This window comes from Cryptomeria japonica, chromosome 2 (genome assembly GCF_030272615.1).
Source record: "Cryptomeria japonica chromosome 2, Sugi_1.0, whole genome shotgun sequence".
NCBI classification, from domain to species: domain Eukaryota; kingdom Viridiplantae; phylum Streptophyta; class Pinopsida; order Cupressales; family Cupressaceae; genus Cryptomeria; species Cryptomeria japonica.
This window is the reverse complement of record NC_081406.1, coordinates 637458438-637530526: the sequence shown is the minus strand read 5'-3', so window position 1 is coordinate 637530526 and position 72089 is coordinate 637458438. Positions and strand designations below refer to the sequence as shown.

The 72089-nt window shown below is 36.1% G+C and overlaps 1 protein-coding gene across 1 annotated transcript; it reads right to left on the bottom strand.

The window, feature by feature from the left end:
* Window positions 1-30625: 30625 nt before the first annotated feature.
* On the bottom strand, window positions 30626-32937 carry LOC131055447 (protein METHYLENE BLUE SENSITIVITY 1). The gene is made up of 2 exons (XM_057989935.2): window positions 32629-32937; window positions 30626-31291 (listed from the first exon to the last, which is right to left on the bottom strand). Exon 2 carries the CDS (start codon window positions 31284-31286, stop codon window positions 30972-30974), a length of 315 nt encoding a protein of 104 aa, XP_057845918.1. The 5' UTR covers window positions 31287-31291; window positions 32629-32937; the 3' UTR covers window positions 30626-30971.
* Window positions 32938-72089: the final 39152 nt, after the last annotated feature.

The window sequence follows — 72089 nt, the reverse complement described above, 5'->3', positions numbered from 1 at the left end:
TGGACCCTCCATAATGGTTCATGCTCAAATGGTCGAGGTATATGCTATAGTCAGCAAGCCATAGTGATCCATGACTATATTATGCATAAGATCGTGTAGCTTAGTGAACTTCCCATGTAGACACCATTAGTACATGCCCCAGAACTCCATTGGAACAATTCACAAACAATAAACAAAACGATACTTAGGAACCATCCCGGCTACACTAATCATTTGTGGATATCCCTAAGTAGCGTAGGAACCTAATATAAATAAATAAATGAAATAAATAACAAATGACCAAGTACCTATCAACCAACTGAGTTTTCCTGTCAAAGAAACTATACCATGTCTTGTTTGAAAGGAAGGATGTATCCTTGTGAAGACGTTTTTGTGTAGATGTGTTGATTTGTTGGTTGATTGGATAAGTGATCATCAGTTGAGTAGTGCAAAAATGTTGTGTTTTGTGTCATTTGTGATGCGTATGTACAAGGGAATAATATATGTTACAATGTTTTTGATTGATTTTGGATATTTTTGCTATGTTTTTTGGATTTTTGAAATGTTGTGAATGTTTTTGGTATTTTCTTAGATTTTTATGAATGTTTTTGGTGTTTTCTAAGACTTTGTCAAATGAACAACTTTAATGAATCACAAGTAATTGAGAATCCACTCCCATCAACAGCTTTTAAAAACATTTTGCCCCTAGTTAGGTGGTGCTATAAAAGCGTGATGCGGACACATGAAGGAATAATCCTGATTGCAGATCAATAACAAGCCATGGTATACATGATGGGTGGATGGATACAATGAATATAATGGATGTGATCGCAACAAGTCTGAAAGACAATGAAAGCCTAGCCTTTATGAGTAGCGCCTATTTGCCAGGTTTTCACCATCATACTTACCCAAGGTGCCACCAGAGTGGTTGTTCATCGTTTGGATGAATGATTTTCTTTTACTATTTTCTTGATTTTTTTGTATTTTATTCAAGACTTTTTCTAATTTTTTTTGATATTTTTTTATATTTGGAAAAAGCTTGATGCTCTGCACAACTTATGTATGAAATCGTTTGAGGTGCATGTTGTTGATAGGATCTACTAGTGGTTTGCCTTCGGAGGTTGCCAACTGATATGCCCCAGACCCAAAGACGGTAGTAATGACATAGGGTCCCAACCAATTGGACTCAAACTTGCCTTGGCATTCCCTATTTGGTTTATTTCAAGGGTTCTCTCTTAGAACAAGATCGCCTACCTCAAATGTGCGAGGTTGGATGTGATGATTGTAGCTTAGGCTCATGTGTTGTTGATATGCCTTAAGGTGGTTGTATGTCGTTTGTCGCCTTTCATCAAGCAAATCTAAATCTTGGAGATGTGATACTCTGTATGCTTCATCATCTATGAGATTATGCAAGGAAACTCGTAGAGATGGTATCTCAACTTCAATAGGTAATATAGCTTCTGCTCCATAGACCAATGAGTAAGGAGTTGCGCCTGTAGGGGTTCGAATGCTAGTTCGATATGCCCATAATGCTGGATTTAATTAAATGTGCCAATCATGGCTAGCATCATTTACTATTTTCTTGAGGAGTCGTAATATGTTCTTGTTTGATGCTTCGGCCTAACCATTGCCTTATGGGTAATAGGGAGTGGAAAAGCGGTGTTGGATGTGGAATTTCTCACAGAGTTCACGAACGTCTTGATTTTTGAATGGGAGTCCATTATCTGTGATGATGAACATGGGTACACCGTACTGGCAGATGATGTAATTAAGGATGAATGTGGCGATCTGCTTGTCGGTGACTTGGGTAAGTGGAACAGCTTCGATCCACTTTATGAAATATTCAGTAGCGGTAATGATGAACTTATGGTCGTTGGATGAAGATGGATGGATCTTACCCACAAGGTCAAGGCCCCACTGACAAAAAGGCCATGGTGTTGTGATTGGTTGCAATTCTTGTGCTGGTGCATGTATCAAGTCTCTGTGAACTTGGCAATTCTTGCATTTTCTAACAAAATAGTAGGAGTCTTCCATGGATAGTTAGTAGTATCCTGCTCGCATGATTTTCTTGGCTAGTGAAGGACCGCTTGAGTGAGTCCCACAAACTCCTTCATATACCTCTTCCAAGGCCTTTTTTGTCTCATCTCGTTCCAAACATCGAAGGAGAGTACCATCAAGACTGCATCGGTATAGGTTTTCAGCGATGATGGTGTACCAAGCAGTTTGATGGATGAAGGTTTTGCATTGGTTATTTGATTGGTTAGGAGGAAGTGTGTGACCACGTAGGTAGGTAAAGAACTCACCGTACCATGGGGAATTAGAACCGGTAAGGCAACATATCATCTCAGATTAGGGGATATCATAAGAGGGAATCCAAAGTTGTTCTACCAAGAACTCATAGCGTGTTGAATTATGTGGAAGATCTAGGAGAGATGCAATTGTAGCCATGGCATCAGCAACTCGATTCTAATCTCTGGGTATCTTCTCAAAGGTGATAGTAGTAAAAGATGGTTTGAAACTATCCACCATTTTCTTGTATGGCATAAGCTTATCATCCTTGGTTTGATATTCGTCGGTGACTTGTCGAATGACCAATTGGGAGTCCCCATATACCTGTAGCTCTTTCAGTTTCCATTATATGGCTAGTCTGAGTCCTGTGATAAAGGCCTCATACTCTGCTATGTTGTTTGTACATGGAAATGTTAGCATGTAAGACTTTGGGATGTTGTCACCTTGAGGGGTGATAAACAGAATGCCTACCCTCGAGCCATGTCTAGTGTATGAACCATCAAAATATAACTTACAAGGTTGTGTAGCTGTGATCATGAATATTTCTTCATCTGGGAAGTTAGAAACAAGAGGATGATCGTCTTTTAGCGGTGCATCGGCCAACTGATCTACAATGACTTGGCCCTTGATAGCCTTACGGTCTACATACTCAGTGTCAAATTCACTTAGAATCATCACCAATTGATAACCCGGGATGGGGGTCGAGACCTATGGAGGTCGACCATGGTAACTGTATGCGGGAAAAGCGGGTCGATAGAACTCAATATGTGAAAAATGTTCCAAAATACTTGTCCACACACACACACAGGACTTCTTGGTGCAAGCTATGGAGTAATAAAGTATCACTCAGCTTCCCAAGGTTGGTCTCATGGTTCTCTATCTTGCAATGTCCCTCAAACCAATGTTTTTGCTCTCAGATCACTGAGCAAAATGGTTTAGGGATGGCAAATGCAAGAACGAGGGATGCTTTGATAGATTTTAGGATGAAATGAATCCTAAGCTATGCATGATTCTAGAAATGAAATAAACTAACTATAAGATGACAAGGTTAGTATGAATACTATCCTAACATGATATATTTAGTCTATGATTGAGCTAAAATGATAAAGAAATTATTCTAAACATGCATATTTAGACTAATCCCTAGTTAAAAGAGAGGCTAAATGATGAGCCTAAAATGAGATATGAAAGCTTGAATGTATTTGAGCATAAGTGTGATACTACAAATTTGAAGGATGTTTTAAAATGGAGGAATGAGAGCTCTATTTATAGCAAAAACAGGGCAATGGATGGTCAGGATTGAAAGAGTTGATCAAGGGTTGAGTTTGAAAGTTGGGGATCCATGTTTGCAATTTGCACCAATAAAATGGTGACAAGTGGCAACATAGGGTTGGGTTGAGAGAAGGGGTTGGAGACATTAAATGCCTGAGAAGACCTCATGGTTATCTAGAGGGTAAGGGTCAAGCTTAAGTTAGGATTACCCACTCGATTAAGAGTTAATCCAAGGATAAACCTTTGTGCAAATGATTAAGAGATAATTATGGTCAAAGCATTAAAGGCTTGATGGGACCCTTGGGTTGGATGAAGGTTGAGTTAAAACAAATGATTTAACCATGTAAGAGGGTTTGAGTTAACCATTAATGGTTATGAAGACTTTGGGGAATTTAGTGGTTGAAGGTTGGAAGCCTTTAATGGTTATCAAAGACTTTGAGGAATTAAGTGGTTGAAGACTTGAAGCCTTTAATGGTTATCAAAGACTTTGAGGTTTGAGAAGTGACTTCCCTTTGCTTAGGGATGTGACAAAGTTTAGAATGATGGGTTAGGCTAATTAGAAGCGATTAGAAGATTCTAGAAGGGATTAGAAAGGGGTTTAGGATTTTGCAAGTGGATGGAGGGATAATAGGATTTAATTGAAATAAAGTAATTTAATTCAATTTGGTTGCAATTTGGAGAAATTAAATAAATTAGATTTATTCAATTTTAGGATAACTATTTAATTAAATTTGAATTTAATTAAAAGTGGATAGGGGGGATTTAATTGAATAAAATGATTTATTCATTAAATGGGTATAGTGAATTTTATTTAAATGAATCGAGTAATTTACTTAATAAAATAGAAGAATGTGGATAATTTAATTAAATTAGATTTAATCAAATAGAGAAATGAACATAAAATATTCATTTAAGAATATGGTCATTTTTATACGTCTACATTTTGCCCCTCTTTGAAGTGACGTGTGTGCACATGTTATTTCAAAGAAAATGTTGTGTTTTTGTGATTTATGATCAAATGCAATTTTTGTGTCGCTCTTATGATTTACCAGTCATGCCCCGGATTTGATTTGATGTGTGATGCCCCAGATTCGATATTTGATGGTGATGCCCCCTCGGGAGATGAATCAATATTTTGAAAATTTTGTGATTTAATTTGATGAGTTGCGTATGATGTGTATGATTTCGTGCATGTGAAATGTGGGGAAATTGATTCATCTCCTGATAAGTTACAAATGTTATGGTATAGGGGAGACCGTGACCATATTACAGGTCCGTTTGGCTAACCCTAATTTCATTTTCCTCCTATAAAAGGGGAAAAGAGCTTTGATTTGATTCATTTGTGCTTTGTTGATTTTGGAGAAAGAGAATTTGGTCTGCAGAGAAAATGCTGATTCTGTATTCTAGACACCGTTTCAAGTGCGTTCGGAGGTACCGGAGACCTGTCGCGTATGGACCACCAGTAAGTCAATGCTTTTGACCTACTTTTGATTTTTTATTTGGTCATTTTTAGTCATTTTTTGATTATGGTGCTTCATAATCAAAAAACGATATTCCTATCTCTATACTTTTTGATTATGGTGCTTCATATTCTTTTATTTCTTCATCCATTGTGGAGCAGTGCAGGCTCGTGTCTGCTAAGCAGGCAGATAGGTGGCAAGTAGACTTGGCTACCGGTGTGCGTGTGTTTGTAGATGCCTTTGTTCCCAGTTGTGAGTTGGACCTAGGATCCTTTGTCACTTCAGTTGACCTTCAAGTCATTCCTTTGGGGTCCTATGGAGTTATGTTGGGGATGGATTGGTTATCATCTCACAACGCTTGTGTAGACTATTGTCTGAAGACAATAGAGTGTTTAGATGATCATGGCAGGAGAGTGGGCATCGTTGGAGTTCAACGATCGATATCCTTACGTATGATTTCCACTATGCAACTTAGGCGGTGCATGCGTCAAGGGTGTCAGATTTTTGCAGTTGCTCTTGAGGATGTGGATGAGGAAGGGAGTCGATAAATCGCTCTTGATGGTCACCCTATTCTTTGAGAGTATGTTGATGTGTTTCCTTTGGATATTCCCGGTATACCTCCGAAGCGAGACATAGATTTTTGCATTGACTTGGTTCCTGGTGCGGAACCTATTTCGAGAGCACCATATCGGATGAATACTCAGGAGTTGAGTGCGTTGAATTTGCAAGTTGAGGAGTTGTTGGCCAAGGGGTTCATTCATCCTAGTGTTTCTCCTTGGGGTGCGCCGGTTATCTTTGTTAAGAATAGGGATGGTTCTCTTCGGTTATGCATTGATTATCGACAGCTAAATAAGGTAAACATACAGAATCGATATCCATTGCCTCGGATAGATGATCTTTTTGATCAAGTTAAGGGAGACAAGGTGTTCTCTAAGATTGATCTAAAATTTGGTTATCATCAGTTGCGCATTCATGATGCGGACATTCATAGGACGGCGTTTCGTACTCGTTATGGTCACTATGAGTTCACGATGGTTCCATTTGGATTGACGAACGTGCCTTCAATATTCATGAGTCTTATGAATGGGGTTTTTTGCACCTACCTTGACCACTTTGTCCTTGTGTTCTTGGATGACATATTGATTTATTCTAGATCTATGGAAGAGCATGAGGATCACTTGCATCAGGTATTGAAGTGCTTGAGGGAGAATCAGCTTTTTGCGAATTTGGCGAAGTGTGATTTCTTCCAATCAGAGGTGAGCTATCTTGGTCATATAGTCTCGGGAGAAGGTGTATCCGTGGATCCTTCTAAGATCCAAGCCATTGTTGATTGGCCAACGCTGACCAATGTTTCTGATGTTCGAAGTTTCATTGGTTTGGCCGGATATTACCGTCGCTTTGTGCAGAGCTTTTCTCAGATACGCCACCCGGTCACTTCTCTTCAGAGGAAAGGGAACAAGTTTGTTTGGTCAGAGTAATGCGAATTTTCTTTTTGCACTTTGAAGGAACTCCTTGTTAGTGCTCTGATTTTGGCATTTCCTGATCCATCTAGAGATTTTATGGTATGCACAGATGCCTCTTTAGAAGGTATAGGTGCGGTGCTTATGCAGGATGGACGTGTGGTTGCCTATGAATCTCGCAAAATTAAGGATCACGAGTTGAACTATCCAGTTCATGACTTGGAGTTGGTAGTGGTAGTGCATGCGTTGGTTAGATGGAGACATTTCCTATTGGGGGCGTCGGTTTGAGCTGCATAGTGATCACCGTAGTTTGCAATATATCTTCATGCAGCCGAACTTGAATGCTTGACAGCAAAGATGGATGGAATTCCTCTGCGAGTATGATTTTGAGGTTCGTTATATTTAGGGGAAAGAGAATGCAGTGCTAGATGCTTTGAGTCATGGGCGGCATGACGTTGCACCATTGTCCCTTGGTGTGGACTTGAGTGAGAGAATTCTTGGAGTTCTTCCTCAGGACACTTGGTATCAGGATGTTAGAGTCGTGGAAGAGTCTGGAAGACCATTGGAGGGTAGATATTCTGGATATACTCTTGAGTCAGATGGCCTTCTTTGACATCTTGGATGGATCTATGTACCTCCTTTGGAGGGTCTTTGCGTTTTGATCATGATTGAGGCCCATCGTGCACCTTATTCGGCACACCCTAGTGTCAAGAAGATGTATGCAAATCTTAGACAATTATATCATTGGGCTGGTATGAAACATGACATTGCTGATTTTGTGTCGAAGTGCTTGGAATGTCAGTGGATGAAGGCAAAGCATCATCACCCTGCAGGGATTCTATAGCCTAATTTGATACCGGGTTAGAAATGGGATATCATTTCCATGGATTTCATTGTGGGGTTGCCTGTTTCCTCACGTCGTCATGATGCCATCATGGTCATTGTTGATAGATTGACCAAAGTTGCTCATTTTGTTTCTATTTGATCTTCTTATACAACAACAGTGGTGACACGAGTCTTCTTGGAAGATGTGGTGAGGTTGCATGGGATCCCAAGGCGGATCATTTCTGATAGATACCTTGTCTTTACTTCAGCCTTATGGACCTCACTTCAACATGCTTTGGGAACCCAATTCAACTTCAGTTCAGCTTATCACCTAGAGACTGACGGTCAGACTGAGCGTGTGAATCAGGTTTTGGAGGACATGCTTCGCATGTATGTTATGGACCAATAGTTGCACTGGGAGGAATATCTTTGCCTTGTGGAGTTTGCTTATAACAACGGATATCAAAGCTCTATAGGCATCTCTCCCTTCCAGGCTTTGTATGGTCATCCTTGTCATACTCCTTTGAGTTGGGATCGGTTGGAGGATAGGGTACGTTTAGGACTGGATTTGCTTCGTGAGATGGAGTAGTAGGTTGAGCAGATTTGTGGGCATTTGGTTGCTGCTCAGGATAGGCAGAAGAAGTATGTCAATGCCCATAGAGTGGATCGCCAGTTTTTAGTTGGCGACCATGTGTTTTTTAGAGTGCATCCGCAAAAGAGTCTGATCCATTATGGGAAGGGTTCTAAGTTGGCGCCTCGTTTTATAGGCCCTTTTGAGATCCTTGAGAGGATAGGACATGTTGCCTACCGTCTTGCCTTGCCGCCAAGTCTATCCCGCATTCATTTTCTACTCTTCGACCTTATCATCCTAATGTGACCCATGTTCTTGATTGGAACGCTTTGTAGGTCGAGGACAGGAAGCTTTCCATGGAGCCCGTGTGCATTCTTCAGCATCAAGATTTGACTCTCAGGGTTCGTACCATTGAGTAGGTAAGGGTCCTATGGGATCTAAGTGATGAGACCTCCACGACATGGGAAGATGTAGTGAAGATAAGAGAGCTTTATTCTTATCTGTTTTAGGCTTCCAGGAGTTAGCCTAGGCTTGGGGGGAAGGATGTAGTACCCCTCCTTGATCAGACTCTTTTTGTATGTTTTGATTTACTTCAGGGGAACATTATTGTATATTGATTCATATTTTATGCGATGTTATTTCATGCTATATTTGGATTTATGGTGTATGATTTTATGCAGGATCTCAGTGCTTATGATTAATGTTATTTTATGGATCATTATCATGGACTGACACTCTTACCTTATATGTGTGATGCGTTATTTATGTGTTGCATGTTTGCATGTGTATGGGATGCGAGGAGATGATTTTACTTCACTCAATCCAGTGAGATAGGGAACGTCGTGATTCTCCTTCATCGGTGTGTGTGTCGTGTCTGTATATATTTGTCTATATGCACGTGTGGTTCTTTATTGTGGGACATTGCAGGGACAAGTATCGGGTAGGTACGGGGTATCAACTCCACCTGGTTTCACAGGTCTGAGCATGCCTTATATGTCTGATGGGAATGGAGGAGATAGTTGTTGGACCCTAACTTGACCTGTAGTTACACTCGTGTGAGTGTTGTCAGTTGGTTGTCTTTCCCATCTGGTCGATATGCGAGTCATAGTGCTTTGGTTTGGTCATTTGTGAGTCGTCATTTGATCATTCCTCGTTTGCGTGTTTCCATTTATTTTTATGGCTATTTAATTGAATGGATGATGCTATCTCATGTTGGCGTAATTAGTTAATTATTATGCTCTTGAGGTTATTGATTTAATTAAATTATTGATTGCTAGATTAAATGGTTAAAATGGCTTATTTTTATTGTGAATAGTTGCCTTATATATTTTGTGAAAGGAAATGAATAATTGCCTAGCCATTCAAATGTTAAATGCTTATGTTGAAAGAAAGTATTTTGGAAAGTAGAAAATAAAATTAAAAGATTTTCTTTTTACCTTTCCATTTGACTTTTTCATTTTAATTGTTGGAAAAGAATTGTTTTTGGAAAAGAGGAAAATCTAATTGCTTTTTACTTTTTAAATAAAATTAATCTGATTGGTGGAGAAAAAATTTCAACCTAGAAAGTTTAGGTTGAAATTATTTTCCCATATATTCCTGGGAATTCACGGGAAGGGGGAGGCAGAATTTTTGGAGAGAAATTGGGAAAACCATTATGAAAGAGGAGCTGGAATTCGATTTGGTTTGCAAGGACGGGGATTATTCCATCATTTTGCTTGCTAGTTTGCTTCAAGGTTGGATAATCTCTTCATGTTTGAAATTTAAATTTTATTATTTCAGTTGCTTCCTATGTGTATAAAAAATGCAAATCTTCTTGTAATTTTTTTGTGGAATGATTGGAATGGAAGAAGAAATGCATGTTATTGTTGATTTTGGGAAGCTTGGATCATATGATTGCTTATAGGAAAGAAATGGTTCATTTCTCTACTTGTTGTATGTTTTTGTGCTCTTAAAATCAACTTCTGAAAATTACCTCTTCTATTGTTGCCTAAATCATTATCTATTGGGTCCTTGTGTGATTCTATTTCACCATTTACCTTACTGGTAAATATCCCTTTTAAATTTGGATCTTGGCACTGTGTGTGTGCCCGTAAAATGATCCGGGAAAGAATCGTTTCCATGTTAAAATGATTTTGTGGCATATTGAATTTCCATGCTATGGAAGTATGAAATTTATTTTATCGTGGACCTTACCTTACCCCATGGCGGGCTAGTCCCACCACGCGGGTCAGTAGTGTCTGCTACCCGCAAGTAGCAGTACCGCTACCGGTCGGTAGCAATGCTACCGGTCGGTAGTGACTGCTACTAGCGGTAGCAATACTACCGATCGACAGTACCGCTACCGGTCGATAGCGGCTGGTACCGGTTGGTAGCAGCATTATCGGTCGGTAGGTCTACTACCAGTGGTAGCAGCACTACCGGTAGGTAGTGTCTGCTGCTTCAGCAACAACACTACCACGGGTTGGCCCTAACCCCCGCTTGACCTAGTACCCTTACTGGTTCAAACCGATATGTGCTATGAAGTTAATTTTTATAAAATGAAATATTTTAAAGTGGTTTTCATGATTAACTAAATAGTGATTTTCATGTGATTTTTATTATGTGGTTTAATAAATTTATCTATGGAAATCAAGGCATGAATTAGTAATTCAAATTGGTTAATTTGGATATATTCTAGAAATGAATTAAATGCCTGTTAGGAATTCATGTTTTATTCGTTGAATATTTGATGTGAATTTCATTCTTGATGGAATATTAATTTGGAAATTGAATAGATCTGAAAATCATAAAGGAGTGTTTATTTAATTTTCAATCAATGATGTTGCAAGTGCTTATGATGCTGATTTTCTCAAAGATTGTCTTAGTGCGGACTTAGTGAAATTCGTTTTCCTTGCAAGAGTTATATTGTGTTATTTCTGGTCTATGGTTCAGTCATCCTGTGATGGCCTATTTGGTACCTTTGATCAAGTGATATATGATGGCTTCGTTGTCTTAACCATGTAGTGTCTTTGCCTTATGGTTAACCAAGAGTCAGTATGTCCTTGTTTTGACCACTTATTTTTGGATAGTGGTGTTATGGTTATCTTCTTCGCCATAGGGTCCTCGTGGAGTGACCATGTTTGTTTAGTGTCCTTTAAGAGAGTGGCTTTTGAGTGGGGGTCGTGCCCAAAGTGGTTGGCAGGATAACCCATCGAAAGTTAGATAATAAAGTAAATCTAATTAATTGATTAGGTGGGTGTCTTCATGAAAGGCTGGTAGGGTCCGCATGAGACTTAGTTGGAGCTGGAGGTTCGGGAAAGGTTACCAGGATAACCCAGGATGGGGGTCGAGACCTATGGAGGTCGACCATGGTAACCATCATAAGCTATGTGATGCCACTCTCTCTTTAGGTTCACTTGTGTTTTGTGATGTCGAGTCACTTGTGTATTTGTGATGTTGAGTCACCTGGATTATTGTGGAGTCATATTGAGTTGTCATGGAATCGTATTGTTTTGTCGACCATGTCATGCTTTTGCTTGCTTGAGGGTCCTGAGCTATCTCCTAGCACGGTGGGGTGATTCCATTTTGGGAATTACATGGTCGGGTAGTAGTGCCACTTCCCATCGAATGTTCTTGTTTGTACCTTCATGCGAGGGTTGGCTTCGTAGGTATTCCTATGGATCGTGGCTCATGCTTATCTCATGTTTGGAGATTATTGTTACTTGGAGACCTATGTGGACATTGTATCATGATCTTTTGTAACCTTGTATTTGGTTAAGTTGTATCTTTATATATATATTGAGAAGCCATGTATTGGAAGAGCAATGTAATCCTAAGATTGGGATGTTATTTATCAGTTTCCTTTATGTTATGTGTGCACGCTTATTGAAGAGAAATTATATTGTATCCTTTAAAATCTTTCTATGGTGTAATTTGTTAATGCAAATGGCTTCTTGAGATAATTTAATGATGGATTATCGGATTAACCTTAATCGTGGAATTTATCTTTTGGTTTTATTCTTCGTTGGTAACCCTTAAGGAATTCTGGTGTAAGTCTTTCGCTTGTGTTATCGTGCATGTTGTGATTAATGCACTTATTATGTTTATACTTTAAAAAAAAATTGTTTCACCCTTCTTGTGGGTTTTCCTTTGGGGTTCCTGGCGGGGCATTACATTAAGCATCTGGAATGCTTGTTGGCATCTGGCATCCCATTGAAAGCAGATGTTCTTGTGTAACAGATGTGTAAAGGGATGACATGTATCTGCCAGTTGTGCAATGAATCTTCGAATTGATTGTAGCCGCCCTTGTAGTGTCCTTAGCTGACTAATGTTCTTGGGAGGTGGCATGTCCATGATTGCTTTGACTTTTGTTGGATCGACGTCAATGCCCTTGCTTGAGACAATGTATCCTAGAAGCTTCCCTCAGGTTACTCCAAAGACACATTTCTTTGGATTGAGTCGAGCATGATATTGTTCTAATCTGTCAAAGATTTTATCTAATATGGCAAGATGACCTTCTCTTGTTAATGATTTTGCCAGTAAGTAATCAACATAATCCTCCATTATGGTATGCATCATATCATGAAATATGATGGTCATAGCTCTTTGATAGGTTGCCCCTGCATTCTTTAGACCAAAAGGCATCACATTCCAACAGTATGTTCCCCATGGGCATGTGAAGGCATTATGAGGTTGATGAAATGATGTATTGTCACTTTCAGAAAAATGTGAGACATGGTGATTACCTTAGATTACCAACCATAGCTTGAGATTGATCTGTATTAAAATTGGCAGGGACTAACGCTTCTTGGAGAGCTTGATCCAAGATTGTTTTATTAAAGGTGGCTTCTTTAGAGTATTAGGCTGATATGGAGGGGTGTTAGGCTTTCCTTTGAATCTGAGTTTAGGATGAACTTCCTTTTGAAAACCTAATCCAGTGTTATCTTTGGGCTTTAATTCAGGATGCAACGGCTCATGTCATCCTTGCTTACAAGGTCCCAAAGCACTCTGACCATCATATCCCATTCTTTTCATAATGGTAAGGCCTTTGCCATATTGATCTGTAGGAAGCTTAGCCTGTGGGATTTCCGTGGTGATAGGGTCTTTATAGATCCATTCTGCTAGGTCTTGCAGCACCGATAATCCTACCTGTAGCACCAATAAGGCTAAGAATCTCATCAATACTATCCATAGCACTACTCACACCACTAAAAATACCTGCAAAATCCATAATCCCACTAGCAGCACCGATAATATTTCCTACAGCACCGATAATCCTACCTGCAGCACCAATAAGGCTGAGAATCCCATCAATACCATCTACAACACTACTCACACCGCTAAAAATACCTGCAAAATCCATAATCCCACTAGTAGCACCTATAGTATTTCCTACAGCATCGATAATCCAATGATGATTGGTGCTACAGGTAGGATTATCGGTTTTGTAGGAAATATTATCGGTTTTGCTAGTGGGATTATGGATTTTGCAAGTATTTTTAGTGGTGTGAGTAGTGTTGTGGATGGTATTGATGGGATTCTCAGCCTTATTGGTGCAGTTGGTTTTGTTGGCGTTGCTAATATGATTAAAGGTGGCCTCTTTAGAGTATTAGGCTAATATGGATGGGTGCTAGACTTTCCTTTGAATTTGAGTTTAGAATGAACCTCCTTTTGAAAACCTAATCCAGTGTTATCTTTGGGCTTTAATTTAGGCTGCAACAGCTCATGTCGTCCTTGCTTACAAGGTCCCAAAGCACTTTGACCATCATAACCCATTCTTTGCATAATGGTAAGGCCTTTGTCATATTGATCTGTAGGAAGCTTAGCCTGTGGGATTTCCGTGGTGATAGGGTCTTTATAGATCCATTCTGCTAGGTCCTCATCTGTGGTCTCCTCTTCCTGACTTTTTCCAAGGATAAAAGGTATCAAAGTGCATGCTAGCTTGACCAATGGTGATTAAAGTAACCTTTGAGGTTTGCCATAAGTTCTAGGAGAAGTGGATAATTGCCCAACACAAAAGAGTTGGCTTAAGATTATATTCCCCAGGTCCTTCCTCTGCCATTTTCATTTTTAGTTTCTCTTGCTTTGGTATAGGGGTGATTGAACTAGAAAGAGAAGTTGGACTTACATATGATGTGGATGGAATGGCCTCTCTGTTGTTAGGAACGGTGATCTCTGGTTGATGGTTAATATTGTTACAATATGCAAATGGATTTGCATCTCCCAGGATTGTGATTTCTACACCGTTATGTTGAAACTTGATACACTGATGATAGGTAGATGGAATGGCTTGCATGGTGTGTATCCAAGGTCTTCCTAATAACAAATTATACGGCAAAACTTGACAGATGATGTGCTTCACCACTGGGCCCACTCAAATTGGTAACACAACTACTCCTTTTGAAGAACACTTTGCATCATCATAAGCTTTTATGGGTATCTTTTTGCGGAGATCCACTGATTCTACTGCATATCCCAATGTTGTGACCAACTGTAAGGTACATATATTCAGACCGACGCCATTGTCAATCAAGACTCGCTTGATCCTGTGTTGGTTTATAAATCCTTCAATATGGAGTGAGGCGTTATGAGGTTGTTGAGATAATGTATTGTCACTTTAAGAAAAAGTGAGACATGGTGATGACCTTAGATTACCAACCATAGCTTGAAATTGATCTGTATTAAGATTGGCAGGGACTGACGCTTCTTGGAGAGCTTGATCCAAGATTGTTTTATGAGACGGGGATAGCCGCAAAAGCTTTAGTATGGAGATGAATGCGGATGTTTTATCTAATTGCTCCACAAGATTATACTGCTTAGGGATGGGTGTTGACCCTTGTGGAGATGCTTTTATGGTGAGCTTGTTGCGACATGTAGTAACATTGCATTCAGGATGTGAGTTTTTGATGGTGATGGTTGCAATTTGTTCGTCTGCGTCATATAGGTGATTTGCAGTGTAGTTATAGGCAGCTCACGTATAATCAGTGGTATCTGTGTTTCACCCTGAAGTGGAAGGACCCCTTTGATCTTGTGATGGAAGCGGATTCTTAAACATGAGATGATCATTATTGGAGTTTTTTGGGTCATGTCCTTCGATTTCAATCTCTCCTCGGTCAATAAGATCTTGAACAAGATCTTTCAGTCTATGGCAGTTACTTGTTTTATGCCCTTTCCCTTGGTGGAATTTGCAATGTTCATTATCTCTCCACCATGGAGGTTTGACCTGAGGTTCGTAGTTAGATGTATTTGGTAAGGTCACCAGATTTGAAGAGACCAATTGACGCAATACCGTTTTGATGGGTTCCCCTAAGGGTGTGTATGTACGTTTTGGTTTATAATTTTGTTGTCATTGTCTTGGTTCCTCTTGCGGTGCATTGCAACCTTGATTTTGTGGAGGAGCAACCATGTTGTTTTTAGGAGGGGAATTTTGCCCCACAAATCGGACCACGGGTTGTGCACTTTTTTATGGTCCTTGCATTTATGACCCCATCATTGACGATGTTTTTGTTCTTATTCCATAAGTTGGGTTTATCACTATTAAAACGTGGGTGAGGGCCATCTTTTCGTTCATTGTATATCTTGATAAGTCCTTTCTTGATAAGGGCCCTTTCACATTTTAATCCATGGGTGATCATGTCTTCAAAGGACTATGTGCCCTCATGTCTAGGTGGAATTCCATTTCATTGTTCAAGTTGGAAATAAATATTTCCACTAGCTCTCATTCAGGCAGATGAAGAGAATGTTTGCTAGACAGTTGTCTCCACCGTTGCAGGAAAGTTGAAAATAGCTCCCCTAGCTTTTGTTTGGTATTGCACAGTTCTGCCATGGTAACATCGTGTTTTATATTGTGTGAATAATGTGCGATGAACTTTTGGACCAGTTCTTCGAATGTCGTAATGCCGCCTGGCAATCGGGAAAACCATTGTGTGGTTGTCCCTCCCAAACTCTAAGGAAAGAGGTGCATTAGATATGTGTCTTCATATGCCACTTCTAAGCAAGCTGAGTGAAATTCCCTGACATGATCTCAAGGATCTCCTTTTCCCCGATACTTTTCAAACTTAGGTGTTTCAAACCCTCGCAGAAAAGGTGGCATATATAGATTCCTATCAAAGCGATAGGGACAAATATCATGAAGTGAAAACCGGGTAGTCTTCACACCATTGTGGAGTTGTTGGGCTAGATTCTTGACTTGTTGCCTCAACATGTCTATGTCATTAGGAGGAGGAGGTGGGGGAGGATTCCCTTGATGAAGGTCATATCTGAAGTTATCTTGACCTCTTCCACCCTCATTACGGATATGGTTTTCTGATGTTTTTCGTATTTGCACGGTATCAAAATTAGGGGGTAGTTTAGCTCCCTCTTGAGCAAGTCTCAAAAAGTGAGCATCGGTGTTGTTTTTGAGGATTTTATCAAAAAGGATTGAATCTGGGGTTGTGTTGTGCTCTTTCTATTGCTTCAGGAGTTGGGGTACTAGGATCTTCATCATTTGGACCTCCTAAAATGGCTTCTTGAAAGTCATTGAGATTTTTGTCTTCCTCTTCTTCAATCTCTAGTTGTCTGGTTCTTGATCTGGTGTGAGCCATTTTGTTTGAAAGTTGTTTTTGAAGTTTGGTAAAAGTGATTATGGGTTGGTGATGAACTGAAAGATAAAATGTTTTGTGAAGTGTTTAGAAGATGGATCTCTAACACTGAAGGTTTGATGTTATCAAAGTCCTTTTATGAATTGCTCTTTGTGTTGTCAACAATGTTGATATGATAAGGTATAGCAAAGTATGAGATGTGTTACAAACCAACCTACCTAGTAATGAGAAGATGCACTCATAGACTAGTTTTAACCTGCGTAGAAAGGCCTCTTAGGATGAGTTTATCCTAGATGTAGAGACACCCTAAAAAGTGATGTGTTGTTTTGATTTAAGCAATATCTAAAAAGAACTTAGGACAAGACCTTTTTATGTTTTGAGAGTTTGAAATGGATTGATGATGTATGAATGTGAAAGTGGATAGAATGTGAACTTTAATAAAAACTTTGTGTTACAAATGGGATAAATTCTTCCTCTTCTTGCTCAGGGGTTGGTGGTTCTTCTCGAGCTATGTTATATGTAACACATATGTTTGGAAAGAAAGCAGGGTTGATTTTGCCTTCTTTATTTTTGTGATAACTTAAAGCCCTGTATTGTGTGAAATCTTTATTTCTTAAAGGCTCTTTGTCAAACTCGTTGGATTTTCCTTGAAGATATAGACGCATATGACGCAAGAAGGTTCTGTGTGAGATAAAAATTTGTCTATTGAGGTAGAAAAATTTCCTTCTTTTGATGAAAGCCTTTGAGCTCAATGATCTTTTCTTCAAGTTGATATGTTGATGAAGATTCCTCTTTCTCAAGATTTGAAGGATGGTCATGTAATTTGATATCTTGTTTGCACTTTGTTTGATGTTTGTTGGTCAAATGTTGATGGAAAATTTGTGTTTGGATGAATACTTGGTTTTGAATTTATTTGACAAGAAAACAGAGCAAGCACACAAGCACAATAATGTTGCCTCGAAAAGGCACAAATAGGTGTGGGTCTAGATTAACCCAATCATGAACTTGGACCCTTTTTACAAATATAGTTTAGGTATTTCTAGAGCCTGAAGTCGGCTCAAATTTGTACTGGTCTGACACAATACGAAGACAAGTCAAGCACTTTTTATCCCTAAGGTCAATTGGCCAGTTGCTATAATTTCAACCCACATCTTGATATTTCTTCAACTTTGGTACTACATACCTTATGAATCCTGTCGTGGCAAGTAAGGATGTGATATACGAAGTCTTGCATGAGCATAACAAAAAAAATGATCCCTATGATGGGGAAGTCACCACTTTTATTAAGCTACAAGAGCCTTTCAAAAAGCTATGTTTCTACTCAAGGAAATATGTATGGTGAGTATGTTGGGAGCAAAACCATCTATGCTCTTGCACTGAACTTCTCACAAATATCCTCAATCAATAGAACGGGTGGGCTTCTATATAAAAAGGTGTCTAGTAATGTTCGATGTTTTTGGACATAAGTTCATTCTGCAGTCTCACTTAAGAGCCTTGTAACTTGTGGTGGGGGCCATATATCCTTTCGGCAAGTTACACTGTAGGAACAGCTATACCCAAGGCTACAGCTTTCGCTCACACCTGATTTCTATAGCGGCTCGAAGGATTTACCGCACGAGGTCATTCCCAAGAGTGATGTGTCTCTTGGCAGGCCTCTCTTAAAAAGATAAAACTTTGAGTGTTACTAACACTTTTCTCTTGCACCTAGGACCACGAAAGCCAAGGGAGAGGATAGTGTGTTAGAAGTAGGACCACTCGACAAACTTTGCACAAGTGTACCAATCACTAAAAACACTTGTTCTTTTTAACCAAGTTTATAGCAATGTGATCTAACTATTTGGAGATATTGCTCCAACAATCATGGTGTTATTTTTAACTTTCAAGGCAAAATCTTATGTAATCTATGAACTTGAAATCCTAGTCAACTGAATTTGAAACACGTTAGCTTGAAGTAAATCGCTTTGAACTTGAAGGGACAAATGGTTTGTTCTTTTTAAACTTGCCCAAAACGAAGTGTTGATTGTGAATTTTAGCTTGATGCAAGAAATAAAAATGGTTTGTTGATTTTAAGCACCAAATGAGAATTGTTCCTAACTTGCAAAAAGACAAATTTTGAGTTTGTTATTCATTTTATTTTGCAAAATGATGTTATTTTTAGAGCTCCAAGCTGAAAAGTGTGATTAATTTAAAAAACCCAAATTTGAAGTGAAGTTGATTTTTAACCAATAAAAGAAAGTGAATTCATTTTATCCTAACTTTAACAAAGTTAGTTAAAAAAGAAAAAGCTTTCTAATTTAAGTCCTCCAATCCTGCAATGAGATTTAGTCAAAAACCTACAAAAAAAAAGAAACTAGTTAGCAAAATCCAAATTTTTGGTGGGCTTCTACAAGCCTAACATTTTTTTATTTTTCGATTACAAAGGTGTTTTTACAACTTTTTGTTACAATAGTGATACTCTGTGTGAAAATAGAAGTGCTATTTAACACGAAAGTGCTAAATAACAAACAAGTGCACTAAAAGAAGTGCAACAATGCTATAAGAACGACGATCACGCTAAAGACTCTATTTAAACAAAATAAATTTTGTCAAACAGAGAGCGCAAAAGCGCTAAAACTAGACACAATAGTGCTATTTAATGGTCAATGGTGCTATAAGAAGGAAAATAGCGCCAGTTGGAAGACAATAGCGTTATTATTAGGAACAATAGCGCTAAAGTACCAACTTTCGAAGGCGCTAGAGAGTGAACAATGGCGCTAAAGCGCGACCTGTGTGTCAATTAAAATAAAAAAAGTTAGTAGTTTCAAAAATTGGATCAGAAGGTTGCGTGTTCGATTCACGTTGGGTTCACCAAATGATGCTCTGCAAAAAGGAATGTTAGGAGAGACACAAACAATTCAAATGTCAGTGTTAGCATCAGAAAATACAAACAAAAGACTATCCTAAGCAAGTATATCAAGAGAGATACTAAATATGAAATGGAAAGCATGCAAAGACAAAACAGATAAACTAAACTCCTCCAAATGCTGACCAAAACATTCATAGTGGATCCTCCCTTGTTCCTCTCCTCTCCAAATTCCCAAATGAGTGTAGCTCTCAGTAGCTTTTTGCACTATTCTAAATGTCTTATGGAGATTCAAGATTGAAAAATGATTGTTTATGCTAAATGCAAATGTAAACAAAACTAAAATGAGAGATTATCTAATTAGCTAATGTTAATCTTTAACCAAAATAACAATAGTAGATTATGTTCCTAAATGATCTCTCAAATCGACTATAAGTTAGATGCATACAAGATTTCTGGATCTGGATTATGAAGAAATGAGCTCTATTTATAGGTAAAATTGAGCAATGGAGGGTTGAGATTGAGTAATCTCATCAAGGGCCGGGATTGAGGGGTTTATGATCCATGTGAGGGCTTTCAACCCAATCCCAAGATGACAAATGTCAACATGAGATGGGTTGAGGGGAGAGAGAAGAAGCATTAAATGAGATGACTTGAAGGTTAACTTGGGAGGTAAGTTTAATGTTGAGTTGAATGAATAAATTCATTATTCAAGGAATAATGCTTTTATCCAATGGATAAAATCTTGTGCAAGAGTTAGTGAGGATAACCATGGTCAAAGCAATAAATGCTTAAGGAGACACATGGGTTACATGGAGGTTGAATTAGAGGTAAAGTCTCTAACCATGTGGGTGAGTTGAGTTAACCATGAATGGTTATGTAAGAGCCATTAGTGGTTTGGAAGACTTTAGAGGTTAGATTGTTAAACACATAAAGCATTAAATGCTTTTCAAAGACTTTGAAGGCTTTGAGAAGTGACTTCAAGTTGCTTAGGAATGTGACAATATTTAGGAGATGGATTAGGCTAATTAGGAATGATTAGAAAGTGGTTAGAAGGGGATTTAGGATTGCAAGTGGATTTGGTGGGTGAGGGAAAATAGGATTTTAATTAAAATAAAATTATTTCAATTGTGGTTGCAACTTGCATTTGTAGGAGAATGCAAGTGGGGGGGTAGTTTAGGGATTTAAATAAATATTTAATTTATTTATTTAAAAGAGGAAAGGGGTTAAATTAAATAAATATGATTTATTTATTTAATTGATTTAGAATTTGGTTTAATGAATTAATTGAAAATAAATTGAATAATTTATTTAATCAATAGGAGAATGGTTGAGGATGAATTGGTTAAATATTAATTTAATTAATTGATTATTGAAGGTTTATTAATCAAATAAATAGTAAATATTCATTTAATTAAATGGACAGATTTATGTGATTACAGTAACCATTGTCACAAATCTGACTTACACTCAATAAGTTATGTTTTGAGCCTTCTACATAGTAAATATCATGAATAGGCATATTATCATCTAACAATAGAGTTCCTAAGCCTTTGATTTGTTTGGAAGTGTTATCTCCAAAACTAATAAGCCCTCCATCATATCCTTCAATTTTGGTGAATTTCTCCCTATCACCAATCATGTGGTTTGACCAACCACTATTAACCACCCATAAGTTTTTCTTTCTAGTATGAAATGCAACCTGAACAAACATTGATTTTTCAACATCCTTTATTGCCTTTGGTCTCCAAACTGATTTAACCTTATTCATTTTCACCTCTAATTCTAAAGGACTAATGTTCTTCTCAGAATTAACATTGTATTTCTCATTTTGTTTGTTAAGATTAAATCTGCAATACTTGACTATGTGGCCAAGACTATGACAGCTATAGCATCTCATATTATTCATCATATCAAAAGAATTTATATCAAACAAGTTTGATCTTCTTTTTATAGCAACTCTACAATCAGTAAACTTATGACCATACTGATTACAATAAAAACAATAGCCAAAGAAATGAGAATTAAACCTGATCGAAAATATTCCACGTGCAATTGATGATTTTTTGAACATATTGTTGTTGCTCTCAGCATGATCATCAGTATCTAAACCAATGACTATATATTTGTGATTAGACTTTGAGGAAGTTTGTGCTTGACTATTGTTATTAGTTCCTGACATCTTTGAACTTTGGCCAGCTTCATATCCTTTGAGTTTGTTGTTACTTTCATATCTTGCTTGCTTTCAAGTTTTGGCAATCCTCTATCTTGCAAGCCAACTTTGTGTTGGTCACTTCTTCGACTCTCTTTCTTTTCTCAAGTTGTATTTTCAAATCAACAGCTAATTGATCTGCACTTTCAATCTTGTTGGTCAGGTTTCCCTTTTCTCTCATGGCTTGATCTTTTTGTATGCAAGCCTCATTTTTCAATATTTTGATCTTTTAGGGCACAAATCAATTCACTCTCAAGATCAACATCTACAATCTCAAATTCACCATTCTCCTCATGTGTATCTTTTTTATCTATAGTTGGACTTTCCGCAACAATAAATAAGACTTCTTCTTCTTCATCAATAGAGTCAGCATCTCTGATATCTAAACTCTTGTTTTTCTTATGAAAGAACTTCCTTCTAGGATTAAATGATTTCTTTTTGCCTTGCTTTTCAATACTCTCTTCATCAGTATTGGATTCATCATAAGAAAACTTGGCAAAGAAATGTCCTATTCTACCATAGTTGAAATATTTAAATGGAAGTTTTCCTTTATACTTTCCTGACCCCTTTGTCAACTACCTAACAAAGTTAGATTCTTTTATATCTAAGTCCTCAGAGTCAGAATCAATTTCTTTAACCTTTTTCACAGTCTTGAAAGTTGCTTCTCTAATTGCAGACTCTTCTTTGCATGTTCCCATTTTATATGCTATGAGAGCACCATGTAAGTCATCCATAGTGTATGTGTTTGTAATAACACATTTAACTTAATCCAAAATTAATCAAATATGTTTTGTTTTTTTTGTTTTTTTAATATTCCAAGTAAGAGGGTTATGACATCCTCCCCCCCTTAGATTTTGCATCATCCCGATGCACTTATAGAACTTACATAAAGTTAGAAATCATCCACCAAAATCAAACTCATTAAATACCTTTATCAGTTTTTTTTGTTTTTTTTAATAATTTCTTTAATTAGGAGGTGTTCTTCTTTCAAATGATTTATTTTTTTTATTCTTGTTGAAGTTTGCATTTCTCTTAAATTCATGCTTTGCCTTGAATGAATGATTCATGTTAAAATTTCATCTCATTATTTCTAGGGCTTGAATCTTCCTTTCTTGTTCTTTCAGGTACCTCCTTCATGCCTATGAGTCTATTCACATCAACTTCTGGCCCAAGTTGGTATTGAGCCCCAAAAATGAACTTTTTGATTTGACCCTTCTCATTTTTTTGACACATAGTTACGCACTTTAACAATTTGGCAACTTATTTCGATATTGTTGAACTGTCAAAGCCCCTTGTCGAAGATTATGGAATTATGTTACCTTCTTATTGAAGAATGATTGTGATAGCCTCCTCTTATGAAAATGGCGAATAAATTGATCTCATGTGATTATATCCTTTTTATACCCATTTGTTCCTTAGTATTAGTCCACTAACAAGCTCCATCTCTAGTGAGTTGATAGGAAACCCCATAATGTCTTAAATGTTTCACTAAAGTCCTTTAGTTCAATGTATTTTCCCTTTGACTCCTTGAAGTGGTGGTATGCTTTCCTCTTCCACTTTCTTTACCTTCTAGGTCTTATCGAAATTTGAATTTCTTATTTAGTTCTTGATTTAATATATAACAATTTACCTCTACAACCTCCAACTACTTCCAAGATACTCTTCAAGATTGCATAAGTTGAGGTGAGCTCAAGGCCTAGACTTGAACCTTCGCTCTGATACCACATGTAATAACCCATTTAACTTAATCCAAAATTAATCAAATATGTTTTTTTGTTTTGTTTTTTTAATATTCCAAGTAAGAGGGTTATGACAGTGTTTATATCCTTTGCTTTTTCTATTGCAAATATTTTGGAATCATACTTCGATGGCAAAGACCTTAAGACCTTTTTAACTACATCTTTATCCTCTGCCTCTTCTTTAAGACCATAAATAGTTTTGATTGTCTCATCAATTTTAAAATAAGATAAATAAGATATAAGAATACAATATGGAGATAAAAATAATAAGATTTATTAGAGCTCAGTGCTTAACCAAGTTAATGGCTAATTCCAACTTGGAAGCAACAGAGGTAAATGAGTTGAGTGTAGATGACATTGTTGTTCCTTGTACCTAAGTATCAACCCATGATACAATGATGCTATTTTCTATCTTGAAGAGATGAGTTATCCACCATCTATGGATGAGAACCAAACAAGAACACTGAAGATATGATTAAAAACAAAAGTATGTGTTGATCTATAGTAAGCTAATGTACGGTGGAACCATGGAGGTGTATTACTCAAATATCTAGATGGTGAGCAAGCTGATACAATTGTAAAGAAGTGTCATCATCGTGTATGTGGTGGAAATTTCAAGGACAATACCACAACATATAAGATTTGTAGGGTTAATCATTGGATGCCCGTGTTGTTTAAGGATGTAGCATAGATGATATAGAAGTGTGATGCCTACCAAATATTTTTTAGGTAAGTTGAAGTTTGTTGTTGCACTTCCCCTACTATCTCTCATAGTTGAAACACGTTTTGAGCAGTGGGAAATTGACTTCATTGGATTAATCGAAGAAAAAACTAGAAATGAATACAATTGGATCCTTGTGGTCATGGACTACTTTGCCAAATGTGTTGAGCCAATTCCGGCCCACAATGCAACATCCAAGGCAATGGTATATTTTTTTATAAGCAACATAATAACCATGTTCAGAGTACCTACTAAAATTCTAGTTGATAATATGCTATGAACTTCAAATCTCAAGACATGGAAAAAATATGCTCGAAGCTTGGTATGAATTTGGTACACTCATCTCAATAACACCATAAAAGAAGTGGATAGCCTAATTCAAGTAATAAAATCCTAATGAAGATCATACAAAGGACATTGGGCCAAAAAAAGAAAAGTGGAATGACAAGCTAAATCATGCTCTCTACGTCGATAGAGATACCTTCAAGCATACTATTGGAGGGAGTTCGTTTGAATTGGTTTATGGGGTAGGGGCTTGAATTCTTACAAGCATAGAGTTGCTTGTATACCAACTTCTATAGGATATTGAAGTTGATCAATGTGATGCAATGTTTTCAAGGGTCATGGAGTTAATTACATTAAATGAACAACAAAGAGATTCACAAGATAGAAATTTGCAACATAAGTGAGAAATGAAGCATTGGCATGATAAGAAGATGTTTCTAAGAGAATCAAAGGTTGACAATATGGTCCTTTTATGGAACGCCAAGTTGGAGGATAAGGGAAAGTGTGAGAAATTTGACCCTTTGTGGCTTAGGCCTTATGGAGTATTTGAGAGGCATGAAATTAATGTCTACCATCTCATGGATTTGGATGGGGAACTGGTGGATCTATCCATGCTTGGTCAAGATCTGAAACATTACTTTCCATAAGTGATGAAATTCCAATTTTGACTAACGAGTTCAATGTTATAGCTTTCATAATCTGCTCAATGTTTTTTGTATAATCTTGACCCTTGTTGGCCATGATGGTGTGTTATAGTTCTAATCACATTCTATGTTATGTTTTGATAATGGTGATTTTTCAGTGTCTACCATTGGAGCTTTTTGGATTCTCACTGTGCTTGCAAGAGGCACACGTCCCTAACTAGAGTCATTGTTGAGACTTCGTCCCTAACTAGTCATTGTTGAGACTTTGTCAAAATTTTGTGGAAGTTTTCACCTCACTTTTGGGCCCTTAATATCTCTAGGCCTTCTTGTCTTCTCAGACCCCAAACCTCAATGTGGATTTGAAACCTTAGGTTCCAATTTGGCATTCCCTCCTAAAGTCTACTTCTCATCAATGTTCTATGGTGCTTGTTAGACTTCAGGTCCTAATGGGGACCTAACATTGTGTCTTTGATTCTTATAACAAATTCTTTTTGGCTTCCATACCCCTCTTCCCTCCTAATGAATCTTCTTTTAGTTTCCTATTGGACCTTGGGTGTTGACAAAAACTTAGAACTTTATTATGTGATTTCTTGTTTCTTCTTAGAGACTGATCCTTAATCGTGGTCAAACGTTCAATTACCTATCAAACCCCGAGTTTATATAGGAATTAGGAATCTCCAAGTTTTAGTTCCTTATTTCCTCCCAAGGTGTGTTCCCCACAAGTGTCCAACCCCTTCCTTTTCCCTATGGACCTTGAGTCCCAATAGGAACTTGAAACCTCCCAATTCTAGTTCCTTAGTGTTGCCTAGAGTCAAATCCCTAACTCATCTTTCTCTCCCATACAAAACCATTGGAATCTAAAACCTTAAGTTATGGTTCCAACTCCCCTTCCACCTTGATTCCTACAATACCTATTGGATCTCAATCTCATAATTGGCAAAGATCTTATTTCCCTTTGAGACTCAACTCTCACAACCTTTTGGTTCAAGTTCCAATTCCTTCCACCCCTACCATTCACTAATCTCCTACAAGTTTCTTCTTTAGGCCCAAATGCCTGCCAATTGGTGCTATGTTCCAAATTTTAGGTTTCTTTGAAACTCAAATCCGAATGGGGATTTTAGCTTTCAATGCCAAATTGCAATATCCTTTCAAGACTTGAAACCCAAATGGTGCTCCTTTTGGTTCCAATTTATAAGTCCCTTCTACAATTTAACACCCATGAAGGATCTAGTAATAAAGAGCATGTTTTCAAAAAAATAGATTTGGTCATTAAAGTAATGACTATTTATTCCCACCTATTGGGATTTAGGTGTCATCAACCTTGTAAATCTATATAATTAATTACTCCCGATATTGTTTATAATTCACCCATAAGGGATGGAGAGTTTCATTGATAATGATAATTAATGTTTTACAAGCATAGTAAATATGTTTTTACTAGCCTCAATAAGTAGTCAAGTATACAATAAAATAAATAACTAAAAAGTAATATAGACTTACATTGGAAGACAAATCTCATAAAATTTATGTTGGAATTAAGATGTTTCAATCTTTTGCAAGTTTCTAAAATTATATATTTATTATTTAATTTATTTTATTAATGTTTTGTGTTCCAACTAACCAACTATTGAATTTTTGAGTTGACACTTTTTATCATGTGTCAACATTTTGTAGTGTGTTGTAAGGAGTTATTAAGATATTTATTTATAATATATATAAAGTATATACTATTTAGATGGTATCTTATGATAGAATCTTAAGATTTAAGCTGCATAATAACACGATTATAAGGAGTTATTATTTATGAATCAAGAATCTTGACCAAATTTATGATAGTCTATGACTTATGTCATAAACATCCTTTAAAGCATGTAAATGTCATAAATTGGGCACCTTATTTGGTGGGACAATTTATAATATCATTTTACAGCTGTAAAGAATAAACTAATATTGGTCAGGAAACCCAAACCCCAAACATAGCCTAGGCATTTGAATTGTGTCATGCAAATGTGGACAACATACTTCTTGTCAAGGCACACGGTTTGCCAAAACCATTTGTGATTTTCCTATTGGCGTTTGCCTATTTATTGAAGTGCTTAGGTCAAGATGGTTTGAAGAGTTTTTTTAATGTTAAAATTATACTAGAATTAAGACTCCACATCAAGGCTTTGAGCTTACAATGTACGTAAGCTGTTCATTGTTGCAGATCAATACATTAGGTGGAGTATGAATTTTTGGGTTTAAAAAGAAATTTTATGTAAAATTATACTAGATTTAAATCTCCACATCAAGGCTTTGAGCTTACAATGTAATGTAAGCTATTTATCGTTGGATATCAATACCCTAAAAAGAATTTTTCCCACATATAGTGGTGCCTCTTCTATTCTGTCTAGTTTCTTCTTTTATGATCTTGTTATAATTCAATGTTTAGTGTTTCAAATTGATTGAAAAACACGTATTTCATTGAGTCGAAGAAAATTATATAGATTTGATTAATTGTGGTAATCAACTGTAAGGAAAAATACCCAGTACACCTTACAGCATCCTATGATCTTGTTAAAGTCTTCAAGTATTAATTATATGCAATTATACTATAATTTTTTTTGCTTAATCTGAAAGTTAAATGAATGACGGCATATTAACTATGTTTGAATTAATGATGGCAAATTAGCTATGTTTGTTTCTGCTTTAAGAGCATTCGCAAGTACCTAGTTATAATGGATATCTGAATAACAAAATCATAGGATGCCGTAAGGTGTATAGTGGGTATTTATCCTTACAGTTGACTACCAAAATTAATCAAATCTATATAATTTTCTTCGACTCAATGAAATACATGTGTTTTTTAATCAATTTGAAACACTACATACTGAAAATGTAATGCTCTTAATATTAAATATTGTTTTCTCATATTGAATTAATCATAGAAAATAGCTGCAGCAAGTTCAAAACACTTTTCACAGAGAAACGGTGTCAAAAGACTCAGATTGCATGCACGCAGCAACCAAAGGGAAATAATATTAGTAGGAGACCGCATCCTCCTTTTTTCTGTAGAATTTTTATCACTGGTAATTCGCCCATTAAATCACTTTCAATGATCATCTCAGGGTCCTTCGTGCGCAAAGAGACCAAAACCAAAGCTCCGGTCTTGTCCCCATAGGCTATGTTTAGCCTCGTGGACTTTAAAACTGTCTTCTTCTTCTTCATATCAAAGGATGTTCACAATACAACAAACGCATTTACTTTTATCCATCACTAAAAATATTAATCAATTTTCTTCATGTCCTAATGAATTTTTTGGAAACCCACTAACTCCTGAATGGTCATGCTTAGCTGATAAAAACCTAACACAAACTGCTCTTCCTTCAATTGATCTTAGACAATCTCAATTTCCAACAGAAATATAACATTTTTATCAAATAGAAGAACACCCAAATCAAAACCATTTTACAAGCCTAAAAATTACCTGGTTAAAAGGCCAGTTCGAAACCAAAAAGTCCCCCCCTGCAAGCATTTGATGTCTCTGGAAACAACGGGCAGAATAATATTCTCAGACACCATGGCATCACTAGTATGCTCCTGGTCTACCTCAAACCAGCAACCCACAATGTGGCATCAAATCCCCCCTCTGCAAGCATTTGATGTCTCTGGAAACGGGCAGAATAATATTCTCAGACACCATGGCATCACTAGTATGCTCCTGGTCTACCTCAAACCAGCAACCCACAATATGGCATCAAATCCCCCGCTCTGCAAGCATTTGATGTCTCTGGAAACAACGGGCAGAATAATATTCTCAGACACCATGGCATCACTAGTATGCTCCTGGTCTACCTCAAACCAGCAACCCACAATGTGGCATCAAATCCCCAACCCAGCGCCTGAAAAGAATTTAAAACCCATACCGAAAGCCATGGCAGCAGCGAACCATTACACCAGACCCTCAAAACTGTATGTGGATGTTTAGATTTTTCATCTAAGTGCCCAATTTTATCTGGGTGATAGATTATCATTAAATTTCATAGGGGTACACAAAACATTCAAATTGTGTGCTCAAATTTTCCATTTGGTTGCTCACAAACAAATATGAATTTCAAAAATACCAAAGCCCAAAGTAGAAACAAAATCCAACAAGGAACAAAAACGCTTCAAACTCTAAAGACACAAAGACCTACCTTTATCGAACACAGACCTCCATTTTATCGTCAGAGGCAACTGCTTCAGCAGCCTGCTTGTTTAGTTTATTTACAACTTGTGGGTCAGCCTTCCCTTCCTCTGCAGAGGCAACAATTTTGGTGGGTGGTGTTGTTCCTGCACCCTTCCTTCAGGGTGAGCATCCCTCCTGTTTAAACTTTTCTTAACTGTGTGGAGAGGCATGGCTGCAGCCTGCACACAGCTATTCACACAGAAAACCCTCCAAACCCTACCCAAACTTAGCACTGTTTCATGCTTTCCATGGACAAGAAGAGATTGTGATGCTCTTAGATGCATAGAGCATATTAATTCGAAAAAACCATTGACATTTTAATAAAACCATTACACCAACAAGTGACAACTAATCGACTCAGATGTTATGACTATACATTTTTTCGGGACTGTCTTTTTTTTCTTGTGCCAGATAACAATTTTGCCAGCATGAAACAATATTTCCAGCAGCTTCTGAACACCGATGCTCACAGTAAATACCTATCAGCTAAATATAAAAAATCAACATAACATAATTATTACCAACATAAGTTAAGGAAACTATTCGTTGAACACATTATAATTACTAGTTCAGATATCTTAAGTACATATCAAATTTGAGATGCCTATATAATACACAAACCTAACATTTTAAATTTAGATAGGTACCTCAAATCAAAGTTAATATCGATAGGCATTTAACAGATATCTGAGCTAGTTAATACTATTCTGTAACAGATTTCCTGTTCAATGAATTAAGTCAAGAAGTACCCAAATACTTATCTCATTTGAGATTCATTCTTTGCAATCTACAATAGTGTTCTGGAGAAATAGGATCAAAATCCACGCCCCAAAACAATCCCAAGAGCAAGACAGGCACATTACAAACAACATAACTAAACAAACACGTAAGATGAAACAAGCAAACAAAAATAGACATGCAAAATCATCCCAACATATAGCCTGTAGTATCTCAGCTTGGATGGGCACTTCAAAAGAAACAGTGTTGGCATTCATAATTTTATTAAATTGTCCTGTAAGATAATCTGATCTGTATAAAATAGAGGAAAATTACAAGTATTTGGGAGATTGTGTTCTTCAATTCAAAACTTGTAACAAAATTTAGATAACTCCTTTAAATATGGCTACAGACATTTAGAATATTCGCTGCCTCAAGAGCCTGAAACAAACCCAACAAGATATATAGAAGAATTTCAATATCAAAGTGGCTGAGCAGCAACAAATATTTCTGGCAATCCCCTCACCACTAAATCGCTAAAAAATGAGATGCCCTTATAAGAATTAACATAAAAACAATTCCCACGACAGAAATAATAGCTATTCTAAAACATCTTTTACAAGTTCTAACCGTATATACAAGTGTCAGCATGCCATGAAAATAATCATGCTAAAAGACTATAACACAAGTGAAATGGCATGTGTGACTAATATTTTATCCTGGATACAGTGAAAAGCACGAAGACATAAGAAAATGCCACCATAAAAATGGACATACAACATTTCAGTATAATTCCCGATCCCATTAACCATTTTTCTATTAAATAGTAGTACAAGTAACCACAGAAACAGGAAAAACAATTGCATTGATTCAAATATAAGATATCTTCAAAGTTCAGTACTTCAAATCATCTATCTTCTTGACTTTCTTAACGGTCAGACAACTTTAAAATTTATCTTCTTGATCCTTTGTTCACGGATGAACCACCAAATATCGCAAGTAAAAGCAGTTAAAGAAAGCCAGCAAGTGTAAGAAAATCAGACACAAACAAATATAAGTCTATAGTTGTAATCTCAAATGTATCAACTCAGAAGAGGTAACAGACCCAGATGAGATATAACATAAATGTTCTTGCATGGCATTACAGACCAGCCAACTTCTTTAAATGCACTCCCAGATATTATTTAATTTCATTTCTTTAAACTGCCACGAATTCCAGGTCGAGGCTTATTCGCATCTGGAGCACGTACCGCATGCAGATTTACAATTTTGCTTTCTTCATATGGAAGTTTAGGATGCTTTGATTCATGATGAATTGCCATCGTCTTCATATCAGGGACAGTAACTTTACAAAGAGGGCATTCATACTTGGCATGGCCACCTTTTTCACCGCCAGTACGATCCTGTAAGCCTGCCTTTCCTCCTCCTCTGCTAGTGGTTGCTGCATCAACCTTTGCTGCTATTTCTTTTGCAGTATGCTTCTTAGGCTTTGCCTTCCCCGTCATGTTGTCTACAAAAATAAAACAAATGACTCCAGTTATTTTCAGGAAACATCAAAAGTAAAACCACATCAAACATGCCATCAACAATTTACCACTAGATGTTATCTATTATTTGAAATACAATCTAACCAGATGAACAGGCGTGATGAGGTTGTCTAAAGAGGTTGCCTAGTTCAATAACAGGAAGAAGAAAAAAAGGCAAAAACCAAAAAAAATAAAAATTAATGCGTTTTGACAAATGATATTTTACATGGACAACCTAGGACTCCAAACTTAGAAACTCGGATTGGCATGCAGGGTTGCTTTACCACTGTGCTAGAGGTCCCTTGGGATTTGAGGTGGGGTTTTTTCTTTCGACACAGAAAACAAAACCCATATTCAAAATAAGATCGGCCATAAAAAAAATTCAACATGGAAAGCAATGAAAGGATTTCTAAATGATTAACGATCTCTTACTGTAAAACTGTTAAGGTCTTCAATCAAAAATTCCACATCAAAAGCAAACAAACAAATTCTGATAAATTGCATAATTACCGTTGTTTAAGACCAAAACGACAATCGATGCGAGATAATACACTCAAGCATTCCTACCTCAAAAAATCATTATCAGAAGCAGTACACACATATTGAGCTAAATAAAGTATACAACTTTCCAAAATTAATCCCTATTAAGAATATTAATAGTCCAGTAAAATTAAACTTTCTCAGGATCGCTGACTGAAAATCCCAATAACTTTTATCACCATTACTCATGATATTATCATCCATATGAACAACCGAAAAAATCGTCCAAAATCAATATAACCACACACATAATGCGCCAAAGAAGGGCGAAACTTAAAACTTCCCTGATTGATCTTAAAAGACTAGCAAAACAGTGAAATTTCTCATTATTCTTCTAATTCCAAATCCCACATCAGTATTATTACCAGTATTCACCGTCATAATATCATATCATATCTCTCTTAAAAAAAAAAAATAGCTGTCATCCGCAGCCCAAAACCAGTTATAAAGAATAATTAACCAATTACTGAAAAAAACCCTAGCGCTACTGCCAGTCTCAAATACGGGTAAACAATTATACCCTAAACTGCATTGACTAAAACCCTTTACTGTGTACCCCAGATTATCGCAAAACAGTCTCCTATTTTTCAACAAATCCGCGCATTTAAACTTACAAAATAAAATCAAATCAACTAATCCCATTAAAATTCTCACATATCCATAAAAATAGACTAAATCCTGTAAAGGATTCCAGAAAAGAGAGAAAAACAGAACCGAACACACACATTGCTCAAGCCTGTGTTTTTTTCTACCATTTTTTTAACAGAAAATTTGGGATTACCTGAAGAGAGATTGGATGCTGCTGCGTCTAATCAAAGTTGGGTATATCTCCCTCGTATCGGATGTTCAGACTCCGCTTCCCTTGGCAAAATCGTCCTTTTCTCACATAAAAACCTCATACAAACAAACCAGGGTTTCACTTATACCTAGTAGCAACCGTGGTTAAGCGTACACACTTTTCTTAGATTTATATCTCTCCTCGTCATTTATATATATTCTCCGTCCATCTTTATGTATACAAAAGTGATGTCCCAGTAATTTTTTGGCGAAAAATGTTACTGAAAATCACCGCCAATTGACACGGTGAGACAACCTAAGTGAATATTTTTTTGTGTGATGAGGATAAAGGAAACCAGGGCATGACAAAAAGATAAGGGTCTAGAGATTCCTTAGGGTTTATGTTGTGCTTTTATTATAAGCTTTTCTTATTTTTAAGGTAAATGAAGGTCCACTGTTTGGGATTCCACTAAACCTTAAGGAGTTGGCAACAAGTGAGCATTAAGTAAAGGAGAAAAAAGTGTGTGTTATAACATTTTTTTAAATGTAGTATCTAAGTGTGCTTTCTTTTTTTTCTTTATTTTTAATTTCATTTTTTTTATGGAAGTTTAGATCTGTGAGCACGGTAGTCTAGTGAGGACATGAAGCTCACAAGCACACTGGTCCAACGAGGGCCTTCATAAGACTGAGGGGTATCCATTTCACCAAAGTCGCCCAAGGCACGATCGCTGCCTCATCCCTTATGATGTTGGAGCCTTTGCACTCAATAAGACTTGATCCTGGTGGGCTCATTTGGAGCCATTGGACTTCACCAACAGGCCAAGGGTCCATTGACTTTCTCTTTTATTTGGATTTCAATATCATATTTGAAGCTCCTATGGTAATTTGTCATGCATTTATTTAATATGTATGAATAAGTTGTAATTTTGTAAATTTTATATTGGTAAAAATCGTAATACAAGGGTGACTTGTAAGATATTAGATGATATTAAAATTTCGTTAATCTGAATAAAAACTTAGAGGATGAGATTTATCAGTCTTGTTCCTATTAACAAATGCTTAAGATTCTAGTGTATGAAAAATATTACTAAAATAACTAGTCCATACATGTCAATTTTCATATAAATCGAGAATATGTCATTAGGGTTCAAATTTGAATATAACATTGTACATAACATGTGCTTGTGCTAAATGGGTTCCCTTGCCTTCTCATCAAGGTCATCTTGCAATTATACATCACACAAGTTAAATTCCACAAAGATTAGGAATCTTCTTTTTTTAATTGTTGATAAGTATTTGTAATGGATAGAAATGAGGATCCACTAGTTTAGCTATGTAAACAAGGAATTAACCCACTTTCAAACAACATTAACATTAAAGGAGAATGGAATCAATGGATTCAACCCCAATTCTATAATGAAGGGTTGCATGTAGATTGGATTCCGTTCTCCTTGATAAAGTTGAAAATGAGCTATGAAAATGATGTAAATTGAATGCAAGATCTAGGGCTAAAGATATGAAATTGACAATAATTAGCATGCTTGGGCGCCCTTGCCCATGACGTCGGATGTAGACAAAAATATGTTTTCAAGATCAGGATGTTGTTTTGAGTGTTTCCCTGAAGTTTCATTGGAAAAGTGTCGAACAATGGTGCTTGGGCAACCTTGTCCTTACTTTTTTGCCTTTGTAAAAGTTGGTTCTATGCGTCTTTGTCTACTCTTCCTAAATCTATATTTGTTGTCTCTTGAATTTTTCACTAGCACATACAAAGGAGGAAAATGGTATTGTTCGATAGGAGTTTTGTCTAGGTCAAACCTCAAGTTGGAATTAACCCTATAATTGAATTGAAATTGAAATGGGAAGCTCTAAAGTAAAATGTTGAATATTGTACCTCATATTTGTTGTAATTGGTGATGGTTGATGATGCAATGCTCTTTGAATGTGATCACAAGTGTTGATGCAATAACATAACATGACAAGACATAAACAAATCAATCATAAAAATATGCTTACATGAAGATTGTTGCAACTTACTGCTCCATAATGCTTAGATCTAAAGAATGCTTGAAGGATATAATATGATATGACATGAATGGGAAATTAGTAGATATTGGATGTGAAAAATGAATTGAAAGAATGCTCTTATATAGGTTTCTCAAGGTATTTCATAAATTAGGTCGACCTCCAATGGTCATATTGAAGTACCGGAATAGGAAAGTGGTGCAGGAGCACTTGAGCAATTTTGTGTGTAGGTTCCAGGAGTTTGGAATCATGTGATTTTGGTTTTTAATAAGGTCAATAGGATTTTGAAAAAGTTCTTAGATGATGTAAGGACCCTAGGAGTTATTGTTTGACCAATGTTGGTCTCTTTGCTCTTAAGGGTGCCAGATAGAGCATTTGGTAGAATAAGTTGGTATTGTGTTAGAATAGGATGGTTTGGTGAATTTTAGGAGGTTTTTAAGGTCATTTGAACCTTTATAAGTGACCTAGGTTTGATTTGGGCAAACATTTCTCAACTATGTAAACGTTGTAAAAAGTTGCAAAAGTTGCTCATAGCAACTTTGCAACATTTGCATTTTCCAAACACCAACGACTAGTTGGTTGTCTTTTTTCAGTTAAAAGACATTTGTAACCAACCCAAGGTTGATATAAGGCTTTGTACAACTGTTGAGAATGTTGGTTGAAGATTTGAAGGAAGAAAAGCAAGTTTAGTCTTTCAAAAAATTGTGTTTTCAGCGAGTTGAGTTGAGTTTCATTGACATTGTACGGTCTGTATGGACTTATAAGCCCAGACCAAGGCATGAATTGTTACAGAAGAGACACACCTTTCATTTCATGGTGATTTGAGGTTTTGAATTGTTATAGTTTGTAATTTTTGTCATTTTTGTTGCAGGCGGGTCCTAAAGACCCTAAAACAAGGGTTTTGAAGACTCTATGGCTCATACCTAGCATTCCATGATGGAACTCTGTACTGAAAACTTGTGGAATGCTAGGAGGCCTTGTAAATTATGCTTTAAATTTGTTTTTAAGACAAGGGAGGAACTCCAAATTTGCCACCATACCCTAGGCTTGGCATGTTGAGTTGGCAAGCAATGGGGATCATGGACAACATGCCCTAGATGGGTAAATCTGTTGGATGGATTTGATTCTAGGTTGGATTGGACATCCTCATGGGTGTATAGACCTAATACAATCATCAGTATCCTTGGTCATTTGGACTGGTGAAGGCATTTGAGCAAATCCCTATTTTGTAGGCTTAAAAGGAGGAATTAGGCCTAAAAAGGGTTAGGATGGTTAGCAACCAAACCCGTGTCCAATTTTGTGATATTGTATGAATCTTCCAAAAGGGTATCTGAAAAGCTAAATATTTCATACCGGTGTTTAGGGCTTCAGGCAGATAAGTGTAAAATACCTCACCGATAGGGCTAATTGGACTAGGTCTCCTAGTAGGCCTAAAAGAGCAAATTGGTCCTAAAGCTTGAAACCGGTAAACACCAAAGTCCATAAATGAAGGGTTAGGGTTGGAAAACTAAGTAAAACCATCCCTAAGTGTGTTGGTCATGTCTAATGAAGATCCTATGGTAGAGAGGGTTGGCTCTTGGTTAAAGTGTTGAGTAGGAAGGTCTCTAATAAGGAGTGTTGAACACTCACTAAACAAGAGGAGGTCACCTTAGTCTAAGGACCTTGGGAAAGTCGGTAAGGGTGGGCCCTACAACCTTTGGAAGGTTGGAAAGAGTGGAACCATTGGATGGTTCAAGAGACAACCTAAGGAGACATCAAGAATAAGCAAACCCAGTAGGAGTGAGCATCCCCTCTACATCAAAAAGTGGGCACCAACATATCCCAAATTGGGCTCATATTTGAGGGATAAGGATGCCCAAACACCCTTTTCCACCCAAAATAGGGTGAATCAAGTGCACTTAGTCCCGGGACATAGGTTAAAATCACCATATAAACACATGACTTCAATTTTGCAGTACAAAGGCCAAAAATACAGTTGGAAGAGAGTTATGAAGAAACTCACTAAAGCAAGGGCATAAAAAGTAGTATAAAATTGTAAGGAGTTACAATTTACAATGCTACAATATCTAATTACTATTTTAGTGGATAGATAATTCTCATGTTATGGTTTAGTGTTAAGAACCAATAGTTTACATTTTGCTAAATTTGTTTGACTTAGGCATAATGGAATCATTTCTTATTTGATGTTATGTCTCTACACTCAACAAGAACAAGGTACTTTGAATCCATATTTAATTTTAAATTAGTAAAATTGAATCTTACATGCATGTCACATATTTTTTGTAAATTAATCTACCTACTAAAGATAATTTCATAATCTTTATCAAGTAGATTTGTGTGAAGCTCAATCCTACTACATAATTCATACTAGTAGGATCCATTATTCATATAGTTTCAACTTCATTGTATATTGTAGAGCACAACATGCATAGTGGATAGATAGATTATTGTGGATAATTTTTGCTTTTGTCACCAACTTGTATCATTGCTCCAATCCCTTATTTTTGTACTATATTGAGATATTATATGCGACTAGATTACATTGAGTTAGAAAATAATTCATCTTTGATAAAGAGAATATGACATTACATGAAACTACAAAATATAAAAAGATAAATGTAACATGGCATTTTAATTAAACTTGTATTGAAACAAGGACGAACTTGTTTAGTGGGAAATTATGTTATATTGTGGTATGTACGACATGATGAATCTTGATAAATCTTGTAAACTAGTATTTGGGTTATATGTGTAACAATCCAATCTAAGTGTTCCTCCTTGTATTGCAATATCTTTAAATAAAGGTGTCTTCTTTTTTTTTGTGAAATTAGGTGAAGGGTAAAGGTCCTCTCATTTTTTATATGTGAAATATTTTTACATTAGATTCATGCCTCGATGATGGGTAAAAATATACACAAATACAAGATTAATTCTGAAATAAAATAGTTGAATGGACAAGCCACGAGGACAATAAACAAAAATGGTTGAATGTGTGGGCCAAACTTACTACAAAAAAATGGCCACTTGAATAGGCCAATAAAACTACAAACTAGAAAGCTAATAATATGTTTCGCATGGCATATCTTATCTATCAAGTGTGCTCTATAATATATCTATTAAAGAGTAGTGATGAAATGTTATATATTTTTAATTGTAATGAAATTGGGATTGTAGGTTTCATCCTCCTTGTATACTATACCAACCCTTATCTGCAAGAACTTGACAACCTTTGTTACCTTGGTGGGATTGAAGCACTCCTCGAGTGAGGAAGCCTTTTCTAGTACATAAAGCTCCAATGCATCAACGATAGGGCTATAAAAACCCACTATAATAGTTAGGAAGCTTTGAATGTTCACAACTTCCTTTGTGAGTGTCATCAAGCTTGATTTTATGCCCTAAATTATACTAATCTAAATATCATCCTCTTGATCTTTGAACTAGTTAATGGGAGGCATGAAGTGACTACCACGGTCAAGCATGATCCACTACTTCTTTGAGACCTATTATATCCTTTCCTATATATAATGTACCCCCAGGACTTTTGTGAGCTCCTTGTCACCAATGATTACATGTATCCTAAAAATAAACATAAAATAAATATTGGTATTTACCATATGGTGCACCACTCCTTCAACAAAATCCCATCCTGACACCTCCTTAATAGATTCAAGAATTTTTCCATCTTGATAAAAGAAAACCTTTCGCGTTCTAACCCCCCTAGGAAGACCATGGGTTGTAGCTCCCCTCCTAGTAGAATGCATGGTTATGTGTGGTCTTCTTGCCATGTTCCTAAAAATGTAGCTAAAGATAATTCTAATAAATTTAATTGTCATGACAAAGAGAAGATTTGTTCTCAATGGTAAATAATGTGGTCAAAAATAACCTTGAGTATGTGAGTGTATGCTATTGTATGCAATAAATTTAGAATAAACACAAAAATGAAAAATAATAATTAAACTCATATTATAAAAATGTGCAAACTTTAAATGGAAAATTGATTTAGATTTATTTGCACTTTGTTAAAAGATTATTGATTATTTTTATGGATTCCAAATAATCATGCAATACTTTTATAGTGTATTGATGATTTTCAATAGATTTTCTACATATGTGGATAAGGAAGAAGAGGTAGGTTTATAAATATTTGGATTACAATTAATGAATGGTTGAGACAAATTCACCTAATTTAGAGCTTTGATTTGTGTATCCTTGGTTTTGTTTTAAATTGATGTGTATCCTAGTTTTATTTTAATTATTTTATTTTGGAATGTGAAAGCATAAATCAAGGAATTAAAAACTTGCACTATTAAATGAGCGGAAGAGATTAACTTTTGAAAATGGCATGTTGAGAGGATAATTAATTAATTATATGTGCATGAACCTTTTTTTTAAGAATTGACTAATTAATTAATAACAAATTATTAATTATGTGTGATATGATGTAGAGGATAAATTTGGGAATCAATTAATTAAAAATTAATGGAATGTAATGATATGGTGCAATTAATTAATTTAAACCAATGTGGTTATGTTACAACAAAGTACTTAAGGTTATTTTGTCAAGATGTTGTTATATTCAAAGAATGAGTTAGATGTATTTCTATAACGTGTGATATTGAGTTGTTGTAGATGTATGCTCTCTTTAGTAGTTGATATTTCTCCTTAAGGTTTTCTCCAAGCAAATTTTGGTGTTATGTGTTTGTCAATTTAATTTTTTTTAATATAAACTTCCTCACTTTGATCCAATGGTTAATCACATGATACTCTAATCAATAATTTAAATGTCCATACCAAGTGAACAATTTTTTACCTTGTTTCTCAACAATAGAAACTAAATAATTACTTTAAAACTAAGGTAGAATACAAGCTAGTGTTCTTTACTAAGTGTTAAAAAGGGACTATTACCAAATAAAGAACCAAGTTTATTTCCCCTAAGAACCATCGCACAATCTCTTATTGGATTAGTGTTATAAAATAGTCTAGATATATGTACTTAGAGATCAAGCCATTTTTTGTGTCTCATGGGTAGCTAGATCAATAAATTATAATTAATCATTAAAAAATAAAGTAAAATATAGAGAGTGTTATGTCCAAGGTATACTTTCTTTAGGGGTAAAGTTGAGTTTTTTTGTTTATGTCCCCACATGCTATATCCTTAAATACTAGGAAGGGCATTGTAATGGTGGAAAATTAGGGTTAGGGTTAAATTAAAAGACAATAAAACCATTAAATGACCTAATTAACCATTACTTTGGGAAGCAGAGGAGTCTAATAGATCTAACCTTGAAATACCAAGATTTTGATTAGATCCCAAGCTCCTTTTGATAAGGGCTTTTGTCCTTCCTAAGTCAATTGAATTGAATTGTTGAAGATTAGGAAAAGATAGAAAACTATTGGCACAATCTGACAGAAATAGTAAGCTATAGGTGTCATATGGAGCCACCAACCTAGATCTAAGCAAAAGAATATGTTTTAGATTTGTTCCCAGAAGTTTGAGCTAATTTTTAGGGACCGGGTAGTATCAATTTGCCATGGTCCTTCGAATTTATTGTCATCAAAAGTTGAACCTATTCATCACTATGAATTATGTTGATCCTCTTGATTACAGCTCTATACATGTTCTTGCACATAGAAAAAAGGGGAAATATGTTGGGAAAAGGGTTTTTCCTTAGGTCAAACCCTAGTTTTGGAAATATCCATGAAATTAAGTTGATAAATGTAAATTAAAAGACTGTAGTAAAATGCTTTCCTTTTGAGGGAAAGGATGAAAATGATTAAAACACTAATGATATACCTTAATTAAGTTTTGTTTGTCTCCACAAATGAATTAGGGTTTCATGTAGGTTGTCTTCATAAAACATAGATCATGAATGTCATCTTCAATGCTTGAATCTTGACTTCACTTCTGCTCCAATGCTTGATTAAAGATTGATTGCTTGCTCACTTGAATTCACTAGTGTAATTCAGATCTTGAATGAGATTTGTTACATTTAAAATGATAGGGGTGAACCTCCTTTTATACTTTCTTGTTGAAAATCAAATTAAATTTTTGCAACAGGCTGACATAGGGCTAGTTGTCCCACTCACCAAAGATGACCATTAGAGGGGGCCTATTTAAGAGGCCCAAGGCATGGTACGTGTTAGTCCTAATTTGGGACTAGGGCATGGTACATCCTGGTCCTAATTTGGGAGTAAGGTGTGGTATGTCCTAGTCCTAGAAATTAGGACTCCAAACTAGGGGGTTAAGCTGGAAAATTGATGAAAATGTGACGTATATGGGTGGTGAGAGCAAAATCAATATCACAATCAGGCCTTGGAAGATGAAACGCCAAAGTGAGGCCTAAGTGAGGACAAAATTGTAGGTGACTACAATTGGGAACACTATATTTAGCCCCCACTTTAGCGAGAGTATGAGAATAAGCACACTCATGGTAAAGTACAAAGGTTTGCATTGAAAACATCCGTCGATATATAAAAGAGACAAGACACACCAAGTCCCCAAGGACTTTACGATCTTACTACACCAATATCAAGATAAAAGGAACATCATAAGAAAGAGGAGAGAGAGAGAGAGAGAGACAACCTAGTAAGGTTTTTTTACTATGAGTCATGAAAAAGAAAAATACGAAATTACAAAGCAAAAGGCTCAGTTTGCAAAGTAATTTGATTATAGAATAATGTCATGGTGTGTGCATAAAGTGGAGTGTATTCCCCCATGTTAAAGTGATTGCTTATGCCTTATCAGGAGCAATTTCTTTAAGGTAGCATGCATCCAAATGACAAGCACGTTACCACAATGAGATGCCCCCAAGAAAGGATAATGGTCAAAAAACATAAAACAACATAAGGGATCCACTAACTCTAGTGTCAATATGCTCTTATAATAAATAATGTATATCATGAATATTTGTATTGAATTGACCTCATCCCCAAAAGGTAGTGGAACTATAATCACAATGGAAGAAGAGCACATGCATCTTTTGAGTCAACACAGAAGAGACCAAAAGAGATCTCAACACTTTGCATCATCCCCAAGTAGACAACACAAGGGACAACATATAGAAGAGTTGAGATACAAATAGAGGAATGACACAACAAATTTGACCTCTTTATTACCTTACACCAACAAAGTGACAAGGGTCATCCAAAGGGAACCTAGAATAACACAAAAACACGTCACAGGGGAAGCACATTATGAACAATAAAACACACAAGTGAGGATCTACGACATGAATGAAACTAATCAAGCAAATTATCTGCCTCCCAATATTGTTGAACATCATTTAGGGAAGGTGGAAAAGTTGCAAGAGGAGCTACTCTGAGCACAATAAATGGACCTACTACAAGTTCCAAACAAGGACCATGCTATAATGATGAGTCAATTTGTTTGTCATTAGGAGAAAGGGTTAATTCTTTTGAAAAATGTGAAGATAGATCATGATTAACATCAACAAGCTCATACATATCGTTTGAATCATTAGAATTAACATTGTTATCATGAACAACATCATCATCCATTTCATCATCTAGATTGATAAAAATAGGATCTCTAACACGATAAGAGCATGAACCATCATTTTTATTAAGCATTTTTAATCTTGGTGATTTAGGTTGAACTTCCTCCCTAGGGTTAAACGAAGGTTGAACAAATGGGACCAAGTCAACATTTGGTGTCTTCGGGGAGGAAATTGCTTGGGAAGCAAGTTCATTAGCCTTGGCATGACGTCTTCATCGACATTCTCTTGCACAACAATTCCTTTTAGTTTTAGCTGAGGGTTGTGAAGCTTCAAGATCAATTGACATAGGCTTATTGCATTCCTTTAAAGGAGGAGGAATGAGATAAGCTCTACTAGGTTGAGAAATAGAAGATGTGAAGCGCTTTCCTTTATAAGATGCAAGAGGTGGGACCGCAACATAAATAGGAGGAAAAGAAGGTGTAGGAAGGATACCAGGTCCATCATGAGGAGGACGAATAGGTATAGGGTCCCTAAGCTTATCCAAGGATATGGTCATCTCATTTTTCCACTTTCGATAAGATAGAAAAGGGGTGTCATTTTGAGGCTTAAGAGACTCAGGTTGTTTATGCCAAAAGTAATCAAGGGTGAAATTTCCATGCTTTGTCGTGGGTTTTTAAAGGGTATGATTAATTTTTATTTTTTTTATCAGTAATGTGATTTTTATTTATTAAGAACAATTTTAACTGGAGCTACGAACTAGTGGGGGTCACAATGGGAGACCCCCTCCCCGAGGGATTACATGATGAGGTATTAACACCTACTTGATGATATGAATGCCACACTTACATATATTTGTTATATCTATCTATCCTTATCACTCCATGCACCTTATCTCTCCAAACATCTCTTTATCACTCCATTACAATCCTCCTTATCTCTCCAACACAGAATTTGTCGCTCCTTAAACTGGCAGGGGGGCATCATGAATCATCAGCAATTTTTGGCACGAGAGGGACCGCAACATGAGGATTTTTGTGTTGCATGGACAGTGAAAGAAGAGGCATCAACACCAATGAAGCCACGAGAGGGACCGCAACACGAGGATTTGTGTTGCATGGACAGCGAAAGAAGAGGCATCAACACCAACTGCAACGTGGGTACCAATCGCCAAAGGGGAGCACCAAAAGTACCAAAACAAGCGGCATGCATAGTACCTGCAAGGGTTCGAACATGAAACCTCCCTATCAACAGGGATCGCAACATACCGTTGCGCTGCGGGGACATCCCCGGCTATGATTAATTGTTATGATAATGTAAATATGAGGGAATTTAAAACATTTATGAATGGTAGAGGGGATAGCTTTCATGGAAGAGAGCCAAGGATGTCCCAACTTCACATGAAATTGATCTGATGTAGGAATGATAGCAAAAGTCACATCTTTAATAACTTAGTACCAACCTCAATGAGGAGAGTAATAGAACCAATAGTAGGGCAAGAGAAACCATCATACACCTTGACCATAACATCAAATTTATCATATGTTACTTGATGAAATTATAAAATGTAAAGATATTCTTCAGTGATTGCATTCACCATACACACTGGATCAATGAGCACTCCTTGTGAGAGTTTGTCTTTGATCTTCATAGTGATATACAATGGACCATCAGGTGCAACAATAGTCTCACTAGGATCAAAAGTAATGCATAGGTCTTTAGGAGGTGTAGGTTTGTCAACAAGATTCACAACACTATTACACTTAATACCAAGGTCATCAGGAGAAAAGGAAAGAGACTCAGACTTAACAACATTAGTAGAGTGGGAAGGCAAAGGATTGGTGAAGATTAGGATATATTTGGTTAGGAGGAGATATGGATTTTTTTCCTTTATCATTCAAACCAGATATGGATATAGTATTATTATCGATGAAGTCTTGAATCTTACTACTTAAAGTATAACACTTATTAATATCATGACTTAATTAATGCTGATATTGGAAAAAGGCTTTGGGATCATGATAAGATGGCAAAGGCTTGGAGGTATCATTTGGCTTGGTGGGAGGAATTTTCAACATATTAGTATTTATCAATTTCAACATTATACTATGCAAAGACTCAGAGAGAGGAGTAAATTATTTCCTAAAGTATTTGGATAAAGGGGCCACACTTGATGTCATGGCTACCACTTGAGTATTGATGTTGTTGTTTATCTTGATGTATCTTTTGTTAGGTTTAAACTTTGCAAAATATTATTGATAACTCTCATTCTTACCAACCGAAGCCATTGAAGGAGATGATTTAAATTGACTCACTTCAAGCTGGTAACTATGAAGAACTGCAAACAACTGCGTAAAGGAAGTAAACTCAAAAAATAAAATTTCAACCCTAATGTTTTTTTGTAAAATAGCAATAAAAATTCTTTGAGCATCATGATCAGGCATATGATAAGCAATTTGAAAATACATATGTTTATATCTACCAATAAAATCGGTGACTTTTTCTTTAACGACTCGCTTACAATGAATCAAATCAGTCAAAGTAATCTTAGGACCAATATTATTGTACAATTGTAGAATGAAATGATTACCCAATTGTTGAAATGATGTAATAGAATAAGGAGACAAAGAACAATACCATTGCAAATCTTTATCCCTAAAGGTTCTAGTAAACAATTTAGCCATAAGTATTTGGTCATGAGAAAAATCACTACACAAACTTTGAAATGCCTTCACATGAGTTGAGGGGTTACCTTTTTCATTGTACAACTCCAATTGAGGAACTTACATATATTTAGTAGGGACAACACAAACAATATCATCAAATAATGGACTTGCTACATCAGATGTGGGCACATTGAACTTGGATTGAGCCACATAAGCCAATTGTTGTTGTAAATCTTGTTGGAATCCAAGAACACTAAGAGGGGGGGGGGGGGTGAATCGGTGTTCTACCGGAATGATCAATTTTAACCTTATTAAAACATGCATTCACCAACTGGTAAACCGATACATATAATATTAAAAGAAGTAAAGCAATCAATAAGACAATCACACAAATTAATACCATAACACAGAGAATTATACGTGGAAAACCTCAAAGAGGAAAAACCGCGGTGGGATTTGTGACCCACAATATCAATCCACTGGCCATATGAAGAGATATTACAAAATATGAGGGCCTACACATGCAGGAAGGCTTACAACCTAAAGCACACTACTCATCACAAAGGAGTCTTATTGACTACAGTTACTCTGAATAAGAAAACATAAAATTGAACTCATTTACTGCATCTGCTATGCCCGATAGAGTTCTGGTTCAAGCTCTGACTGTTTCGGTTATGATACCCTAAACCCTTACCGGAATAACCTCTTACATGATCAACATTCCTCACATTACAAATATCACTCTCATATATCTCATAACCTCTCATATCACAAAATGATCTAATCAACTGACCTATATACCGTTACAATCCTTCATGCCTTGTGTCAGTTTACATAGATAATTATAAAATGAATATACATGTCGACTCAATTACATATTTACATAAATATCAAAATCAATCGCCAATTGTCGGATCTCCCAAATTATGTCGGCCTCCAACACCGATATCCTGATGAAGTCATGTCGGCTTGCAATATCGATACCCATAAAATTCCTCACTATTGGTGAAGATATATGTCGATGTCGGTGAAGTGTATGTCGGTAAACAACCAAAACAAAATATGAAAGCCGGAACATGTTGCCATAAATGACAACATATTGAAACCAAATAAGTGTCAATTGCCAACAATCTCCCCCTTTGGCATTGATGGCAACACTCATGTGAAAAATGATAATGGTTTCCATATGTCGGTTTCACTCTAAGACTACTCCCCCTGAGCTGAATATCCATCTGTGATCATGATCTATACAAAATACTCCACACCTCCATATCTCTTGATGTCAAGAATATATTTTTCACCTTTTCCTCCCCCTTTGACATCAATGCCAAAAAAAATACCAAAAATTGGGACGAAGAATGAAAGACTATACAAAGAATGTCCTAAAACACCTTACCAGAGCTAAATATATTTGAAAATTTCCAGATAGGCTTTCTCCAAAAGTTCTAGATAGGTGTCCCAACCTGATTTGAATATGTCGGAAATAGATACAAGTCCATTAAGCATGTGAGCATATGACTCTTTATCCTTAAGTTCTGTAGGTGTGGGCTTACCAACCATATCAATACACTCCCTCTTATGTACACTTAATGAGTCCAACCGGGGACTCACCAATCCTCTAAGACCTCTAGCTATCCTAATGATTTTATCTATATCCCTCTCAAGAGCTGAAACTTGAGCTTCCAATACCAAAATCGGACCATCAATAGATGCAATCAAAGAATTTGAGCCATCAAAAGAATTGACTATACCAACAATCTTCTCCTGAGTATCCTTAATCATTTTATCTAAATCTGTTGTAAGTAAACCTATGTTGCAGCATACTCTGTAAATATTAGTACATTGCCTTAAAGCATTATCAATCAACTTCAACTTATCATTAATCTCCTTCTTCTCTGACTCAATCATTTGATCAAATTTTATTCTCTTGGCTTGTGTAAACCTCTCTAGTGCATGTCGGTTAGATATCTGTTGTAAAGATTGAAAGTCCTTAGAAATGTGCTATGTGATTTTTTTAAGCTTGCTGAATGGGCTTGCTCCATTGTCAAATTTGCACTCTGGGACAAGTCTATGAAAAATTGGAATTGATTGATCAATAAATCCTTTGTCCATGGATCCTTCCTTCATCATCTTCTATGTAACCATCATCATGAGCTCAGGAGACCTCATCTCAATTATGCTTTTTTGTTCTACTTGTGAGGTGTGAGTTGACAACAATGATGCGCTCACTATTGGTTCCCTATCATATTCCTCTTTCTTCTCCTCTGATGGTTTATTAACTTAAATAGCTTCCTTTTTTGCACCGGTGACTTCGCCACTTGGTCCAGTATCAGTTACCGTTGGTTCCTCCTTATGAACTATGTCCTCAACTTGTACATTCTGATCCAGAGGACTTTTGTCCTCAACATTTGTAACTTGTACACTCTCTAAATCTACCGATATCTCTACATTTGCCAGTATCACCTCTATGTCCTATACATTAGATTCTATTGGGGGCTTTATATCCAATATCTTAATATCTTTCAAAATTGTAGATGAGATACCCATTATACCTTTACCTTTCCCTTCAACTGGGATGTCTGTAGTGTTAATTTTACCCTTCGGTGAACTGTAAAAACCAGGGTTTCTATCAAAGAATTGAACCCATGCCTTGTGGGTCTCCTTGATTATCTCATTAACCCTTCCTAACATAATACTAACTATCATGTGCTTGCTGTGAAAGATTTTTTTGTCTACAACCTCAAGTGTCCTATCCAACTCCTTTGGAGTAATGGATTCATAGGTAGTTAACAACTCATGAATCTTTATCTACTTGTCCTCCTCCATATCTGATAATCTTATAGCATCTAAATTTTCATATAGTTGTGCCGGTATTTGCTTCTCAATTTCCAACAAAGATTTCTTATATATATCCAGATATAATAAAACCGCTTCCTCAACTTCTCTTTGCTCATCATTATCTAAATGCTCATAATAAAATTGTACATTTTTCAACATACCATCCTTATTAATTTCATCTACCAATTCTGCACAAGTCTTAGGTGGAATAATAGTTACATTACCAGTGACAATTGTCAGGTTTGTGTCATACATCTTCTTTCTTCTTCCAGTACCGGATGGAGCAAAAGGTGTTTCCTTTAGAGCTCTTTTCTTTGTTGATACCTTGATTGTAACCTTCCTAACCAGTTGCTTCCTTTCCTCCTCCTTAGTCTCCTCACCTTTCTTCCTCAATACCCTCTTGAATGCTAAGGGTGTGTCATCTTCAGTTTCAGAGTCTAATGCAATAGGCTCAATAAAAATTCCGGGCTCTTTCCTCTTCCTTCTTTTTTCTAGAACAACATCCATTAATGCCTTGATGTTTTGAGATACCTATTCAACAAATTTTCTTGCCTTGTCCTATTGTTTCTCCCTCTTCTTCCTATTAAACTCAGTTTGAACCTCTTACTTCTTCTGTTTTGCAGTACCAAAGGATTTCTCAACTTCATCAATAGGTGCATCAATTAACATCTTTGCATAAGCATCCAAAATCTGTCCATCAACTTCATAACCCATCTCTTCAATCCATATCTTCTGGGGTTTGACTACTTCCATCAAGGTTTCATCATTCTTAACCATGAAGCATATCTTGGTTAAGTATTCTCAACAATTTGTTTTGGAACCTTTTCTCTAGATTTCATAGCCTTCTGGAATGCCTTGAAGTAACCCCAAACCTTATCATCTTGCTGACTACCCAATGTAGCAATAGATTGTTTCAATTGTCTTCCTACCGGGATATCAAATGCCCATCGTCTCTTCCCAAAACTGGGAGTTTCATTAATAAAAAATAGCATCAAACAGACAATAAGATTTCCATACCAAAATGTCCCCTTCTTCTCTCCTTTGATCTTCCCTAGGTTAATTAACAACTCATCTAACATCCATCTGCCGATATCTAACTTCTCATTTTCCTCATGATCTTATGTGCAGCATAAATGCAAGAGCTAAAAATAGAGTTAAAATGATTGGATTGAATTACCCTGTATCCAATTATCATGCTATTGAATCTGATGTCTCTATCTGTGATGGTGCTAACCCTCATCGATCGTCAGTATGATGTTGCGCCAGTGAGTTTGTTAACTTGATCATTAGAAATCTTCTTCTCTGGATGCTGACCAATCTACGACAAACCGATGATGGCCCAAATGGCCTTCTTTGAGATCTTATAAGGTCTATCCAAATAGATGAATTCTCCATGCACTCTTCTCAAAACATATCTGACAATATCATCCTCAAAATTGGGAATATCCATAATGTCGATAAACCCTAGATCCTCAATGTGCTTGTACTCGGGCTTGATCTTTTTGGAGTCTCCCATCAACTCGCTCATATACATGCTTTTGATATCACTGGTACCCAAATCCTCAATGTGGTAGTGAATGTATGCTCTGACATCTTCCACATATACAACTCCTTTTGGGACACGGGAAAAAGCGCCAACCGAATCATCCAAGGTGGCAATATATGAACATTGTTTAAAAATCGGCCTAGGGCAATCCTTAACCTCGACAACAGTAGGATTTGCAATAAAAGTAGGTGCAGAGGATGATCTCGCTTCCATGATAAAAGATAAATATCGATAAGTACTTAAGAAATAGTTGCTGGTGAAACCCTAAAGAACTCTTTCGATCGTTGGTGGAATCGTTGAAGAAGATATTGGATCACACTGAATCATCTTAGACTCGCTCTGAATGCAAGGTGATCAGAAATGAAGTGGATTCAACCTTTTAACCTCCAAGAAACCCTAATCTATCATTGATATGAATGACTTCTAGTGAAATATATCGGATCTCGGTCAAACATCTCCATGTTGGATAAGCATTTCCAATGTCTAGAACATCTTCCAGAACCTCTTCCCGGGGCTTAAGCAGTATTATCATGAATTTTGCCTACCCCTAAGGCATGTGCCTCAGTTATCGGATGAGATTCTTGTCTGTGTAGGAGAAACCTCCTCTGTCAGTTGAGTAACTGAAACATTTCCATCTGTTGATTGATCATCTGACTTCCTAACCTATTTCATTGATATGATCTTGTTGAATTTCATTGACCTTCTCTTTCATTTATCATTTGATCAATCATTGTTAACTGGTAGATTTCTGCTTCTACAGAACTTAGCTATGTGTCCAACCTTGTTGCATGCATAACATGTAACATTGTTCTTTTGAATTGCTTTGCTAAAATCAGTATAATTGTTTGACCTGCACTGATTAGCTGTATGTCCAAATTTTCCACAGGCATAGCATTTAACATTCATTTTGCAATCTTTTGTCTTATGACCATACTTGTTGCATTTAGAACATTGACCAGGAGCAGAATTATAGTTTTGATTTGCTCTATTTCTATATTGCCTAGCCATGTGACCAAATTTATTACAAACAAAGCATCTACCATTAAATTTGTAAGCATTAAGCTGCCTTACTGATGCCTTTTGGTTTTCCTCTTCATTTTTAGTACCGGAGCACTGACCTTATTCAAATCCAAGTCCACTGGAATCTCCATTATGTCTTTGACTTTTCAATAATTCATCAAGTTGTGTTGAACTAACCTTGAATTTGTCCTTATACTCACTTGCAATAGTCAGATCATCTCTCAGAATTATCATCTGTCTCTCAAGTTCGTGTTCATTGCTCTGGGATTGCACTAAGTCTATTCTCAACATATCATTTTCATGAACTAACCGGATGCATTCTTCATATCTGTCTTTCAGAGATCTCCCAAGATTTTCTTCATTCATCTTCCAGTCTTCACTCTCTTTTGAAATTCTCATAGTTAGGGCTTGCATTTCATTCCTCATGACCATGTTCTCTTGACTCAGCTTCTGACATCTTTCATTAAGGATGTCTTTCTCTTCATTATCCTGATTTTGCAGAAGTTCCTTCCTCCTAGCTTGAACAGATGAAAACCTCTCCTCTAGGATAAGAATGAATTCCTGAGCAGAATTCAATTCATCTTGTAACTTCAAGTTCTTCATCCTTTCAACATCATAATCTTCAAGTGCTACCTCAAGTTGCTTCTCCAAACTCATATCCATGGATTCTGGATTCAGGATCTCCCTCAAGCTGTTAAACTTCCTCTAAGGCACAAGGCTCTAATACCAATTGTTGGAATCCAAGACCACTAAGAGGGGGGGTGAAATAGTGTTCTACCAGAATGATCAATTTTAACCTTATTAAAACATGCATTCACCAACCGGTACATATAAGACTGAAAGAAGTAAAGAAATCAATAATCCAATCACACGAATTAATACCATAACATAGAGAATTATACTTGGAAAACCTCAAAGAGGAAAAACCATGGTGGGATTTGTGACCCACAATATCAATCCACTGGCCAAATGAAGATATGTTACAAAATATGAGGGCTTGTGCATGCAGGAAGGCTTACAACCTAGAGCACACTACTCATCACAAAGGAGTCTCGCTAACTACAGTTACTTTGAATAAGAAAACATAAAACTGAACTCATTTACTGCATCTGCTATGCCTGATAGAGTTTCGGTTCAAGCTCTGACTGTTCCAGTTTTGATACCCTAAACCCTTACCGGAATAACCTCTTACATGATCAACATTCCCCGCATTACAAATATCACTCTCATATATCTCATAACCTCTCATATCACAAAATGATCTAATCAACTGACCTATATACCCTTACAATCCTTCATGCCTTATGTTGGCTTACATAGATAATTACAAAATGAATATGCATGTCATCTCAATTATATATTTACATAAATATCAAAATCAATTGCCTATTGTCGGATCTCCCAAATGATGTCGGCCTCCAATATCGGTATCCTAATGAAGTCATATCGGCCTGCAATGTAGGTGCCCATATAATTCCTCCCTACCGCTGAAGATACCTATCGGTGTCGGTGAAGTGTCTGTTGGTAAACAACCAAACCTAAATATGAAAGCCGGAACATGTTGCCATCAATGACAACATATTGAAACCAATCAAATGAGTGTTAATTGCCAACAAATCTATAATAGTTTGGGCAAGGTTATTAATGGTTGCTTTGATGGATGGATAGAAATTGGACATATTGGATTGTGATGGAGGAGTAACATTGTTGTATGTATGTGGAGGTTGAGAATAAGGGGGCGGAACATTATGATATGTGGGTATAGGAGATGATTGGGATACAAATGGAAGACTCACGGAAGGAGGTATGTAAGAATATTGATTAACGGAATCGCCCCCATGAGTAACATGTGTAGGATTAACATTTTATGTGGAAGTAGTCATGATAGAAGATGTAAATGTAGGCACACTAGGAAAGGATGTAGGCATAGGAATGGAATGATTGAATTGACTAGTGGGTTGAGAGTAACCAAGGACTTCGACACAACTTTCAAATAGCATTATATTATTGTCAACAATATGAGCAAGGCTATGCCAAAAATCAACACTACTTTGATCACTTTGCACCATTCTTTTTAATCCTACAATCAATCGAATTGCCTCACTTTTCAGATAATCTTGATTCATCCATTGTCTCCAATTGGTCAATGGTAACCCTAGTTAGTGATCCATTCATATAATAAGAATTATGAGGAGAGTGGGGATAAATGATGTCATTTGTTGGGTTGAAGGAAGCACCAACATTCTCATGAAATAAGATATCCAAATTAGGTTCCATATCCTTAGTGTTTAAACCTTGGGAAGCCTTAATTATACAAATTATTCTCACAGGAATACTGTAGGTAGGACTAATAATAACAAAACTCATACACAAAGGAGGGAAATTTGAATGAAATTTTTGAAAACTGTGATTAAGAAATGCAATTTGTTGTAACAATGATTGATTAATTATGTAACCCACAAGTTTAATTTTAGAATTATAAATTAGGGTTTTTGTGAATTTAACCTCTAAAATTAATGAGTGTAAATTTGAATTTGAAAATGCATGCAAATCAGATCTAAGATCACAAATCAGAAATTAAGGTACAAGAAGTCGGGTTCACCAAAATGTGATGGTGAAAAATTAGGGTTAGAGTTAAATTAAGATAATAAAACCACTAAATGACCTAATTAACCATTACACTGGGAAGGAGAGGAATCTAATAGATCTAGCCTTGAAAGATCAAGATTATGATCAAATTTCAGGTTCCTTTTGATAGGGGCTTTTCTCCTTCCTAAGATGAATTGAATTGAATTGTTGAATATTAGGGCAAGATAGTGAACTATTGGCACAATCTGACAGAAAAAGGAAGCTACAGGTGTCGTACGGATCCATCAAACTGGATCTAAACAAAAGAATATGTTTTGGATCTATTCACAGAAGTTTAGGCTATTTTTTTAGGACCAAGTAGTATCAATTTACCTTGGTACTTTGAATTTCTTGTCATCAAAAGTTGAACCTATTTGTCTCTCTAAATTATGTCGATCATCCTAATTACAAATTTGTACCCATTCCTGCACACAGAGAAAATGGGAAATATGTTGAGAATAGGGGTTTGTCTTAGGTCAAACCTCGGTTTTGGAATTAACCATGAAATTGAATTAATAAATGTAAATGAAAGACTATAGTAATATTTTTTCCTTTTGAGTTAAGGATGAAAATGATTTAAACATTAATGATATACCTCAATAAATAAGTTGAGTGAAAGAGTGAAAATGATTTAAACAGAATTAGGGTTTCACGTAGGTTGTCTTCATAAAGCATAGATCACATGTGAATGCCATCTTCAATGCTTGTATCTTAACTTTACTTCTGCTCCAATGCTTGATGAAAGATTGATTGCTTGCTCACTTGAATTCATTAGAGTGTAATTGAGATCTTTAATGAGGTTTGTTAGGTTTAAAATGAAAGAGGCAGACCTCCTTTTATTCTTGCTTGTCAAAAATTAAACTAAATTTTTGCAACAGGCCAACACATTGCTAATTTTCCCACTCACCAAAGATGGTTGTTAGAGGGGGGCTTATTTGGGGCCTATTTAAGAGGCCTAGTGCGTATACGCCCTGCTCCTAATTTAGGACCGATGCATGGTACGTCCTAGTCCTAGAAATCAAAACTCCAAACTGGGGCTAAGCTGGAAAATTAATGAAAATGTGACATAGATGGGTGGTGTTAGCAGAATCAGTATTGCAATCAAGCCTTAGAAGATGAAACATCAAAGTGAGGCCTAATTGAGGATAAAATTGTAGGCGAGTACAATTTAGGATGATACAAGCAAAAAAAAACATTCCTAAATATTAAGGATCAATATATGTATGTATACACACACACACACACACACACACACACACACACACACACACACACACACACACACACACACACACACACACACACACATATATACATGCATACATTTATATACATACATACATACATACGGTGGAAAATGATGATGGTAAATTATTGCAAAACGACAAAAGATCCAACCATAAACAAATAGAGGAATCCTATCCCTCTTGCCATCTAAGTGCTAGTTTCTAAATTTTGGCTTTGAATCATGAACCCATATGAGCCACGTGTGCTTTAAAGTAGCTTCCATTTTTTATTTTTTGAAATGGTTCTTTTCAAGAAACCATTATCTTTAAGAGATTACTTTCTTTTTGATATATATTGTTGAAGTGGGATAGAGAAGCAAGATTGATCCCCCTTGTACTTTGATACATGAGTGAGACTTGATCAGTTAATAATTTGGCAATGATTTTAAATTAGTTATGGGAAATGACATTATACTTTCTTTCTGGATACATAATTTTATATGCAAAAAATGAAGACTTTATGCTTCTAAATGTGTTTCTAAGAAAAGGGGAACTTTTTGAAGCTTTATATTCATGCATGTTCTTTTAAATTAGCATTTAATTTTAGATTTGACAATCTTTTATGTGACTTCATGTGCCTATTACATAATGAATATATTTGTTTTTACAACTTTGAGACTCTTGGCACATTTACATCATTTGGGAAGAACTTATGCTAATTTTTCAAAACCGTTTCTTACGTATGAGGAATGGGTGAACTTTGAGTCATCTGCTCTGTGCTATTTTCAATTTTGTTAATCTCTCTTGTATTTCTTTATGTTGCTTTTCCTTTCCTATTTTCTAGTTAAAAGTATACCCACCTTTGAAAAACCAATTATATCATAAGAGGGAGTTGTACCTCTAAAATTTAGAAGAAAATTGTTAATTTAATTGGCAATTTCTCCAACTGTTTGTTGTGTATTTGTCTCTAGCAAGGGGGCATCAGAGGGTCTTTGATTTATCTTTCTAAAGGGGCAAATTTCTAGATAAACAACTCTGAAGGAGGACATCAACTATGTTTCTAATCACACTTTTATTTGTAAGCTCGTGGAGATTTGGGTTTCACTATCATTTCTAGAATCATGGGCTTGTCACACTTGGAACTTGGATGGTGAAATGGAGGTGATGCTGGCTACCAATAGTTGTTTTTTGGTGGTCTTTTTGTGCATTTTAGATAGAAATAAATATTTTGAAGGGGAGACATATTTTTATAATCAAGTTGGACTTTTCATTTATTTGTGGCTTGTTGTGATCAACCCTATGAAGAAGCTTGCATCTAGGGTTCCAATTTGGGTGCGACTTTTGTGGTTCTAAATCAAGAATTTTGGAGACATGGCATTTTTCATTTGGTTGTGCTATTGCTTGGTAAACTAATGGGTTTCTCACAACAAACTATGGACAAAATGGTAATCGCTTATGCTCGTGTTTGTATTGAAGTTGATTTAAATAATTCCTTACCGGATTCTATGAAAATTCAAATAGGATCCACCTTTTGGATCCAATAGATTGATTATGAAACTCTTCCATTTCATTATCAGATATGTAATGAATACAATCATTTGTAGTGGATGTGTCCAAAATCTAATTTAGCAAGGATTGCAATTAATGAGTTGTCTCGTCCACCACCTAAGCAGGATAGAGTGAAAGCACCTATGGTGTAAGATAAAGAGTGATTCATCCTAATCAAGACCCGAAATAAGGGAAGAGGGTAGAAGAGAACTCTAAGGGATGGGAAGACTGATAAAGTGTTTAACAAATTTGATGCTTCAAAGGATTCAGACCAATTTGGTGAGGCCTTTGTAGGGATGCCTATTGGTTAGGAAACCTATGAGTATTGAACAAACATTTGGTGAGAAGGATTGTATTCTTCATGTTGTTTTAAAGGACAGAGGTTTAGATGCTCAAATGGACACATATATTTTCTTGTTGACTTTAGGTGAGGTGGAGCCTAGTGGGTGCAAAGAGGTGAAATATTGCCTAGGTTTATCTAGTTCAGTGGCTAATCTAGAGAAGGACCCTACAGATGTTGGTAAAAGTAAGGGAACCTAACCTGCATTAGGGCCACAACAAACAACTCTAGAAAAAGGTGTTCTTGAGAAGCCTCGCAAGGTGGGTATAGGAAAAAGTGAAATTAATTGGTGAGACATTGGTTGAGTCTAGTTCAGTGGTGAAAACCATTGATTCTCATTTATCTTCATCTCAAAAATGATAGTTCTTTCATCGAATGTGAGGGGTATGAGTAACATCTCTATACAAAAGGCTATTTGAGATTTGATTTGACTTCATTCTGAAGATATCATATTTGTACATGAGACTAAGATGTCTGTAAAAGGCATGTTGAGCTTGGCTTCCAAGATTTGGGCTCGAGGCCAATTCTAGTGCATTGGGGCTTAAGGTAGTTCAGCTAGTGTGACTTGTCCATGGGACCCACAAAAATTTGTTCCCATGTGGTGGATTTCTAGTAGATCTTTTCTATTTATAGATGCCTCAAAATTGGAATCAAGTGAAGTTAATCTCCTCACTAATTTTTATGCTCCGACTGATATCTAAGGAAAGTATTTACTCTAGTCTTATATCTAAACGGTTGGGTCTCTTGTCCCATATCTTCCTTGGATCCTTGTAGGGGATATCCATGTTATTTCAAGTATGGAGGAAAAAAAAGGAGGTATTGTTAGGCTTGAGCAATCTCTTAGGCTCTGGAGAGATAATATAGATCTTTTGAACTTGGTAGACACAAAGTCATATAATGGAATGTTTGCTTGGAATAATAGGAGGTAGGGTGAAAATGCTATCTCTAAGAGGTTAGATAGGTTCCTCGTGTCTAATTTTTTGGATAGAAGATGGTAGGATCACCAACTCATAGATCCTTGATTGGAAAGGCTTGAATCATTGGCCAATCAAACTTTTAGCTACTTTATTTAGAACCTCTAAAAATTATTCTTTCTGTAGACGTATAAATTTGACCGCTTTTCTATGTGAATATTTAATATTCATTTTAACCTTATTCCTCTATTTAATTAAATTTTTCATATTCATCTATTTGATTAAATGAGTTACTCAATTTATTTAATTAAGTTCACCTAAGCCTTTTCTAACCTTTAATTAAATAAATCACTTTATTTAATTAATTCCCCCTTTTTAATTAAATTTACATTTAATTAAATTGATCCTTGCAAATTAATAAATCTAATTTACTTATTAAATCTCTCACTTGTATTTATGCAAGTTGCATCTATTTGATTGAAATAAAGCAATTTTATTTTAATTAAAATCCTTTTCCCTCCACTTGCATTTTCCTACATCTCCCACTTGCCTCCTAAACCCCTTCTAGATTCTTCTAATCACTTCCAAATTAGCCTAATCCATCTCCTAAATATTGTCACAATCCTAAGCAAAGAGAAGTCACTTCTTAAAGCCTCCAAAGTCTTTGAAACCCATTAAAGGCTTTATGTCCTCAACAAGTTAACCCTCAAAGTCTTCCAAACCATTAAAGGCTCTTACATAACCTTTAATGGTTAACTCAACCTTCTTGCATGATTATAGACTTTCTCTCTAACTCAACTCCCATCTAACCCCAAGGGTCTCATCAAGCATTCATGGATTTAACCTTGGTTATCCATTTAACCCTTGCACAAGAGTTTACCCTTTGGGTAAAAGATTTATCCATTGGATAACCCTAACCTAACCTTAACCTCACCTCTTACGGTAACCTTCATGTCTTCTCAAGCATTTAGTGTTGGTATTTTGGTATCAACACCTACTAAACACTTATCAACTCTGGCACTTTGGAGAATCAACAACATTCACCGGCAAGCAAGTGACTTATGCACAGTCACCAGTATTTGGTACATCAGCAGGATATAATGTTCACCGGCACTTGGAATAGAATGAAAACACCTGGTAATGTCGAAGACATCATCTGGACACCTTGTCATGGAGTTTTGGTCATTGTCATATTTCGTATTTGCATATTTGCTGTTACTGGTAAATAGGTCTAGGATATACACCAACAAGTTTATCTTTTCTAGATCAGCATGGCACACTGTGGAGATGTCTTATTATTGTTGTAAATGCATCAAGCTGACATGTTGAATCGGTTATTGCATCGGACATTATTTTGTTTGTAAATTGTTTTATTTGTAATATCCTTTAGAGTCGACCTACTAAAATTGGTCATAGGTTATGATATAAATGTAAGATCTTATTTGTAAGATCATGAGTAGAATGAGAAAAAAGTGTTGTGTGAACATATATGCGAGAATAAACAGAGCTATACATGGAGACATCATTTGAAGGTTGAAGGAAGGTTTTTGTGAAGACAATCAGAACTACACCGGTACTGAATCTAGCATAGAAAGATGCTAATTTGAGCAGTACATCCTTATTGGATTTAACCATCCAATTGTAGTCAGTGTGACTCCTATTTGTGTTTGAGCAGTGAGCTCTAGGCGCTTGGCCTTTCTTCATGTGCAGACCCCATTTGTATACACATACTATCTGCAGTAGTATCATCTGATTGTGGGTAAGGTTTCCCACCGTGGTTTTTCCCCTTATAGGGTTTCCACGTACAAATATTGGTGTTATGTGTTGTGGATGACTTTGTCTTTTTGTTTCATGCATTAATCTTTATCGGTATTACAATTAACTGATAAAACTGTCTACCGACATTAAAGACCGGTTTACCGGTATTAAGCATTAAGTTGGTAAAGTTGTTTTTTATTTGAATTTGTTAGACAACTGATTCACACCCCCCCCCTCTCAGTTGTCTCTGGGACCTAACAATTGGTATCAGAGCCTAGTCCTCTTTTTGCAGAAGTTTAACAACTTGAGGAGATCTAATGTCTACTAACTATTTTAGGAATGATAGTCCTAAACTTGATGGAACCAACTATGGCATATGGAAGATCGGAATGGAGACACATCTGAATTGCATTGGAAACGACATCTGGGATGTTACAAAGAATGGCTATACTGCTCCTACTCCCGGTTAGCCTAATCCACCTACCTTAGGAAAAGATGAAGAAAATAATTGCAAAGCAAGAGAAGCACTTTTGAGCGCATTAACAAATTAGAAAATCATGGGATTATCAGATAGATCAATTGCTAAAGATATTTGGGATCATTTGGAAATACTGAATGAAGGAGATTCCACAGTCAAAATTGCAAAACTTGAAAGCTTCCGGGTCAGGTATGAAAATCTAAAAATGGAAGAAGATGAAAGGATTTCTGCTTTTATGGAAAGAGTTAATGAAATTGTTTTGGGTATTAAATGTTGTGGAGGAACCTTAAGTAAAGATGAAATTGTTTCAAAAGTTTTAAGAGGATTGCCACTAGCATATAAAATGAAGGTTACTGCTATAAATGAGTTAAGAACAATGCCTAATACATCAGTAACTAGGGATACATTGATTGGAAATCTTTCAGCTTTTGAAATTGAGGAATTTGGTCTTGTTGCTACTATAAAGACTGATTTAGCTTTTAAGGCATCAACATCATCTGCACCATCATTTGACAAGTCTAATTGGAAAGCCTTTTATGCAAGAGAACTTGAGGAAAGCAGGAGAGAAAATGAAGAACTTGAAGAACTTGAAGCACTATTTGCAAGGAAAATGCCTAAAGGTCTAGTTGGAAGTAAGTATGAAGGTAAAGCACCCTTTAAATGCTTTAACTATAAAAAGATTGGTCATATGGCTTCTAGATGCCCTGATAGATATGCTGGACTAAGAGAAGAAGCTAGGAGAACATACAAGCCTAACCCTGAATATCAGAGATACAGATTTAAGAAGAATAAAGTTAAATCTTGTTATCTTGCTAATGAAGGAGTGACTGATGATTCTGATGAAGATCCGACAGACAATTGATGGGTTTTTGTTGCTATAATAGAAGATCAACCGACACCTACTATTCAACCAGTAGAGCAGGCCCTGGCAGCTGAAATTGAAGTTAAGGATGAATGGATCATTGATTCAGGATGCTCACATCATATGACTGGTGATAAAAGTAAATTTTTGAACTTTCAGGAATATAATGGAGGTCTAGCAAGATTTGGAGATGATAAAGCTTGTTTGATCAAAGGTAAAGGTACAATATCTCTTGATGGTAAGCATAATACTGACAATGTTTACTATGTTGAATGTTTAAAGCATAATCTTTTGAGTGTTGGTCAATTAGTTGAGAAAGGATTTCAGTTACAATTAAAAAATGGAAAATGCAAAATCATGAATAGAACTAGTTTGGAAATTGCAACCAGTAATCAAACTAGAGGTAATATCTTTTATTTGAATAATAATGAAAAGACATGCTTGATTGCACATATTGATAAAAATTGGCTATGGCATAAGAGACTATGTCATGTAAAATTTGATTGCATGGTAAAAATCAATACTACTAAGGCAGTTAGAGATTTACCTAAAATTATCAAACCTTACAATACAATATGTAAAGAATGTCAATTTGGAAAACAAGTTAGAGATACTTTTAAAAGTATTCCAGAAAAATAAAACAATGCCCTTGACTTAATTCATACTGATTTATGTGGTCTAGCTAGAACTAAAAGTTTGCAAGGTGATATATATTTCATGCTAATCATTGGTGACTACTCTAGAATGTGTTGGGTTACTTTTCTCAGAGAAAAATCAGAAGCACTTGGAAAGTTCAAACTATTCAAACCAATGGTAGAAAATGAAACCAGTAAGAAAATCAAATATCTGAGATCAGATCAAGGAGGAGAAATTGCAACTAAGGAATTTAATGCATTCTGTGAAGTGAATGGAATCATAAGACAGCTATCAGCACCCCGGACACCATAGCAGAATGGAGTTGTTGAAAGGAAAAATAGAACTATCTTGGATGCAACAAGAAGTATGTTATTAGAAGCAAATCTACCATATGTGTATTGGAGAGAGGCAGTAAGTACAATGGTCTATACTTTCAACAAAGTTCACATCAAAGGTGAAACCGGTAAGACCCCTCATGAACTATGGTTTGGTATTACTCTTACTCTTAAATATTTCAGAATATTTGGAAGTAAATGCTATATTAGAAGGGATGAGTATATTGGCAAATTTGATCCTAGAAGTGATGAAGGGATATTTCTTGGTTATTCATCTAAGAGCAAGGCATATAGATGTTTTAACAAAAGATTGCAGAAAATTGTTGAGAGTACAAATGTGAAGATTGATGAACAATTCAGAGGAACTTCAAGGTATATAGACTCTAGACCGGCAACAGAGATTCTAACAAATGAACCTACATTGAACCCACTAGTACAGAATGAAGATCCAGTTACATCGGTATCATCTGAAAATTCCATAGTAACTAAGGAACAACAGCAAACGAAGACACCCTGGTATGTAAGACTGAATCACTCTGAAGATCAGATAATTGGGAACAAGAATAAAGGAGTTATGACAAGAGGAAGACTGGAAAATGAAGAGGTATGTCTTATTTCTCAAATTGAACCATCATCAATTAATGAGGCATGTGAAGATAAACACTGGATTAAAGCTATGGAAGAGGAACTAGAGCAAATTGAGAAAAATAACACATGGACATTAGTTCCCCGACCTAAAGACAAAAATGTGATTAGAACAAAGTGGGTATTCAGAAACAAACTTAATGAAGATGGTAAGGCAATCAGAAATAAAGCAAGACTAGTGTGTAAGGGATATTCTCAGAAAGAAGGAATTGATTATAATGAAACCTTTGCACTGGTAGCTAGAATTGAGGCAGTCAGATTATTTTTGGCTTTTGCAGCACACAAGAACTACAAAGTATATCAAATGGATATTAAATGTGCATTTCTGAATGGAGATCTTGAAGAAGTTTACATTGAACAATCTGATGGATTTTCTTTGACAGATAACAAAGTTATGGTTTGCAAGTTAAGGAAAGCATTGTATGAGTTGAAACAAGCTCCAAGAGCTTGGTATGCAAGATTGGATAAGTATCTTTTAAAGATTGGTTTTTCTAAAGGTAATGCTGACAACAACTTATATTATAAAGTGACAAATGATGATATCTTGGTTATAGAAGTTTTTGTCGATGATATAATCTTTGGAGGAGAAGATGGATTATGTAAAGAATTTTCTATTGAAATGCAGCAAGAATTTGAAATGTCTATGATTGGAGAAATAAAATTATTTTTAGGATTGCAGATTTCACAGACTAATAAAGGTATATTCTCGAGTCAATCCAAGTACTTGAAGGAGTTATTAAAGAAATTTGGGATGGAGAACTCTAAACCAGTAAGCACACCTATGACTACAAATGACAAATTATCACTAAGAGATGAATCTACACCTGTTAATCTGGCTAGGTACAAATCTATGATAGGAGGTTTACTGTATTTGACACAAATAAGATCTGATATCATGAATGCAGTATGTATTGTTTCAAGATTTCAGAGTAATCCTAGAGAAAATCATGAATCAACAGTAAAAAGGATTTTCCAGTACTTACAAGGCACTACAAATCTTGGATTATGGTATCCTAGAGATGGAAACTTTGAATTATGTGCATACACATATGCAAATTGGGCAGGAGATGTGGATGATAGAAAAAACACCACCGACAGAGCATTTTTTCTTGGAAGCAAATTAATTTCTTGGTTGAGTAAGAAACAAAGTTGTACATATTTATCAACAATTGAATCAGAATATGTTGCAGCAGCAACCGACTGTACACAGGGACTATGGTTTAAGCAAATGTTGAAGGATATAAAGTAAAAATGCAAGGAACCTATTACTATCTATTGTGATAACACTACAGCAATTGATATATCTAAGAATCTGATACTACATTCTAAAACCAAACATGTTTCTATAAAACTAAATTTTCTAAGGGAAAATGTTGAAGCAAAAGAAATTAAACTGGTATATGTGAATACTAAAGAGCAAATTGCAGATATTTTCACTAAACCTCTGCCTAAGGAGACTTTTGAATATCTCATAGACCAGATTGGGGTCATACCCCCACTGGTAGAAACTTAGACAGTTGATGATAGTCATCAACCGACATAAATAACTGAGAAATCTTTTACTCCAGCTTTGATGAGAAAGCTACTTCAAAGGGGGAGTAGTTGGTATAGTGAATTGGTTGGTATTTTGTATCTGAAAATGGTCTTTATATTGCTTTGGAACTTGATGTCAAAGGGGGAGAGATTGGTATGGAAAAACACAAGGAAAACTCATAACACTCCCAGGGGGAGAGATTGTTACTTTGGGGAGATTATTGGTTTTTGGTATTTGGCATTTCTGTTTCCGCACTTTGATGGTTTTTCCATCTTGTGTTGCCATCAATGCCAAAGGGGGAGATTGTTGGTATTTTGGTATGGTTCTGTCATTGATGTCAACACCTTCTAAACACTTATCAACTCTAGCACTTTGGAGAATCAACAACATTCACCGGCAAGCAAGTGACTTATGCACAGTCACCGGTATCTGGTACACCGGCAGGATATAATGTTCACCGGCACTTGGAATAGCATGGAAAACACCTGGTAATGTCGAAGACATCATCTGGACACCTTGTTGTGGAGATTTGGTCATTGGCATATTTTGTATTTGCATATTTGTTGTTACCGGCAAATAGGTCCAAGATATACACCGGCAGGTTTATCTTTTCCAGATCAGCATGGCACGCTATGCAGATGTCTTATTATTGTTGTAAATGCATCAAGCCGACATGTTGAATCGGTTATTGCATCGGACATTGTTTTGTTTGTAGTATCCTTTAGAGCTGACCTACTAAAATTGGTCTTAGGTTATGATATAAATGTAAGATCTTATTTGTAAGATCGTGAGTAGAATGCAAAAAAGAATTATGTGAAGGTATATGCGAGAATAAACAGAGCTATACACATAGACATCATTTGAAGGTTGAAGGAAGGTTTTTGTGAAGATAATCAAAACTACACTAGTACTAAATCTAGCATAGAAAGATGCTAATTTGAGCAATACATCCTTATTGGATTTAACCATCCAATTGTAGTCAGTGTGACTCCTATTTGTGTTTGAGCAGTGACCTCTAGGCACTTGGCCTTTCTGCATGTGCAGACCCCATTTGTATACACATACTATTTGCGGTAGTATCATCTGATTGTGGGTAAGGTTTCCCACCGTGGTTTTTCCCCTTACAAGGTTTCCACGTACAAATATTGGTGTTATGTGTTGTGGATGAATTTGTCTTTTTGTTTCATGCATTAATCTTTACTGGTATTACAATTAATTGATAAAACTGTCTATCGGCATTAAAGACCGGTTTACCGGTATTAGCATTAAGTTGGTAATGTTGTTTTTGGTTTGAATTTGTTAGACAACCAATTCACCCCCCCCCCCCCTCTCTGTTGTTTCTAGGACCTAACATTTAGTGTTTCTTTCATCTCCTCTCAAGCAACCTTTTGTTGACAATTGTCACTATTTGATTAGTGATAATTGTAAACATGGATTGATTAACCTTCAATCCTAGCCCTTGTTGAGATTATTCAATCTCAACCCTCCATTGCCCTATTTTTCCTATAAATAGAGCTCATTCCTTCTTCAAAAAAATGAAGTCTTTGTGCATCAAACTTATAGTCTCATAACATTAAGCATATCTCTCTTTGATAGAATAGCATTTTAGACCATTTTGATAGCATTATAATCTTAGATATATCATGTTAGCTTCATCTTAGTATCATTTTCATGCTAGTTTGAGCTTCATATCAATATCTTGCATCCTATCATCATCTAGTTTCATATCTAAATCATCACTAAGATCTTGGTTGCATTCCATTTAGATCTTAGAATCATTTAAATCTCATTATTTAGGTTGTCTTCTTAAAGAATCAAGTGCTCTTTCAAGCTGAGAGCCACCTTGAATCTTGAAGATCCTTGGAGATAGAGGAACATGGAACCATTTTAAAGAGTTTAGATTCATTTAACTTATTTTGATTGATTTCTAACCTCTAATGCAATGTTTCATGTGTGTATTTGAATTGTTTTCTCCTCTTGCGTGTTCGATTCACGTCGGGTTCACCAAATGATGCTTTGCAAAAAGGATTAGAATAGTAGTGCAAACACAACAACACAAGAAACAAGTTCAAATGTTAGTGTCAGCAACAAAAGATTATCCTAAGCAAGCATATCGAGAGATATATTAACATGAAATGGAAAGCATGGAAATATAAAAGAGATAAACTACACTCCTCCAAATGATAACCAAGATGTTCATAGCTGCTCCTCCCTTGTTCCTCTCCTCTCTAAGTTCCACATGAGTGTAGCTCTCAGCTTTTTGCACTACTATGGAAGTCTTATGGAGATTCAAGATTGAAAATAATTATGAGATGCAAATGCAAAGCTAGCTAGGAGTGAAAGAAAATTAATTAATTAAGCTATTATCAATTTTTAACCAAAAGAGAATGTGGATTATGATTTTACTCTAAAATGCTCTCTCAAATTCACTATAACCTAGATGCATACAAGATTTCAAGATTATGGCTAGATGATCTTAGATGCTTGAAAATGAGAAAGGAGAGATCTATTTATAGGAAAAAAGGAGAAATGGATGGTTGAGATTGAGTAATCTCAACAAGGGCCAGGATTGAAAGGTTTATGATCCATGTGAGGGTTTTCAATCCAATCCCAGGATGACAAATTTCATCATGAGATTGGTTGAGAGGAGAAGGAAGAAGAATTAAATGCTTGACATGACTTGAAGGTTATCTTGGGAAGTAGGGTTAGTGTTGAGTTGAATGAATAAAGCCATTATCCAATAAATAATGTCTTTATCCAATGGATAAACTCTTGTGCAAGAGTTAGTGGGGATAACCATAGTCAAAGCAATAAATGCTTGAAGAGACCCATGAGTCAAATGAGGGTTGAGTTAGAGGTAAAGCCTCTAACCATGTGGACAAATGGATTCAACCATAAATGGTTATGTAAGAGCCATTAATGGTCATGTAAGAGCCATTAGTGGTTTGGAAGACTTTAGAGGTTAGCTTGTTGAACACATAAAGCATTAAATGCTTTTCAAAGACTTTGGAGGCTTTGAGAAGTGACTTCAAGTTGCTTAGGAATGTGACAATATTTAAGAGATGGATTAGGCTAATTAGGAATGATTAGAAGAATTTAGAAAGTGGTTAGAAGAGTCTAGCAGGGGATTTAGGATTGCAAGTGGGTTTGGTGGGTAAGGGAAAATAGGATTTTATTTAAAATAAAATTTAATTTATTTCAATTGTGGTTGCAACTTGCATTTGTAGGAGAATGCAAGTGGGGGGTAGTTTAGGGATTTAAATAAATGTTTTAATTATTTATTTAAAAAGAGGAAAGGGGGAGTGAATTAAATAATTATGATTTATTCATTCAAGTATAATTTAATTAATTAATAAGAGAAGGGGTTGAGGATGAATTAATTAAATATTAATTTAATTAACTGATTATTGATGGTTAAATAATCAAATAAATAGCAAACATTCATTTAATTAAGTGGGCAGATTTATGTGACTACACTTTCAAATTTTAACTTGTGTGGCTTTGAGACACTTCTTTATAGGAGTTTATTTCAGAATGGTGGTCCAGAGGGAAGCTTGTGTTTGGGATAATAATGTTCTCATTTGCCAAGAGGGTTCAATATGCTATGCATATGCTAAAAATATGGTATACACATGTCATGGTAATGTTTTCATGACTAAAGTGGTTGACCTATCTCATCTGAATGACATCACAACCAAGATCAAGGTTTAACAGAGGAATCTTTTTTATTAGAAGCAAAAACTAGGAAAGATCTTAAGGAGCGAGGGTTGTGTGAAGAAATCTTTTGGAAGCAAAAGTCTCATATTAATTGGCTACATGAAGGAGATAGAAACATTAACTTTTCCATAACTTTGTTGATGGGAGGCAAGGGAATATCATTACCTCTCTTGGGTTATCCAAAGGGAATAAGATCTCTCATTCGAAGATTATTTTGAAAGGGATCATTCATTACTATTCCACTCTATTTACTAAGGATACTCCTTCGCCAAAGGAGGAAGAGAATATTACTTTGGAGTGCATTCCCTTGTTGGTTTCTAATGAGATAAATGATTCTCTGAACAAACACATCACTTTGGATGAATTATAGGGAATTGTGTTGCAAATGAAAAAAGGGAAAGCCCCTAGACCTGATGTTTTTACAATAGAGTTTCACCATGAATTTTGGGATATTGTCAGATTCAACCTTTTGAAGTGGTTCTAGAATTGCAAAGGAATAAATAGATGTTGAAATCCATGAATGCTATGTTTCTTACTCTTATTCCAAAAAGAGGAGTTGATTAGTTGGACCTTTTTTGACCTATAGCCCTATGCAATATGGTCTACAAAATTATTACCTAGGTTGATTGTTGAAAGACTTAAGTTGTGGCTTAGCTCTTTAATTTTCAAGGAGCGAGTGGGTTTTGTTGTTGGCAGAAAAATATTGGATGGGGTTTTTGTTGCAATTATGGCTATTCATTCCATGGCAACCTTTAAAGAGAAGGTTATTTTTATCAAGCTTGACATGGTGAAAGCTTATGATCGTGTCAATTGAACCTTTTTGTATAAGGTTTCAAGAGATTTTGGGTTTGGCAACGAGTGGATCAAGTGGGTTATGAGTTGTGTCACTTCCTCATATTTTTATGTTCTTGTTAATAGCAAGTCCTCTAAGCTCTTTGGAGATTATCGGGGTCTTCACCAAGTGGATCCTATTTCTCCTTATTTATTCATATTAATGGCTAAAGTTTTGGAGATATTTTTAAAGTCTCATGTGAGGCAGGAGTTGATTTAGGGCTAGAATTCGGGTGACAAAGTGGCTTCCCACTCTCATTTATAGCTTGTGGATGTATATCAAATCGATGGGATTAGCAAGAGTTAATGAGGTTGTTAGTTTAAGAAGGTCATTGGATATTTAGTCGGCAACCTCTAGGAAAAAGGATTAATGAGGGTGAACCCTCTGTATTCTTAGAATACTCCTAAGCCTATCCAAACTAGGATAGCTTGGATTCTTAGATTCCAAATTGGGACTCTTCCTTTTGTGTATCTTGGTATTTCCATTACCATGGGTTCTCTACGTAAGAAGTTTTGGCAAGATGTTTTAGATAAGTTACAAAGGAAAGTTACATATTAAACCTACAGGTGGCTTTCTTCTGAGAGGGCAACTCTTCTAAAGGTGGTGATTCAAGCTTTCCCTCTATACAGATGTTTTGTGCAGGTATCTCCTTCTAATTAAATTTATGAGTTTGATGCCCTCTCTCAGTAATTCTTATGGGTTGTTAACTTTCTTTTGACGAAACAAAGTTTGGTTAAGTGGGATTTTGTTTGTAGACTGAAGTGGAAAGGGGGTCTTGGTCGGGCCTTGGTAGCTAAACTCTATTAGAGGTGGTGTTGTCATCAGGACCAAGATTGGTCTAGGATTCTTATTTTAAAGAATATGAGTGGAGTGGAGAGTAATGGTGTTACCTATTGTGTCCTCAAGGGCAAAGACTCTATGATTTGTAATACACTCAAAAGAGGGTCTAAATTAATAAAAAAAAGAACGTTTTTGGACGTGCAATAGAGACCTAGAGGATTTATTTTGGTTTGATTCCTGGGATGGAACCCCTCCTATCATCAATGTATCCACATATACAATCTTTGTGTAACAGTTTTATTGAGGCCGGTTGGAGTAAGGTGGAATATTACAAAACTCCTCAAATTTTGGGTCAAGTTGAAGTGTTTAGATGGAAAGAACCTTCTAAGTTGCCTCCAAGGGGCTCCGAGGAGGATAGTCAAGAGTTTAGCAAGGTATTGGTAGGAAAATATTGTAACTCCTTGAAGGGGAGAGATATTATTGCTTGGGGCCTCATTTTGAAAGGAAAGATCTAAGTTGCTTTGAGATATCAATTGTTGGATAGGCAAATTCACGGGAGAACTAGGGTTCCTTGGTGGAAATAGGTATGGAAGAAGTTTTCTTGGCCCAAATGCAATTCCTTCATATGGTGGGTTATTCAAAATAGGTGCCTCACCTAGAATAATTTTAGAAAGAGAGGATTTCAGGGTCCTTCTATACATGTTCGGTGCATTTACAGTGAGGAATGTTGTTCACATATTTTCTTTTTATGCCTCTTCGCTAAAGGAATTTGTCATTGTCAATAGGGGATCTGGAATAAGTCTTGTTTCCATGCTTACTCCTTGGGTGAGATATGGGGTCTTTTAGGGAATTACCCAACTAAGACTCCTTTTTTAACAAATTACTTGGAACATAGGCCCTTCTTTTATTCTTTGGAAAATTTGGCTGGAAAGGAATAAAAGGATTTTTATGGATAAGGAAATGATGATTCATCAATTGTGGATGAAAATTATTAGTGCATTGCAATATACCTTATTAGAAAAATGTGATTTGTTTCCCCATGTGGACCCAAGTGATGTGGTTGTCATTCAGAGGTTGGGCTTGGTGGGTTGTAGTATGAGGCTCCCCTCTTTTGTGGTGAGTCTATGTCCATGAGTGGGGTCTGTCAAGATGGCTATTAGTCGCCTCTTTCTCATGATGTGTTGAAGATAAATATTGATGGTTCTTATAGAGTTAATCCTGGGCATGCAAGGATTGGTGAAATTGGTAAAGATAATTCTAGGATTGTTCATTTCTTCTTTTCTTTGTATAAAGGTTAGCATACTAACTGTATGCTGAAAAGTGTGGAATCTACAAAAGAGAATCAAACAACATCAAACACACGCATGAAACATTATGTTAGAGTTAGAAATCAAAATAGAAACTAAACTAAGTTAGCTTCAAAATCAAAAACCCCAAGCACATCTCATGTTCCTCTATCTCCAAGGATCTTCAAGATCCAAAGTGGCTCTCACTTGGAAGAGCACTTGACCTTTCAGATGTCAACCTAAAGAACGAGATTAAAGCATATGCCAAGATCAAAATGAATACAACTAAGACCCTACCTAGATGATTAAATGATATGAAAAGATAAAATGCAAGATGGAAAGTAAGATATCAGACTAACATTGATTCCAAATTGAAAGCTTAGGTGTGTTAATTAAAATAACATGGAGATTGCTATGTGATGCACTGCAAAATAGGATAGATGTTAGGAAACACAACACAAGAAGCAATTCAAATGTTAGTGTTAGTGTCAGAAATGAAAGACTATCCTAAGCAAGCATATCAAGAGAGATATTAAACATGTAATGAAAAGCCTATAAAGAACAAAGAGATACAATACGCTCTTCCAAATGCTAGCGAATATGTTCATAGTTGCTCCTCCCTTGTTCCTCTCCTCTCCAAGTTCCACATGAGTGTAGCTCTCAACTTTGCACTACTATGGAAGTCTTATGGAGATTCAAGATTGAAAATGATTATGAGATTATGCAAATACAAGCTTAATATGAGAGAAATGAGTTAATTTGAGCTATGTTAATTTTAACCAAAAGAAGAACAAAGTAACTATGTTCCTAAATGTTCTCTCTTAAATTCACTATAACTTAGATGCATACAAGATTTCAGGATCTGGTTTATGAAGGAATGGGCTCTATTTATAGGAAAAATAGAGAAATGGATGGTTGAGATTGAGTAATCTCAACAAGGGTCAAGATTGAAAGATTTATGATCCATGTGAGGGATTTCAACCCAATCCCAGGATGACAAATGTCATCATGAGATGGCTTGAGAGGAGAGGGAAGAAGCATTAAATGCTTGAGATGACATGAAGGTTAGCTTGAGAGGTAGGGTTAGGCTTGAGTTGAATGAATAATGCCTTTATCCAAGGGATAAACTCTTGTACAAGAGTTAGTGGGGATAACCATGGTCAAAGCAATGAATGCTTGAGGAGACACATGAGTTAAATGGAGGTTGAGTTAGAGGTAAAGCCTCTAACCATGTGGGCACATGGAATTGACCATAAATGGTTATGTAAGAGCCATTAATGGTTATGTAAGAACCTTTTATAGTTTGGAAGACTTTAGGGGTTAACTTGTTGGAGACATAAAGCATTAAATGCTTTTCAAAGACTTTAGAGGCTTTGAGAAGTGACTTCAAGTTGCATAGGGATGTGACAATAATTAGGGAGGGTGATTAGGCTAATTAGAAATGGTTAGAAGAATTTAGAAAGTGGTTAGAAGAGTCTAGAAGAGGATTTAGGATTGCAAGAGGGTTTGATGGGTGAGGGAAAATAGGATTTTAATTAAAATAAAAATAATTTAGTTCAATTGTGGTTGCAACAGGATTTAAATAAATGTTTTATTATTTATTTAAAAGAGGAAAGGGGGGTTAAATTAAATAAATATATTTTATTCATTTAATTGATTTTGAGTGTGGCTTAATGAATTAATTTAAATAAATTGAATAATTTATTTAATTAATAGGAGAATAGTTTGAGGATGAATTAATTAAATATTAATTTAATTAATTGATTATTGATGGTTAAATAATCAAATAAATAATAAATATTCATTTAATTAAGTGGACAGATTTATGTGACTACATTTGCCCCTCTTTGAGACGGTGCGGTTTATCGCATCATTTCAAAGAAAGAAAAATAGGTGTGAAGAAATATGCCCCATAAATGTGTAATTTAGTGGGTGGTATGCCCCCTCAAGAGATGGGCCAATTTTTTTTGAAAAATCGGGCAACCTCTGGATAAAGAACAAGAAGTGGAGGGGAGGTAAAATAATGGTGAAAGAATGGGAGAAGACAAAGTCAATACAGAGAAAGGGCAAGCCAATGAGTACCCTTAGGTCATGCAAGAGATACAATGCAAAGGTAGTGTGTGCTTTTGATTGATGTTATACAATTGATCAAAATTGGTTGGACAATCTGGTGCAATTGATTAAATTTCCCCGGTCAAGTCAAAGCGTGACAGTTGATGTCAGTTGGTCACTTGGACAGGATAAAGTCTGAGTAAGTGAGTCAAAGTGACCTGTTGTCACTTAGACAATTGATGTAATTGTCCAATGAAGTCAAGGTGTCTGAAGCAAAATACTCGTTGAGACTTAGACAATTGATGTAATTGTCTGTGTTGATTATGTTTGATTGGTTGATCAATTGAT

Bases quoted from the DNA above. Each gene is read 5' to 3' on its own strand.
- LOC131055447 (XM_057989935.2), bottom strand. From the start codon at position 31,286: ATGACGGGGAAGGCAAAGCCTAAGAAGCATACTGCAAAAGAAATAGCA.